This window comes from Hypanus sabinus, chromosome 5 (genome assembly GCF_030144855.1).
Source record: "Hypanus sabinus isolate sHypSab1 chromosome 5, sHypSab1.hap1, whole genome shotgun sequence".
Taxonomy (NCBI): Eukaryota; Metazoa; Chordata; class Chondrichthyes; order Myliobatiformes; family Dasyatidae; genus Hypanus; species Hypanus sabinus.
Genome location: NC_082710.1, coordinates 4,376,983 through 4,449,071, shown reverse-complemented (window position 1 = coordinate 4,449,071; position 72,089 = coordinate 4,376,983). Strand labels below are relative to the sequence as shown.

The window sequence follows — 72,089 nt, the reverse complement described above, 5'->3', positions numbered from 1 at the left end:
CCTCTGTCTTAAAACTATCTAAAGACTTGGAATTCATTGCTGTCTTGGCAAACAATTTATATAACTCTTGCATAAACATCAGACATAAACAATTCCACCCTCTTGCTAAAGACATTCCTCCTCATCTTCATTTGAAAAGGATGTTTTATTCTGAGAATGTGTTCTCTGGTCTTAAACTCTCCCACCATAAGAAACATTCTCTCCACATCCACTCCATCAAGGCCTTTTACCATTGGTTAGGTTTCAATGAGGTCACCCCTCTTTCTTCTAAACTCCAGTGAATACAGGACCAGAGCCATCAAACAGTTTTCACATGACAAGCCTGTCAATCCTGGAATCATTTTCGTGAACCTCCTTTGAACTCTCTCCAGCTTCAGCACACCCTTTCTATGATAAGGGGCCCAAAACTGCTCACAGTACTCCAAGTGAGGCCTCACCAGTGCTTTATAAACTCTCAACATTTCATCCTTGCTTTTATATTTGAAATGAATGCTCACATTGCATTTGTCTTCCTTACCCCAGCCTCAATCTACAAATTAACCTTTAGTGAATCCTGCACAAGGATATCCAAGTCCCTTTGTATCCCAGATTTTCACATTATCTCTCCATTTAGAAAATAGTCAACATTTTTATTTCTTCTACCAGAGTTCATGAGCATACACTTCTGACACGATATTCCATCTGCCATTTCTTTGCCCATTCTCCAAATCTGTCTAAGTCCTTCTGTAGCCGGTCTATTTCCTCAAAACTACTGCTCCTTCACCTATCTTTATATCATTGGCAAACTTTGCAACAAAGCCATCAATTCCATCATCCAAAACATTGACACATAACACAAAAAATTTGACCCAACACAAATCCCTATGGAACAGCATTAGTAATTGGCAGCCAGCCAGAAAAGGCTCCCTTAATTTCCACCCTTTGCCAATCAGCCACTGCTTTATCCATGCTAGAATCTTTCCTGTAATACCATGGGCTTGCAGTTTGTTAAGCAGCCTCATGTGTGGCACCTTGTCAAAGGCCTTCTAAGAATCCAAGTACACAACATCAACCGACTCTCGTTTGTCTATCCTGCTTGCTATTTCTTCAAAGAATTCCAAATAAACTGTCAGACAAGGTTTTCCCTTGATGAAACTATGCTGACTACAACCTATTTTATCATGTGCCTCCAAGTACTCTGAAACCACATCCTTAACAATCGACTCCAATATCTTCCTAACATTGTGATCAGGCTAACTGGCCTACAGTTTCATTTCTTCCTCCTTTCTCCATTCTTGAAGAATGAAGTGACATTTGCAATTTTCCAGTCTTCCAGAACCATTCCAGAATCTAGTGATCCATGAAAAATCATTTCTAATGCTTCCACAATCTCTTCATCCACCTCCCTCAGAACTTTGTTGTGTACACCATCTAGTCCAGATGACTTATCTACCTCCAGAACTTCCAGTTTCCCAAGAAATATCTCTCTAGTAAAGGTAACTTCACACACTTCATGACCCTAGAACTTCATCACACTGCTAGTGTCTTCTACAGAGAAGATGATGCAAAATACTTATTCAGTTCATCCACCATTTTGTTGTCCCCAATGATAACCTCTCCAGCATCATTTTCCAGTGGTCCAATATTCATTCTTGCCTCTGAAGAAACTTTAGGTATCCTCCTTAATATTATTAGTTCACTTACTTTTGTATTCAATTAGTTGCCTTCAGGTGGTTTTTAAAAGCCTCTAATTTCCCAATAATTTTTGCTTTATTATAGTTCCTCACTTTGGCTTTTATGCTGGCTTTGACTTCTCTAGTTGGCCATGATTCCCTTTAGAATACTTCTTCCTCTTTGGATGTATATGTCCTGTGTCTTCTGAATTGTTTTCAGAAATTCCAGCCATTGCTGCTCTGCCATCATCCCTGCCAGTGTTCCTTTCCATCAATTCTGGCCTTCTCCTCGCTCATGCCTCTTTAATTTTCTTTACTCCACTGTGATACTGATACATCTGACTTTAGCTTCTCCTTCTCGAATTGCAGGGTGAATTCTATCATATTGTGATCGCTAGTCCCAAAGTTTTCCTTTTCCCTTAAGCTTTCTACCCTTACAGTTCCTTCGCTCTATCCACAAAGATTTAACACCTTCTGACCCTATCATCTCTTTCTAAGGATTTGATTTGATTTTTCAGTGATGCACACACTACACCTACCAATCTGCAAATGTGCTACAAGTTCATCTACCTTGTTCTATATACTGCACACATTCAAATATAACACCTTCAGTACTGTATTCACCCTTTTCGACTTTATCCACATTTTGCATTTCAACTCATCCTGTTGACTGCAATTTTGCCCTATGAAAAGCCTCTCCTCACTACACATTGCCTCTGTAAACCAGCTTCCTCATCTTCAGCACTACTATCACCTTTCCTACGATACTTCTTGCATTGAAATATATGCAGCAAAGGACACTAGTTGCGCCATGTTCACTCTTCCTTTTGACTCCTAACTTGGTCTGAGGTCTTACCAACGTCTACCTCCTCTTCATCTCCACTAACCGTTCTGTCGCTCTGGTTCCTGTCCCCTTGCAACTCTGGTTTAAACCCCACCAAGCAAGATTAACAAATCTTCCCATAGGGATATTAGACCCCTCTAGTTGAGGTGCATACCATCCTTTCTGTACAGGTCCCATCTTTCCTGGAAGAGAGACCAATGAGCCATAAATGTTATGCCCTCCCTCCTATACCTGTCACAACCATGGATTCAGTAGCGCAACAGATACAGCAATTACACTCGTGAATATGCACATGACAGCTAATTATTACTTTATTGTGATGGTATTTAACTCCATTCTTTTCATTTTAGTGCTTGTCAAGACTTGAGCAAAGCACAGTGACATTGCGCTGCCAGCTTGCATTCAATCTTGCCTGGGAAATGGGACCGATGAGTCAACCGAATCTGAAGACTAGCAGTATTTGTTTAATTAGTTATTCTTTTCATTCACAGTATTGGCTTCATTTTCCATTTGAGAGTTTTAGTTAACGGCCCTGTTTGGCCTGGCGTTGAGTGTTTTCTTTCCCTCTGACTCTGCTCACATTAAAGTCTGTGAACTATCAACCCACTTCAGTATCCCTCGCTCCGCACTTGGGACATATCTGAACATAGTGACAATACCAACTCCTTAGCCATCTATTAAACTATATGGTTCTAGCTTCGCTAGCACGTGGCGTGGGTAACTATCCTGAGATCACAGCCCTGGAGACCCTGCCCTTTAACTCAGTATCAATCTCCCTGAACTCCCTATGTAGAACCTCACCACTCATCCTACCCATGTCATTGGTACCTACATGGACCACGACTTCTGGCTGTTCATCCTCCGACTTATGAATGCTGAGGACTCAAACCAAGATATCCTGGACCCTGGTACCGGGGAGGCAACATACCATCCAGGGAGCTCGTTCAAATCTCGTCTTGTGGTCCAATGCCTTGTAGCTTCCATAAACACTGAAGCTGTTCCCTTCGGTTTCCACCAGTACTGTGGACGTCTGCTTAGAATCCATTAAAGTGCCTGTAGACAACATTTCAGTTCTAGTTTATATTTAGATTAATCCATTAAACATTGATAATTTGACAGATTGAGCTTACATCATCATTTCTATTATTAATATCAATTTTTTTGTCAATACATTAACTATTTTCTCCTATAACTTCTTAGGTTTTATGTCTCCAGTTGACCTATGTGTTGTTCTTAATTAACTTTCTTTATTCAATAAATTGGTTATCGAACATAGAACACAGAACAGATAGCACAGACCCGCCAGGCCACAAAGTTTTGCCAGTCTTTTAACCTACTCAAAGATCAGGATCAACTTCAAAATCAAATACATTTACCTGTATGAGGAAACTTCTGTGGTGTGTTGACACGATGTGCAATTAAAAACAACAACATTTAATAGAATAAAACATTATAAAAAATAAAGCTAGAAATATGAAATAAAATGCGCATGAATACATAAATACCAGCATGTATTTACTATGTTAGCAGCATTATAAATAGTGTTTATACTGCAGTGATTGAGGTTATAGGTAGAAGAGGTTAGGGGGTCTAACTGGAATGACTGTCCATTTAACTGCCAGTGGGAAGAAACTTTTAAGATAGCATTTTTTTAAATTGCCCTATAATGCTTCCCAGAAGGGAGCTTTTAGAAAAGGCAGTTTGCAGGGTGGGGAGTGTCCACAATAATTTCCCCTGCCTGGTTCTTTGTCCTGGACACACAGAAGTCCTGCAGTGTTGGGAGACTGCAACCAATGACCTTTTCTGCTGTCCCGACAGTTTGCTGTAGTTTTTGGATATTGTGAGAGGATCATAATACTCCAAGATCAATCCCTCCCTCCCTTACTCCCTCCCACATTGCCCTCCAGTATTTTCCATCCATTATAAGATTCTTATAAGCAATATAAGATTCTTACCCTTACATGCAATGGTGTAATTGCTTTGTCCCGTGGGAATATGCTTCTCCCATAGTTTTCTGATTTTAGGCTTGTATTGGCTATCCTGTCCAAGAAAGTCCCCTTTAAATCCTCATTAAATCGAAGATTACAGTACCCTCTCAAATGCTAACAGTTTGTTCAGATTCAGTTTATTCTCGTTCAACTGTATACATGTACACCACTAAACAAAACAACATTCCTGCAGACCAAGGTGCACAACTCAGTGCTCACAACTCACACATAATACATAAAGTAATATTACCACAAATACCACAATGCTTGGCAGAACAATAGAACACAACAAGCAACAAAACAACAACAGCAGAATAAGCACCATTCCTCCCTCCTGCACACGGCAGTCGGTCAACCCCAAGGTAGCCCTCCAGGCTTCCAGTTTGCAGGTTTCAGATATCAGCCCTTGACTTCCAGACATCCAATTGACCTTCAGGCTCCGATTTTCAACATCCACTGCAGACTAGCTGACGACAGGACCCCGAACTCCAGGCTATCAGCCCTCAGGCCTCCTGCTTGAATGGATCTCTGATCCTGCGACTCACTAACAAAGCTTTAGTAGCATTCTGGGGAAACCATATTATAAGAAATCTAAAAGTCTGATGTTTATGCAAGAGTTATATAAAATCTAAATGCATTTATTTGCTAAAACTATTGTTGGTAGGGTGAACTTCAGGTTCAAGTTCAAGTTCAGTTTATTGTCATTCAACCGTACATATATATACCAACAAACGAGACAATGATCCTTCAGACCAAGGGGAACAACACATTACATATAACTCACACGCAGAACACAATAAGTAATGTTACCACATATAATAAAATATAATCCAGAAGATTGACAGTTAACATAAGATGCATTTATGACACAAGTTAAAAAGTAAACAGCATAATGCTACTGACGTGAAGAGGGCTGTTTTTGCTTGGTGTTCAGTGAATTGTTAAATAAATGATTAAATACTGTGGGGGGGGGGAAGATTTGCAAATCATTCTGTATTTTGTTCTAACCATGATTGATAGAAATGCTAATGCACACATTTTTTGGCAAACTGGTTCTGTGCAGATCAGGGTTTTCTGACATCTAGTTAATGTTAGCTCTTCCTGTAGGTAAACAATATACGAAACTGGGAACGGACACATAATGTTGAGCTTGCTCCACTTGCAAGAATGTCATTATAACCTATCTAGAATTTGTCACTCAGGCCTTGTGAGGTATCTCTCTTGGCAAATGAGTTGAATTTGCCATTCCATCTTCTGGGGACAAAGTGTGAAGCACTATCCATCAACTCATGTGCCTCCTGTCAGGGAAAATTTTTATGTGGGTCATTCAAGCAATGAATGCGCATGACCTGTCACATGTGGAACGAGGCATTTTGTGGATGGATCAGGGTCAGACAATGTGATGCTTTTAAATTAAGAATATCTACTTCTTGTGCTTTGTGAGAGAATTATCGTGTGTCAAAGGTCAACTTTATTCCTCATATACATACATTTACATTTATTAGGACTTTGCTGTGATATGTTGCCATGACACTACAAAAAATGACATTCAACAATTATGAAGAACAAACAATGTTATAAAAATAAAGTTATACAATATAACCTCACTAATTTAGAGATACAGCACAGAAAAAACCTGAAAGGCCTAATGAGCTGCACTGCCCAGCAGCTCGGTTATTTAACCCTAGCCTGATCACAGGAAATTTACAATCACCAATGAACCTACTTACCGGTACATCCTTGGATTGTGGGGTAAAACCGGAGCACCTGGAGGAAACCCACACACTCATGGGGAGAACATAGAAACTCTGGAATGCCAGGAGCTGTAATGGCACCATGCTAACCACTATGCCGTTGTGGCACAAATGTAATATAATATAAATATAAAAATATAAGGTTAAAGTATGAATATAGAATAAAATGGGCAATAATACAGAAATACCAGCATTTATTTACAATGTAAGCAACATTATAAAGTTATAAAACAGCATTCTAGTAATGAATGAAACCTTAAAGATCTATTTCAACTCTATATATATGCAAAAACCAAACCCATCAGTGTGTGGTATTTGTCTTAAAGCTTAAGATGATTTATAGTAAATTTAGCCTCTTTGTGATGATATCTGCGTTATTTGATTGCTTTCTTTACTTCACTGTAATCATTCAAACTCTCAGTGCACAGGAATGTACAATATTTATTCATTGACTTGAAAGTTTAAGGTGATTAGACAATTGTGCTGTGTTATCTCTTTTATATCAGAATGAGATAGAATGAAGGAAACAGATACTTATATGCCTCCTGCATTATATTGTCTCTGAGTGACCCTCCTTTGGTCATGTTTGACCATAGATATTGCATCCTAGCTGTCTACATGATACGCAAGCCAGGGCAGTATGATAAGGAGAGCAAGCTGTTGCCCATGCAGCCCATGAATCCAAAGGGATGGCAGAGAACAAAACAGTTTGACACCAGGAGTTGCCAGTCAGCATTAAACTCAACATAAGTCTGCCTTAAGAACTCCAGCTCTGGATTTTCCTCACAGTTTACTCCCAAAGTCCTCCCCATGAATGGGTATAGCCACAAGGCAGCAGAAATTTGAGATCAGTTTTCCTTTTCCTAGATGAGCTGCCAAGCACGGCTGATGAGCCCCATCTGTCTAAAGCGACTGGTTTAAGGCACCAGTAACCCTCCTTTGTCCCTTCTCCAGTCAGTAGAAACAGTTCATTTCTGCAGGTCTTAGTAGTTACGCTATATGTGAAGGCCAGGACCTAGACTTGCTTGTCAGAGACTATTTGAGATGCACGTCATTGGGAGCATTTAATAGGTAGTGGGAGCTGATCCCCATTACCTCCCATGGCTATAACAATGTTAAAGCACCACAGTTAATTTATACAAGCAGTTTTATAATAGTGTGTGTAAGAATATACTCACAAAATCAACCAGCCAGAGATGGCGAGAGGCATGAGATAAAATTCCTGGTGTATTGACATTTGCTGGGAATTATTAATACATTACACAGTAATGTCATATTTTGTTTTAAAAATTTAGTAATCACTTCAAATCTGCTTTGCCATTGAATGCATTTTTCCATCGAATACTCTGTTAAGCAGGAGGAAACAATATTTCATTTATTGCAGTGACCCAGAAAACTGCTGTGGACCTTTGATAGTTAAAAAGCTTCTGAAGTGGTCCTTTGACTTCGAGCATAATGTTTCTTTGTATTTCAATCTGAGATTCCTTGGCTATAAAGACATAAAATGCTTGTGAAAGTATATCTTAAACTGCCAGTCACATATCCTTTCACCTCCAGTTATAACCAGAACTTTGACCTCTGATTAGCTAATCTTGCTCAGAACTTTGTTGACAAAATTGCTGCCAATTACTTTATCAGGATTTCTTTAGAAGCAACAGTGACCATTATTTTCTTACCATTTCATTTGTAAATCTTGAGAAAAAAAGAAAAATCAGCGGGGTCAGCCAAAGGACAATGTGCAGAGTAACTATGAAAAGTCATAAGCATTTAGTAGGAGGAATAAGACTGACCCTATCCAACAGTTACATTGATAGGATTACAGGGTCTGCAATCCTCACAATATGTTATCAGATCTCCTGTTCGAAAAAGACACGAATGCCTGGTGATCTCATGGGAACAAATACTATAAGTATTCTTCAGCAAAAAAAACCCTCACTATCCTTTTCTGGAAAGATGCAGGAAGTTTATAACTAATAATAGCTGAGGTAGAAATCATTATCAGAAGTGTGAATGATTAATTTCCACCTTGCATATTCGTTCCCAAGTGTAAATACAATATATGAAACACACAGCACCCCGGGGGCTTAAAAAGCAGTGATTTATGTCCTGTTAAGGTGCATTACTTAAAAGTTGAGTCCATTCTGACAATGCATATGCCTGCAGCTCTATACATAGTGTGTGTCACAGACACAATGACAACATAGGCTTTTTGTGCCCCATTTTGATGCCATAGATCCTTCCTGTTGTGAAATTATTAATGTCCATTATGCATGAAGTCTCCTTTTACAATTGTCGCTTGCTACTAATATACGTGTAAGGTGCGAGGTCGAGGGTTTTCCATTTAAAAGTTGTTGTTGTTGGGGGAAAGCATTATACAGTATACCGAATTCATCTAGGAAACACTGCTAAAGTGTTATTTCCACCCACTATTCCTGGCAAGGTAAATCCGACAGTGAATTTCTGGGACACAGCCTCAGGGGAGGAGTAACATTCAGTGTAACAGCTAATCTAGACTGCTCTTGCTCACCACCGAACGGTTGGTTCAGTTACTTTGACAGAAAACTGCCGAGGCATCACCATCACCTGCTGAAGCAGGGGTGCAAAGACCAAAGAAAAACCACGGGCTTTTCTCCTCGCATCCCATCACAAACGTTCCACACTTCCAAGGAGTAACAGGGTCATTTCTACAAACTTGTTATCCTCACTGTTATTTCCTTAATATTATGCCACCTAATATTTAAATTCCTAGAAGAAATGCTGAGCTTATGTTAAAGATCAAGGTTCAAAGTAAATTTATTTTCAAAGTATGCATACGTCACCACACACCACGCTGAGATTCATTTTCTTGTGGGCATTCACAGTAGAACAAACAAATACAATAGAATCAATGAAAAACTACACACAAAGATTCACAACCAACGTGCAAAAGAAGACAAACTGTGCAAGCTTAAAAAATATTAATAATACTAATAGATAAATAAGTAAACAAATACTGAGCATGTGACTTGTAGAGTCCTTGAAAGTGAGTCCATAGTTTGTGTTCATTGTTCTGTTTCATGTTGAGGTGAGTGAAGTCGTCCACACTGGTTCAGGAGCCAGATAGATGTAGGGTAATAACTGTTCCTGAAACTGGTGAACATCTGAATTCTTACCATGAGCACCTGGGTTATTTTTACAAACTGTTTTCCTCACTGTAATTTCCTTAATATTGCATCACTTTGTATTAAACTCCTGGGAGAAAGGTGGAGTTATTCTAGTTCTAGGTCAATAAGTTAAAAGCAATGCATAATAGTAGAATACTACTACTACTACGTGGACTCAGGCCTGGGGGGCCGGCATTGGGCATGATAACAGACTCTCCACTCCTCCCTCTCCCTCATCATGTGTTCAGTTCATCTACATTAACCGCGCCACTATCTTCTGGGAGCGTGTTGAACAAAGTCTTGGGAGGGCGCCCAGGGCTCCATGTGATGACTAGGCTGGCAGGTAGCTCAGAGTGGCGTAGACAGTGCCCCGCTAGTTTAGCCTCACCTCGATTTTAGTAGAGAGCATCAGTAGGTCGTCATAGAGCTCGACATTCGTCATGTGCTGTGGCCAACTCATGTCAAGAGTCATCGGAGCATTCGTGTATAGCAACCATCTAGTGACTTTCGCATGGTCTTGGTGAGTGTCCAGTACTACCTGTCTCGGGTCGGGTAGTCAGTGACTCAACCGGCACATCCCTGGGGCACTTCGGTTAACCGGGGAGGAGGGTGAGTAGGCAAAGCCTGTCAAAGGGTGGATGAACTCCTTGTGAGTCAACGGTCGCCTACTGTCTGTATGAGGAGTGCTGCGCCACACTGTCTTTCATTTTGCGCCTTGTAGGGCATTATGATGAAAAAGAGGACAGTAGAATAAGAAAGCTTATATTCTACGTTTGAAGTACATAGTGATGTAGGGGTTAGCGTGACGCCTTAAGCACCAGCAGTAAGACCAGGGTTCAATACCCACCACTGACTGTAAAAAGTTTGCATGTGACCATGCAGGATTCCTCCCACACTCCAAAGATGCATGGGTTGGGGTTACTAAGCTGTGGGCATGCCATGTTGGTGCCAGAAGCATGGCAATGCACAGTGTATTTCACTGCATGTTTGGATGCACACATGGCAAACAAAACCAGCTGTATTTTTATCTTTATCTTTAAGTGGTCTGATTATATGTTTTGGTGTTGTTGTGACCATGAACATAGACAATGTCAAGGAAAGCTGATAAAATGAAGTCAGTAGTAAGTAATCGAGGTACAGCACAAGGAAGGACTGCTTAGTTTTTTGGATTAGGGTGGGCCTCTGTACCTTCCTCTGCAATTGGATCCTCAAAATCCTCATCAGAAGACCACAGTCTGTGCGGATTGGTGATAATATCTCCTCCTTGCTGACGATCGACACTGGTGCACCTCAGGAGTGTGTTACCATCAGGAAGGAGGTACAGAAGCCTGAAGACACACACTCAGCGATCCAGGAACAGCTTCTTCCCCTCTGCCATCCGATTCCTAAATGGACTTTGAAACCATGAACACTACCTCCCTTTTTTAATAGATATTATTTCTGGTTTTGCACAATTTTAGTCTATTCAATAAACATTTAATGTAATTGATCTGCTTAATTATTTATTTTTACTTTTTTTCTTCTAGATTATGTATTGCATTGAACTGCAGCTGCTAAGTTTCACGACACGTGCCAGTGATAATAAACCTGATTTTGAATTTGGGGTGGCACAGTAGCACAATGCTTTACACTACAGGCAACCCGGGTTCAATTCCCGCTGCTGCCTGTAAGGAGTTTGTACCTTCCCCCCATGACCCCATGGGTTTCCTCTGGGTGCTCCCTTTTCTCCCACAGTCCAAAGGCTTACCATTTGGTAGGTTAATTGGTTATTTCAAATTGTCCCATAATTAGGCACGGATTAAATTGGAAAATTGCAGCTTGAAAAGCCAGAAGGGCCTATTCCATACCATATCTCAATAAATCATAAATAAATTTGTATTTTATTGTAGCTTAACTTTCCTATACTTGCTTGTAATTTTATATAATCACAAAAGTACATGCAATTTTTCAGTAATTATACTATTCTTCTAAAAGCCACTGCCCTGCTGGGGCATAGGCAGCAGCTTGCCAGAGTATGCTCTCCTGGACCAGTCTTTCAAATTGTCCCCAAATTTAGCACATCATACATCTTCTAGGTGAACCTTCCTCTTCCAGGGATGAGGTCTACGGAGCTTCTGTTTGCGTTTTTGTGTGATGGGGTTGCTGGACCCTTCTCCTTTCGCAGCAGGTCTTGGGACTGACCACGACGGGGTTAATTGTAGTATAGCTGCTTCTGTAATCTTCTAGAAGCTGGACCCTTCTCCTTTCTCAGCAGGTCTTGGGACTGACCACGACGGGGTTAATAGTGGTATAGCTGCTTCTGTCATCTTCTCGAAGCTTTGAGTTTTCTTGCAGCAGGTGTCACGCCACTTAAATCTGACTAATTTATAGGTTAATTTTATCCCTGAAATGTTGTTGTATTTTTAGTTGGATTTAATTTTTATTTGTTTAAGGTGACCACAACTTCTTTGTTTTCACCTTCCCCTAGGTCCCCTCCTCCTTCCCTTTCTCCTGTGGTAAACTCTCCTCTCCTATCAGATTCCTTCCTCTCCAGCCTTGACCTTTCCCATTCTGGCTTCACCTTTCACCTTCAAGATTGACCTCCTTCCCCTCCCACCACCCTTGCATTCTGGCATGTTCTTCCTTCCTCTCCAGTCCTGATGAAGGGTCTCAGCCTAAAACATCAACCGTTTATTGTGGCACTCAATGAACAGCTGGAAGCAACAAGTTTTACATTTCTTTTTTGACTTCTGAGTCTCTGGATCTTACTAAAAACATCAGGATCTAACAGATTGATGTGCTCAGTTACCTCAATTTGAACAATCTGGCAGGAATTGGTCAGGCTAAGCGCCTGGACCCAACTTTCTACAGCTGCCTGACCTAAACTTATTCAGTCCGGCTTGAAGCATTAACCGCTTATTCATTTCCATCACCCCCAGACCTGCTGAGTTCCTCCATTTTGTGTGTGCTACTCTGGATTTCCAGTATCTGCAGAATCTTTTATGAACACATCATTCTTTTCTTCAGTCATCAGAAATTTATCACTGTTTGCCTCCCTTTGAAGCACTGTAGTGTCTGAAGGTTGGATGTGATGAGTGTCAAATTAACACATGGAGATATCCAGGTGCCAATGAATGAACATTTCTAATAAGAACATTGGTCAGACCACATTTGGGGTCTTGGGCCACTTCTCTAAGAAAGCATGTGCTGGGTTTGGAGAGGGTCTAGAGAAGGTTCATGACAATGATCCAAAAAATGAAAGGTTAATGTATGAGGAGCATTTGATGGCTCCAGCCTGTCTCGCTGAAGTTTAGAAGAACGGAGGGTGGGGGGGGGGGGAACACATTGAAACTTGTCAAATATTGAAAGGGAGAGGCAGAGCAGACGTGGAGAGAATGTTTCCAATAGTGGGAGAGTCTTGAACTAGAGGGCAAGCCTCAGAATAGAAGGATGCCACTTTAGGCCACAAATGTGGAAGAATTCCTTTAGCCAAAGGGTGGCAAGTGTGTGGAATTCATTTCCACTGAATGCAATGGAGGCCAAGTCATTGGGTCTGTATAACACAGAGATTAGGAAGTTCTAGTTTACTATGGGCATCAAATGTATTGGGATAATAAATCAGACATGATCAAATATTGGAAAAGACTTGATGGGCTGAATGGCCTATTTCTACTCCTATAATCTTATAAGAGAATTGTAATCAAAAACAGAAGATCCTTAAAATACTCAACAGGCCAGACACATCTGTGGGAAGAGGAACAGAGTTAATGGCTCAGCTCAAAGACCAATTTTCAAATACTTGGATAGTGGTTTGTTGGTCAAACTTGCATAGGACATGAAAATGTTAGTCCTGAATTTACACAGTTAATAAAAGTCTTTTATTCAAGTAACACCTCTGTGTCCCCAAGCCCTTTATACCAGTTTGAAAACAAACTTTTTGCATGACAAAACTTATACAAAAGAAGAAACATTGCAAACAAAAATACCCTTACACTACTGGTTGGTACATTCAGTAATGTAAACTTTAAAGAAATAAAAAGCACAGGAAAGCATATCACCATTGCCCCTCACACGGCTACCTGAGATGATAACCCTCCTTGTAGCTTTCCCCATCCAGCTGTCCCTCCATGTGTGGTAATGGAAGGAGCCTGGACTGTGGTTCTTCCTCACAGAGCTTCAGCAAATCCCTCAGCACATCCTCCAAAAGCCTGGAATGTGCCAGTCGGCTCCATTCCTTTACACTGTGCTAGAAGACCAAATGAACCAGTGGCAATTAGGGAGCTTAAAGTAGTGGAACCCTGAGAAGGTCGTCATCACAATATGACTGAATCCAACATGAAATCTGATAGGGAGAAGGTCAAGTCTGACATAGCAGTATCTCAGTGGAGTAAAGGAAATTGCAGTGGTTTGAGAGAGGAGTTGGACAAAGTAAATTGGAAGGAGATGCTGGCAGGGATGACAGCAGAGCAGCAATGGCGTGAGTTTCTGAGGAAAGCGAGGAAGGTGCAGAATAGATGCATTCCAAAAACAAGTGGCAAAGTAGAGCAATCGTGGCTGACAAAGCGAATGTAAAAGCATGAAATACGAAAACAAGCCAGCAAACAATTTCAAGGATATCAAAGTGGATAGAAAAAGCATTATCAAGTATGTAAAATATAAAAGAGATTGAGATTGGATAGACGACCACTAGAAAATGAGGCCGGAGAAATAATAACAGGGGTCAAGGAGATGGCAGATGAACTAAATGAGTATTTTGCATCAGTCTTCACTGTGGAAGACACGAGCAGTGACTCGGGTGTTGAAGGGTGTGAGGGAAGAGAAGTGAGTGCAGTTACTCAAAAAGCTGTAAGACCTTAAGGTACATAAGTCACCCAGACGAGATGAACTGCTCCCTAGGGTTCTGAAAAGGTAGTGGCAGAGACTGAGGAAGCATTAGTAGTGTTCTTTCAAGAGTCATTGGATTCTGGCATGGTCCGGAGGCCTAAGCAATGGCTGATTGGTAGAAGGCAGTGAGTGGGAATAAAAGGATCTTTTTCTGGTTGGCTGCCAGTGACTAGTGGTGTTCTGCAGGGGTCGGTGTTGCGACCATTTCTTTTTATGCTGTACATAAATGATTTAGATGATGGAATAAATGGCCTTGTTGCCAAGTTTGCAGATGATACAAAGATTGGTGGAATGGCAGGTCATGTTGAGGAATTGGGAAGGCTGCAGTAGAACTTAGACAGATTAGGAGAATGGGCATAAAATACAGTGTTGGAAAATGTATGATCATGCACTTTGATAGAACAAATGCAAAGAGAGTTGGGAGTTGTGGTGAAGAACACCCTGAAGATTACCTTGCAGGTAGAGTCGGTGGTGAGGAAGGCAAATGCAATGTTGTCATTCATTACAATAGGTCTAGAATATAAGAACAGGGATGTGATGCTGAGTTTTTGTAAGGCACTGGTGAGGCCTCACCTTGAGTACTGTGAACAGTTTCGTGTTCCTTGTCTAAGAAAAGACCTGCTAACACTGGAGAAGGGCTCAGAGGAGGTTCACAAGGAAGATTCCGGGAATGAAGGCGTAATCAAATGAGGAATATTTGATGTCTCTAGGTCTGTACCCACTGGAATTTAGAAGGATGAGGGGGAAATCTCATTGAAATATTTTGAATGTTGCAAGGCCTAGACAGAGTAGAGATGAATAGGATGTTTTCCATACTGGGGGAGTCCAGGACAAGAGGGCACAGACTCAAGGTAGAGGGGCACCTATTTAAAACAGCAATGCAGAGAAATTTCTTTAGCCAGAGGGTGGTGAATTCGTGAACTTTGTTACCATGGGGAGCTGTGGATGCCAGGTTTTGGGTGTGTTTAAGGCAGAGCTTGATATGTTCTTGATTGGCCATGGCCTTATGGGTTATGGGAAGAATCAGAGGAATGGGGCTGAGGAGGGGAAAAAGGATCAGCCATGATTGAAAGGCAGAGCAGACTTGATGGGCCAAATGGCCCAATCCTGCTCCTATGTCTTACGGTCTTATTGTCTAAGTTTCCGGCAGACCAAAAAAACGACCAAAGCCCATAGATCGATGACAACCTATGGGCTCACTTTCAAAGACTCTACAACTCACTTTCTTGATATTTATTATTTATTATTATTTTGCTTTCTTTTCCAATTTTCTATTGCACGGTTTGTTGCCTTCTGCACATCAGTTGCTTGTCCATCCTTTTTGGAACAATCTTTCATTGATTCTGTCATGTTTCTTGTATTGACTGTGAATGCCCTTGAGAAAATAAGTCTCAGTGTAGTATATGGTAGCATATATGTACTTTGATAATAAACTTCCTTTGAACTTTTAGATAGATGAATAAAATACAATACAATAAAATAAATCCCTTCACCTAGTTTATGACACTCCTGCAGCACTTGATGTCCACTTCAGTGTGGGAGGTGCCCAGGGATGGCCCATGGATCAGAGGGTCCTCTGGTACACATCTGTGGGAGGCGAACAGGGACACAGGCTCTTGCATTCATCTCCACATTCTTTTAGCAAATCCACAATCTGCAAAGTGGTAGATGATCATTCTTTCCCCACCACAGTGGTCCCAACGGCAGTGTACATTGAGAGTGATATGTTGTATGTGGAAGAAAGCCAGTGAATTATTTTAAATCATTGCCACTGTAACTTTGGTGGGAGATTGGCAGGACACAATGCTCTTGTGAGTTTGGCCAATCCACTCAAAGTTATGGTGGGAGATTGGAAGAACTTGGATAGAAATTCAGGGCCATTTGTGCAATTAGGCAATTGAAAATTACAGAAGTTTTATTTTCCTATTGAAGGAGAATGCAATTTACTGATACAGACTGTGCAACATAAGCATCTGGTCTTGACATTTTGCCTGATGTGTACTTAAAGCCAAAATCATTTATTTTCTAATTACCTCCTCTCCAATACCATGGACAAGAATTCCTCTGGAGCCCAGCTAAAATGCTCGTTCTTCGTCTAGGAGCCCAAAGTGTAAATTTTAGGTATTATTTTCCCCAGAGACTCTTACACGGTAGCCTAGGGGTTAGTGTGATGCTCTTACAGCTTGGGGCATCAGAGTTTGGAGTTCAATCCTGGTATTGTCCATACCGAGAGCCAAAGTGTAAAGCCCTGACTCAAAGCCAACATAACTCTCTGGATCATTGAGGTACGCAAGCTACTAAACCGGTGGATTTGCCACATGGTTCTGGTCCTCTTGGATGAGTGAGAAGACGATTCACCAGAATGATGCTAGATTGGGAGGATTTAATTACAGGGAGAGACTGGGTAGGTGAGGGAGCCACAGTGGAGTAACGGTTAACACAACGCTATTACAGCTCAGGGAACAGGAGTTCAGAGTTCAATCCTGGTTTGGGTGGGTTTAGTCCAGGTGCTCCATTTTCCTCGCACAATCCAGAAACACAATGGTTGGTAGGTTAATTGGTCATCATAATTGTCCTGCAGGCTAGGGTTAAGTCAGAAGTTGCTGGGCAGTGCGGCTGGAAGTGCAGAAGGGCCTGTTCTACTCTGTTTCTATAAATAAAATCAGTAAATAAATACTTTTATTAATTTTACTCATCCACTTATTTATTCATTATCATTCATTTTTCCCTTATTTATTAATTTGTTTGTTTGTTTGTTTATTTATTTATTAAACTGTCATCTGATCAATCTACCCATCAATCTAACATTCAGAGATACAGCCCGGTAACAGGCCACTTCAGGCCCTAAGAACCCACACTGCCCAATTACAGCCATGTGACCAATTAACCTACTAACTGGTACACCTTCGGATGGTAAGAGGAAACCGGAGCACCTGGAGGAAAGCAGGGAGAAGGTACAAATACCTCACAGGCAGCGGTCGGATTTTCCAGTTGCTGACGCTGTAAGGCATCACACTAACTACTATATCATGCTCCCAGCAAAGAGAGTTCTTGGGTTATTACAGGTCAGACCTCCAGGAGTAAAGACAGGGAGAGCCGAATGGGAAGTGGAGACCCAGAAACGGAGCCCCAGATCAGGAAATGGTAGGGCCATGGAGAACAAGGACGTTGAGTTTTAGAGGTAAGAGCTTCAAAGGGAATATTAGATGAGAGTATTTCACACAGAGAGTTAATTTGTTTGTTATGCGCTGTGGCAACCATGACCATGACTGTTCTTGGCAAATTTTTCTATAGAAGTGTTTTGCCATTGCCTTTTTCTGGGCAGTGTCTTTACAAGACAGGTGACCCCAGCTTTTATCAACACTCTTCAGAGACTGTCTGCCTGGCGTCAGTGGTTGCATAACCAGGACTTTTGATATGCACCAGCTGCATCTATGACCATCCACCACCTGCTCCCATGGCTTCATGTGACCCTGATCACCCTGACCCTGACCCTGGGTAGCTAAGCAGGTGCTACCCCTTGCCCAAGAGTGATTGTGCAGGTTAGCAAAGGAAAAGGGCACCTTACACCTCCTTGGGTAGAGATATATCTCCATCCCGCCACCCACACTAGATACAGAGTGAGAGCTTGATATCTGGAATGTGCTACCAGAGGTGGTGGAGGAATCCAGTGCAGTAATTACACTTCGCAGGCCTTTAGACAAATAGACAAAGTGCAGAAGAACATGGTCCTAATTCAAGCTCAAGCTCGTTTATTGTCATTTAACCATTCACATGTATTGCAAGGTGCTCAACACAGTAACTATAACTCACACACATAACACATAAAGTAATATTACCACAAATAAATTAACAAATAATGAGTTCCATATACAACACAAGTTAAAAAGTAAATAGCATAATGCTACTGGAGACCCGGGTGGTGGCAGGGAGTTCAGTAGTCTCACGGCCTGGGGGAAGAAGCTGTTCTTCACCCTAACAGTTCTTGTCCTAATGCTCCAGTACCTCCTGCCTGATTGTAGGGGGTCAGTCAAACAGATTGTTGGATGGATGGGAGACATTGTTGACAATGCTAAGGACCGTGCGTATGTTTGACAAAGAGAGGCTGATACATGGGCAGCAGTGACACAGTCCTTGACAGATCAGGGTCAGGGTCCAGTGGCATAGAGTGCAAAATGACTGGGGACTCATCACCGTTGCAGCCTATTTCCGCTATTACTGCTTTTGTGATGTGTCCTCATCTTCTGCCGGCTCCACAAGGTCTTGGTTGGATCCCTCTTGGTTTGACACCTCCTGCTTGGCCTTTCCACCATAGGTGGAAACCAGGAATGAAACTTTAGTCGCCATCGCTGCAGGTGAGGAGTTAGAAGCGAGTGGCAGGTGATTCCTGTTAGCTGAGTGCAGATTGGGAGGAGCCCGACTGTGTAGGCCTGACAGTGCTGTATGTTGGAAATGTGAGGCAGGTTGCCTATCCTCCAAAGTAAACTGACAGAAATCAATACACTTTTTAAGATAGTGCAGAGCTATTTATTCCAGAGTTAAACAGCCAATATCATTAAAAAATCATTAAAGAGCCTTACAACCCAGGATGTGGCCTCTTCTCAATGCTACCATCAGGAAGGAGGTACAGGAGCCTGACCACCCACACTCAGTGTTTCAGGAATAGGCTGAGCCCCTCTGCCATTAGATTTCTGAATGGACCATGAACACTACCTCATTTTTTTGCACTACTTATTTAATTTATATATATATATATGTATATATTTCTCTTGTAACGTATAGTACATTTTATTCATTGACTGTACTGCCACTGCCAAGCAACAAATTTCATGACATATGTCAGTGATAATAAACCTGATTCTGAAATAAAGGATTTTTATTTCTTGTATTTACAGATACAGTGCAGAATAGGCCCTTCCAGCCCTTCAATCTGCACTGATCAGCAATCCTCCACTTTAACCCTAACCTAATCACAGGCCAATTTACAATGAACAGTTAAGCTACTAAGTGGTACATCTTTAGATTGTGGGAATAAACTGGAGTGCCCAGAAAAAACTCATGCATTCCACAGGGAGGATGTGCAAACTCATCCCAAAGGATAGCGTCAGTGAACTCTGAACTCTGACACCCCGAGTTGTAATGACCTCACTGCGCTACCATGATGCTCATTTATCTCAGACGTTCTCCGGACGTTTGTTTCAGCTTTTTATGAAAGCAACTCTATACAAATCAGTTCTCACATTTTCCTTTGTTACTACTTGTTGGAAATTATTTTGGCCTGCAAAGAACTTTTGGATTTCTTGAACCATGGTAGGAGCCAGAGAAATGTACGTTCTGCTTTGCCGTACACAGTGAATTCCAGTTAATTGGGCCATCAGTTAGTCAGAGCAACTACTTATTTGGGACAAAGAATGAAAACTCATTGAGAAAATAGCCGGGACTTCCTTTGTTTATTTGGGCCAGTATGCCATTTAATTGAGACAGGAGACAAACAGTATCTAACTAGCCCTCATGCACCTGTGTGGCCATTAGACTACATGTTGCTGAGAAAGAACAGTTTTTAAAAGTGTCAGGTGCATCTGTTTGTGTTCAGAAAGCAGTGATTTTTGTCACTGACAGTTGGTGAGAAATAAACAGCAAGACCATTCAGAATGGCTTTGCTCACTGTGGCTTCAAGCGTTCAGGTTTGGAGATATCAGAAACATCCGGGAGTGAAAAATAAACAATCTCACTACTTCAACAAGTTACGTACTATGTATTGGCAATAACATTGAATGTTACAAAGAAAATGAAGATTTGGAGGTTGCAATTGTCAAAGGTATTTTATGGTGGCAGCTCACACAAAATGCTAGAGGATCTCAGTGTCTATGAAAAGGAATAAACAGTTGACGTTTCAGGCCAAGACCTTCATCAAGACTGGAAAGGAAGAGGAGAAGTTAGAACAACTTCTCCTCTTGCTCTGACTTCTCCCTTCCTTTGCAGTCCTGATGAAAGGTCTTGGCCCAAAACATTGACTATTTACTGTTTTCCGTAAATGTTGCCTGACCTGATGAGTTCCTTCAGCAGCTTGTTTGTGTTGCTTTGGGTTTTCAGCATCTGAAGATTTTCTCATGTTTGTATGAAGGCAGTCCATTATCTACGCTGATTGTGTTTTTTTTTTATTAATAACTATTAGGAACAAATACAGAGTTTTATAGTACCTTAGTAGCATTTGTAGTGTCATAATTTGTTCTGTATTTCACTTAAGTACATAATTTGCTATTTAAAGAATAGCTTGTCTTTTATACCTTTTAAACTATTTCCATGAAACGTCAGTTAATTGGGGCAGCCACTTAATTGGGCCAAAGTGTATTGGTCCTGATACAGCTCAGTTAACAGGAATCCACAGTATTATGATAAAGGTTAACTCAAAGATAAAGCAATTGATGTTGGTTAGATTGAGAACATTTCCCTGAGGACATACTGTCGCAATGTCCTGGGGCTTTGATGATTAACCTCAAACAGTCACAACCCTCTCCCTCAGTGTCAGGTATAATCCAAACACAGGAAGATTTTCCCTTTGATCGCCATTGACTTAAGGTTTAATAGGACTCCTTGGTACCACACTCCTTCAAATGCAGCCTTGATGTCAAGGGTAGCTAACTGAGATGCTCTCTTCTGACATTCAGTTCAATGGGAGTGGTGAGCTCTCCTGCACAAATATTCAGCCGTACCTTTGGAATATTGATTTATATTAAATCAGAAATGGAAATGTGAAACATTTTCTGTTAGATGATATTTATTTAATGATGAAATATTTCAAGACTGCACAGTTACTAAGTGTAATTCATTTCAAGCCATAAACTTGAGGTGATAATTGGCACTTCATGCAGAATTTGTGAAGAGATTCTTAACAGGTTTCAAGTTTTCACCTCATTAAAGGTTAGCACAGCAGATCTAAGAAAACGGGACTTTGTGATGTTGTGTATGGCAGCTTTGTCATTTCTGTTCCGTGTAAATAAAGAAATAAGAGAAGTATTTTAAATAAATAGGGAAGTGAATGATATTTTTTAAAGTTGTATCTTGTTTTCACGCACTTCTCACCCCAACCCTATTGAGAGAATCAGAATCAGCTTTATTATCATCATCACATGGTGAAAGTTTTTAACTTTGCAGCAGCAGTACAATGCAATACATGATAATAAAGAATAAATGAATTACAGGAGTATATTTGATTTAAATTTTATATATATAGTGCAAAAACAGAAATAAAAATGTATGTCGTGAGGTAATGTTCATGGTTCAAAGTCCATTCAGAAATCAGATGGCAGAGGGGAAGAAGCTGTTCCTGAATCATTGAGTATGTGACTTCAGGCTCCTGTACCTCCTCCCTGACAGTAGCAATGAGAAGAGACACCGTAACTTTTATTGTAACAGTGTACTAGCATTACTTTCTACGTGGTTGTTATGGACATTTATTGAATCCCATAAAATTCACCCTAATTCATCTATATCATGTTTTGTGTATAAGCTGCCCCTGCTATTACCCTGCAGATTTGGAATTGGTTTATTACACTGTACTTCTTCCTCAGAAATTATTTGTTGTTTCAATAGACAGCTTGAAGCTGAACTCAAACGTAATTTCAGACTACTTGTATCATGCAGGGATTTAGAGAAACAAGAAATGAACTTTTATTGACAATAATGCACTTAATTGTGTAACAGTGCAGATGTTTTGCAATAGTTCGACTAAGCTAAGAATGTTTTGTTGCTGAGTTTCACTTGTACTCAGTGTCTGAGGTTTCTTGTGTAAGTGTCCAATTATTGTCGCATGTACCAAGGTACAGTGGAAAGGTTGCCTTGCATACTGTTCATACACAGTGCATTGAGGTAGAACAAGCTATAACCAATAAGAGAATGCAGCTTCAGAGAACGTGCAGCTCAGGTAAACAATAAGGTGAATAATTGTAACGAAGGATCAAGAGCACTAGGGAACTATTCAATTGATTAATAACAGTGGGGTAGACACTGTCCTTGAGGCTGGTAGTGTGTGTGGCGGGGATCTTTGATGATGCTGACTGCTGCACTGAGGTAGTGAGAAGCGTAGACAGAGTCCCTGGAGACAAGCCTGGTTTCAAAATTGTTTAAATTCATTTCCTGTACACAAGTGTAAGGAAAACAAAATAATTGTTATTCCAGATCCAATACAACACAAAATCAATACAAAAAGTAAAGACCACAATAAAAATAAAACACAACAAATATACATATATAAGATAACATATACATGCATTGATTGTACAATGGAAAAGATAAGTGGAGGGGCAGATAGTGTTGAGAAAGCAGGGAGTTTGCAGAAGGACGTAGACAGGTAGAGAGAACGGGCAAAGGAATGGCAAATGGAACACAGAGTGGGGAAGTATATGATCATGCACTTTGGTAGAAAGAATAAAAGTGTGGACTTTTTTAAGTGGGGAGAAAATTCAAAAATCAAGGATGCAAAGGACTTGGGAGACTTGTGCTGGATTTCTAAATCGAAATTTAGAAATTTCTATTTAGAAGTTCAGCTCTTGGTCAAGTCAGTGGTCAGGAAGGCAAATGCAATATCAGTACTCAGTTCATGAGGCCTAGACAAGGATGTGATGCTGGGGCTTTATAAGGTTATGGTCAGACTGCACTTGGAGTATTGAGAGTCATTTTATTTATTTATAAGACTGCATGGAGTAGGCCCTTCCGGCCCTTCGAACTATGCTGCCCCAGCAACCCTGAAAACCCCAATTTAACCCTAATCTAATTGTGGGACAATTTGCAATGACCAACTAACCTATCTGGCAGGTCTTTGGACCATTGGAGGAAACCAGAGCACCTGGGGAAAACCTGGGTTTAATGGCCTAATTCTGCTCATATGTTTTATGCCCCATAAAGTGACTCTGGACTGTGCATGAGGTGACTGACTGTGGTGGAGTTAGTGGATGGAGATATCCATCACCGTTTTTGCGTCTGATAGTCCTCACATGGATGCTATGTAGCCCCCTCCCTGATGGGAGAGGGATTCAAAAATCTATGCTTTGGGTTGGTAAACTGTGGATGTGCTATGCTGGTGCCAGGAGCGTTGTGTATTGATTATTGACAAGGCATTTCACTGTATGTTTCAATGCTTTGATATACATGTAACAAATAAAGCTAATGTTTTAAAAACAAAGTTAATATTCAGTTCAGGTTTGTTAAAAGAGACCAAAATTAACTGTAAATGTTAAACTATATTCATAGAGCAAGTACATATATTTCCTCTGCAATTGTCGTTTAGCACAGTATGCTTCAAGCAATCAGGAGGATTAAACTGGTGGAAAGTATGTGTGAATCTTTAGTTCAGGATTCATGCAAAACATCCTGAAGAACCAAGAACAGGAGACATTTTGCAGGTGCTGGAAATGTTGAGGAACACACACAATTGCTGGAGGATCTCAGCAGGTCAGGTAGCATCTATAAAGAGGCCATTTGAGGCCAAGACCCTTCATCAGTCCTGATGACCATCTGCTCTTTATTCCTCTCCGTAGATGCTTCCTGACCTAGAATTCTTCCAATATTTTGTGTGTGTTGCCATGAAGACAGGATTGGTTCAAATCAGGTTTGAATCCTGAGCAGCGGGTAGGCAAAAAGAGCAGGTATAAATGCTGACAACGAATTCAGTGTCATAAGAGAGTGAGTTCTGATTATGGGATTGGTGTAAGACACCAGACAAGTTGGAATTCTGACCACCAGGATTTATGCAAGCCAGTTATAAATCTTAAGGATGAGATTCAGCAGATGCTGGAAGTCCCAAGTACCACACACAAAACTCAGCAGGTCAGGTAGCATTTATGGAAAGGAATAAAGAATCAACGTTTCAGCCTGAGACCCTTCATCAGGACTGGAGAAGCTTCTTGCCTTTACAAACTATCAAACTCCCAGCTTTTCACTTTCATGCACCCACACCCATCCACCCTCCTCCCCCTGACCTGCTGAGTTCTTCCAGAATTTTGTGTGCTACTTTGTAAATTCTAAAGGTAGGGATGGTGCCATACAGGAGTATGTCAGGATATTTTCACTAAATCTTTAATTGTCTTGTTTTGTCTGAAGTGCTTCCAACATATCTTGCTTGCATACCAAGAAATATGACATTAAAGTAGATGAGCTATTGATACTTATTTTTGGAAACACACTTTCCAGTGAAGGGTGTAATTGAGGCTATTCATATTTGTTGACTTTCAAATATCCGCATCTCCCTTTCTTCCTTCCTATCATACCAGTCAAGAACATAATTTGCAGAAATGTATTTTAACGATATTAAATCCACTTTCCATGCTGTTGACCTTTCTGGAAACTTATTTTGTAAATTAATTACATTTCAAGAACGACGTCTGACTTCCCTTGCCCCAATTTACATTGACTTTTAAACATGTCGCCCAGTATCGTAATCACTTTCCACTCTGCATATTTGTCTCAATAAAGGTTTCTGAACTCCCTCCTGAATCACGATGACTTTCTGCTCAGGAATATGCCACTCAAGGCCTTGTTCATTAAATCAGGTCAGATTAGAAGCTTTCTGATGGTATTAGTACGAATAAATACAATATTCCTACCTTAGCTGGACTGATAAGTAATCTAATGATTAATTTTAAAATCTGCATTTTGTTCCTCGGCAGCAGAAAAAGTTTAATTAGTAAATTTGCAAGGCAGGCAAGATCTACATTGCTTTTCCAGCGAGTAGACACTCAACATAAAAAGAATTAACATTGTGGAATTCTTTTGGGAAATTTATTTATTTAGGGCTACAGCACGGAATAAGTCCATCAGCCTTTTAAGCTGCACCACTCAGCAACCCCTGGCAACTCCCGATTTAATCATAACCTAATCACGCAGCAATTAACCTATCAACTCGTATGTCTTTGGACTGTAGGAGGAAACCAGAGCAACAAGAGAAAACCCACGCATTCCATGGGGAGGACGTATAGACCCTTTACAGAGGACACTGGAAATAAACTTTGAACTCTTGAACTGCTCTAACCATCTCCTAGATGAGCCCCATCTGCCTAAAGTGACTGATTTTAATGTACCTTTGCCCATCTCCTGTCAGTAGAATCCAGTAGCTAAGTCACATGTGAAGGCTGGGAGCTGGTCTTGTTTGAGGAAAGCTCTTTGAGACACTCATTATCGGCAGCATTTAATAGATAGTGGGAACCTATTCCTATTACCACCCCCCCCCCCCATCTATGACAACCCTCTCCTCTCCCTCCCCTTTTCCTAACAATGATTCCCTTGTCCCAATCTCAGTCCATAATAGAGACCCATATCAGAATCAGGTTTATCACTCATCATGAAATTAGATTTTTTTGTGTCAGCAGTACAGAGCATTACATAAAATTACTACAGCGGTGTTCAAAAGCCATAGGCCCCCAAGCTACGTATTTGTGCCTAAAACTTTGGCACAGCACTGTAGTTCTAAGATGAGGATGAAAGCTTTAAAGGACATGTGAGAGGCAGGATTGTCACATAGATGAGTGGTAGGTGTATGAAACTAGCTGCCAGAGAAAGTGGTAGGGACAGTACAATTTAAAAAGTTTAAATGACCTTTGGACATAATTTGTGCATAGGAAAGGTGTAGAAGGTTATGGGCCTAATGCAGGCAAATAGTACCAACTCTGGAAGGCTCATTGGTTGTCATGGATACGTTGGAACAAAGGGTCTGTTTCTGTGCTGTTTATTTCAATGACTCTGATTGTTGTAAATTTGAGGTGATGATGAATGATTATATTCAGCTTGCTTTAGGAAAATAAGTTCTGAATGGGTGTAAATGGCTGAGTTGAAATGTTCTATTTTCTACAATCTATGTTCTAAATCAAGCCTAAACAACTGCAGAATTTGTTAGAAGACCATATCACCATAAGACATAGGATCAGAATTAGGCCATTCAGCCCATTAAGTCTGCTCTGCCATTCTATCATGGCTGATTGATTATCCTTCTCAACACCATTCCCTTGCCTTCTTCCCATAACCTTTGACACCTTTAGTAATCAAGATCCTGTCAACTTCCACTTTAAATTTACTCAATGACTTGGCCTCCACAGCTATCCCTGACAATGAATTCCACAGATCTATCACACTCTGGCTAAAGAAGTTCCTACTCATCTTTGAACTTTATGCACTTTAGAAGTTGGTAAAAATAAATCTCGCTACAGAATGCTTACAAATTTAAAATAAGCAACCAGAGGCAAGATGATTACTAAAAGCTTACAACACAAAGATCCAAATATCTTAACTAATTCCAATAAAGTTCACTATCTTATCATTTGTATCCTATTGTGTGGAATATGATATCACAGTTCAGGCCTTGCAAAATGCCAGGCACTAGGAGTTCGTTGCCATGCCGACTAAAGTATTAGCATTAGTGGGCCTCAAAGTTCATCTTACTGAGGCAACCAAGGCCACATTACCTTCCCTATGCATTAACACTCTTTTCAAAGTGCGTTTTGATAGCTTTAAACTTTCAATTGATAATGTAGTTTTAAAAAATAATTATTTGTATTCTGGGTTATTATTTTACAGTTAGGAAAATAAATTACACTTGAATACAATTCAAACAGCCAAGTTATTTATTTTGTATTGCTTGTGGATTCTTCCTGTAGAGCTTCTTTAACCATTTCATATCCAGCTAGTGCATAGCAAGTATTCAAGATTCACGAGTCAAGATTGTTTAATCTCATTTCCTGTACACAAGTGTAAAGGAGAACAGAATAACTCCAGATCCAACACAGCACAAAATCACAATAAGATAAAGAACACAATACTAATAAAAAACAATAAATATAAATCCATATGATACTCCAATACAGATTGTATATCCATAAACTAACACTGAGGCGACTGACAGAAAATAATAAAGTAGTGGTGGGGTTAGTGGGTGGAGGTGTGAGGTGTTGATCAGCTTTATTGCTTGGGGAAAGTAACTGTTTCTGAGCCTGGTGGTCCTGGTGTGGATGTTACATAGCCTCCTTCCTGATGGCACAGGAGCGTCAGTACATAAGACAACTCCTTCAGGAAATAAAAAGTAGTGAAGGTGGGGGGGTGGAGTGGTGGGTTAGTAGGTGGATGTGTTGCTCAGCCTTACTGCTTGGAGAAAGTAACTGCTTAGATGGCAAAAAACAAATGATGATGTAAGTATGCAATGTTGGTGCCAGAAACATTGCGACACTGCGGGCTGAGCCCAGCACAGCCTGGGGCAGTGGCATATGGAATCGATGGAAAGCTGGGCCAAATATTGGCAAACGGAGTTTAATTCCAAGTGCAAGGTGATTTATTTTGGAAAGCCAAATAGGAGTCGGACTTATTTATTTATTTAGCGGTACAGCACAAAGTAGGCCCTTCCAGCCACGCTGCCCAAGCAACCACCAACAAACCCGATTAATCCCGTCGTTGTGTATTTAATATTGCAATAATATTTGAGTAATCTTGCAAATATATTGTTTGATTAAGCATTCTTGTTTAAATAATTTATTATATGTGAAATGTAAAAATACGTGAATTACACAAGTCCTCACACTACCACATGATAACTGGGTGCCTTGCTTAAAGTAAACACAAAGTTTACTGTGACTCAGAAGTGTTGAGGGTAGAAGAGTTGGAGTTCAGGGAGTTGGGTGCTAAGTTAATGGGCAGGACCTCCAGGGTTATGATCTCAGGATTGCTACCCATGCCACGAGCTAGGGAGAACAGACTAGGAAGATTATACAGTTTATGTGTGGCCAAGGAGTTGGTGTAGGAGGGAGGGCATAAGATTTTTGGCTCAATGGACTTTTTTCCAGGGAAGGTGGGACCTGTACAGATGGGACGGTTTGCACATGACCTGGAGGGGAACTAATAACTTAGTAGGAAGGTTGGTTAATGCTGCACGGTAGGGTTTAAACTAGAGTTGCAGGGGGTTGGGGACCAGAGTACCAGAACAGTTAGTGGGGAGGCTGTGGTTAAGACCTCAGACGAAGTCAGGAAGTAAAAGGTTGACCATGGTGTGACTAGTGTCCTGAGTAACATATATTTCAATACAAGAAGTATCATAGGGAAGGTAGATGAGCTCAGGACATGGATCAGCACCAGAAATTATGATGTTGAAGCCATTAGTGAGAATTGGCTGCAGGAGGGGCAAGAATGGCAGCTCAATATTCTGGTGTTCTGTTATTTTACATGGGTAACACCCTGGTTAAGACTTTATTGCTAATGTTGTAGGGCATCTTATTTAATGGCTTTCTGTAGAACCAGTGTGTTCTGCTGGATGTGCTTGGGCTACCGTTAAAAACAAGGGGTTTAGGAATGTCGTGTCTTCCAATCAGGAAGGTGGAATTGGGAGAAGGTTCTACAGAACACTAGGGGAGAGGTTTTGTAATGGACACTGAGGTGGGTTGAGGTCTTTTTCAGTGGAAGATGGAGAGAGAAGAAGCTCAAGAGAACTGCTGTAGGATTTGATCCAATGGAGCTCAGGAGGGGGAGTTCTACCGGTGATCCGTGAATTGGAGTTAGCGCAGTGAGCACATCCGACAATCCGCTTTTGGAAGATGTGAGCTGCAACCTGTGCACATTTGGCAGGTTTAATTATGATGGGCCCTTTTGTTGTTTTCCTTTAATAACTGTTTGGTTAAGTTAACACTCATACATATACATGCTTTATAAATGTATGCAGAGTTTCTCTGTTATTCCTTACCAAAGCGTGATTGCACTAGGTCAGTATTCACACAGATCAGGGTTTGGGTGGGTGAGATATCCCACCCTCCCAGGTTTGGTGGGACTCAAGTCATATCTACCCTAAACATACGGACCCTGAGAAAGGTGATTTTCTCTGTGCCGAGTCCAGTGAAGCGCTAGCAAACCGTGGGGTTTTGCATGTGGCAGAGTGGGAGGGATTAGGGGAGGAGGGGTGGCATTACTACTCAGAGTAAATGTCACCACAATGCTCCGTCAGGACAGATTGGAGAACTGGAGGCGTTATGGGTGGAACTGAGATATAAGAAAGGTATGACCACATTAATGGGGTTATATCACAGTCCTAGGGATCTAGAGGAACACTTGTAAAGAGATTGCAGACTTAGCAAAAAACATAAGGTTGTTATAGTAAGTGGTTTTAACTTTCCATATATTATACACCTCACACATCATGAAGATTCAAGAGAGGCTGGTCCTGGCTCACCTCCAACCCCTGGTCAGATCAGCCCTCGGTCCCTTGCAGATTGCCTACCGGGAGCACATTGGAGTCGACAATGCAGACTCATATTGTAAAGGTACTCTACAAGCTGGCTTGCTCAGACCTTCAGTACCCTGGGGCTGATACCGTCCAGGTCAGCAGCCTTGCCTTGATGGAGTCTCTCCAGTACTCTTACTGGCTTATGGACCTCTGGTTTCCCTCTCCTGAAGTCGACAGTCAGTTACTTGGTCTTATTGACATTGAACGAGGGGTTTCTGTTATTACATCACTCAACCAACTTCTCCATCTCCCTCCTGTTTGCTGATTCATTACCACCTTTGATACAGTCCACAACAGTGGTATCATCAGCAAGTTTGTATGTGGTGTTGGAGTTGTGCTTAGCCACACAGTCATAGGTGTAAAGTGTAGAGCAGAGGTCTTAGTACACATCTGTGTGGTGCTCCTATGCTGATGGAGATGTTTTTCCCAATCTCAAATGACTGGAGTCTACAAGTGAGGAAATCCAGGATTCAATTGCACAATGGGGGCATTGAGGTCCAAGTCTCGGGGTTTATTGAGGGGACAATGTTAATTGCTGAGTTGTAATCAACAAAAAGCATCATGATGTCGCTGTCCAGATGTTTCAGAGTTGTAGGAGGAGCCAATGAGATGGCATCTTCCGTAGACCTGTTACTTCAGTAGGCGAACTGGAGCAGATCCCGTCACCATTCAGACAAGAGCTGATATGCTTCACCATCAACATCTCAAAACACTTCCTCACTGGGCGATAGAAAGAAATCAGGGGGGCTAAAATAAGACATGAAGTGCTTTAGCAGACAAGGTGAAGGAGAAACTAGGGGTTCTACAGATATATTAAGAGCAAAAAGATTCGCAAAGGACATAATTGGTCCTCTGGAAGACCAGAAACCAAAACAGATGGGAGCAACCTTAAGTGAACTTTTTGTTGAAGGGACCGTGATTTAGAACCTGATTCTGCCTCCCTCTCCACTGTTGCTGAAAGACCCACAGGATGCTCCCAGCATTTTCTTTCTGTATTAATCTAATATAATTCGGCCAAGGACAGTCCCAAGCCTGACTGTGAAAGGAAGAGAGTTCGACATGGGACTAGCAACCCCATTCTGTAAAAAAAACAGTGCTACACAAATGCCAACAGAAGCTCCAAAGACCCTCATCGCTGGGAGAAGGATTCATGAAGAAGATGGGCTACACCTGGAGATAATGTGAAAGACTGGCCCAGGACAGAGAACTGGGGCGAGTTACCGTTTGCAACTTATGTCCCACTAGGAGTGATGGGTTTAAATAAATAAGTGTGCTGCTATCATCCAGGATAATTCTACAGCAAGAACTACGCATAGCCAAAATGTTAACTTGCAGCAGGCAACAAACTCCTGCAGGAACTCAGTGGCTCAGGGAATATCGGTGGAGGGAAAGGTACTGTCAATATTCCATGTTGAGACATTCAAGGGCACCACGAGGTGTTATACACCTCTATTCTATCACTCCTCATTTTTCTGTGCTTCACTGAATAATTTGTCTTTTCCAGTAAAGGGGTCCTCCAAGAGGACCACAACCTTGTTGTGATTCGGAGACTTGCATGCGTCGATGAGCTATGCTGTCTGGAGTCAGGACTTTATGCTTCACCTCTTGGTAGGGTCACCCATGCCTACAGTTCAAAGGGTAGAGACTAGACTAGGAGTAGTCTTCTGGTTCTCCAGGTCTGGGGGATCAGCTCAGGACTAACAACCCTGAATGGCCAAACAAAAGTATTATGGAAATAACACTTACAAATCCTTCATCTGAGTGCACCATTAATCCTGAATCTGCAAACAGGACTTGCATGGCTGACAGTAGTGAAAACCGAGAGGAAGCCCTGAACACGGCCAGAGATGGAGAACCTTCATTGCCAGTGGCAGAACAGGCAGTAAGTAAGTAATAAAGGGATAGCAAGTGTGTGCATGTGAAGACATCAATTATCCCAAGTAATTTTAGAATGTATGACCTGATTTTCTGGGAGTTTTACAGGGAGGGTGGGGGTGTGGGAAGAGTTACCTTAGTCCAACCCATCTGTCTTTATCACGGCATCTTCAACTGGCCGTGATCAGTGGTCAGAAATACCCAAAAAGATTTCTGAAATGGTGAAGTTCACTCTGGAAAGGGGATCATAATCAGGACCTCAGTAACATAGTGGTTAACATGATGCTATTATAGCTTGGGGTATCAGAGTTCAGAATTCAATCCCACTGTCCTCTGTAAGCCTCCCCATGGAATATGGAGCTTTTCCTCAGGTGCTCTGGTTTCCCCTGCAGTCTAAAGTCAAACTGTTTAGTAGGTAAATTGTCCCATGATTAGATGAGGGTTAAATGTGATTGAAATCAGGGATTGGTGGTTGCTGCCTGTCGAAGGGTGAGAATGGCCTATTCCATAACACCATAAGATACAGGAGCATAATTAGGTCTCTTGGCCCTTTGAGTCTGCTCTGCCATTTCATCGTGACTGGTCCATTTTTCCTCTAAGCCCCAATCTCCTGCCTTCACCCCAAATACCTTCATGTTATGATCAATCAAGAATCTATAAACACTGCCTTAAGTATTCATAAAGACTTGGTCTCCACAGCTGCATATGACAAAGAATTCGACAGATTCGCCATATCTGTGCAAAGAAATTCCTCCTCATCTCCATTCTAAAAGGACACCCCTCTATCCTGCAATTGTGTCCTCTGGTCCTGGACTCTCCCACCACAGGAAACATCCTCTACACATCCACTCTATCAAGACCTTTCAAAGAGGTCACACCTTATTCATCTGATTCCCAGTGAATACAGTCCAAAGCCATCAAACACTCTTCATATGACAAGCTGTTCAATCCTGGAATCATTCTCAAGAGCCTCCTTTGACCCCTCTCCAGAGACAGCAACTTTCTAAAATAAGGGTTCAAATGCTGCTCACAATACTCCAAGTGAGGTGTTATGAGTGCTGAACAGACCTGATGGAATTGGGATGCAGTTAACCATTCCCCCCTCCTTTTGAGAACTATGAACTATTGCTGTTAATATGCTGATAATGAGAGAGAGAGAGATGAAGCACGGAGGCAGGGACATCTGCTACAGATAAGAGAGAGACACACACATTTGATTTATGTATTATGGCTTCTTCCTGGATTATTTACCTTTCGCTACAAGGACGTTACTTTGCTCGTTAACATTCCTCAAGAGACAGCAGGAGTGGCCTGATTTGATGGACATGGTCATTTTCAGTTGATGGATGGCTGATACCCCATCCATGGGGATAAAAGACAGGTCTGGGAAGACATCCTCAGACACACCAGTGGACATTGACCAAGTGTTGTGCTCCCACAGGAAGGTGGGGGCTTCGAGGACCGAATCAGGAGATCATTCACAAAGCTCACAGTGTGACAGCAGGACCGATGGGGGCTTGTGTGTGTGTCCACTCATGCCAGAGTGATGAGTCCACCACAGAAGAACGGTCTAGCCAGAGAACGGAGGGGTCATAACCAAATGACCACAATAGTACAACGGAATCAGAATACAACAGAAGGTTTGCCTGCTGCAGCTGTTACATCTCTCTCTCTCTCTCTCTCTCTCTCTCCAACAAATTACAATACAACAACCGCAACTACCTCAGCACACATGAACTGAACTGAACTGAACTTTATATTCTTCTATGACAACTCATTTACCCCTAGATATTGATAGAGCTTGTTTATTATAGTTGATTATTATTCCTACACTTCTATGTTTATTATTGCTAACCTGTTTTATATGTATATTTGCATTTTTGATACTATGTTGTGTAGTTTACTAATAAACACCTTTAGTTTTCCATACCACCAGACTCCAACAGGTTCTTCGATTTCTGCTGGTCTGTAAACCCAGTTACGGGGTACGTAACAGAGACCTCATCCAGTGCTTTATAAAACCACAATATTACAGCTTTGCATTTATATTCTAGCCCTCTTGAAATGAATGCTAACATCACATTTGCCTTCCTCACCACAGACTCAATTTGCAAATTAATCTTTAGGGAATCCTACTCAAAGGCTCCCAAGACCCTTTGCGCCTCAGATTTTCAAATTTTCACTTCATTTAGAAAATAGTCTACTAATTTTATTTCTTATACCCAAGTGCATGACCATCCCTTTCCCAACACTGCATTCCATCTGCCACTTCCTTGCTCATCCTCCTAATCTGTTTAAGTCCTTCTGTAGTTTCTCTGTTTCCTCAGCACTTCCTGCCCCTCCGCCTATCTTTGTATCATCCGCAAACTTTGCAACAAAGCCACCTATTCCATCATCCAAGTCATTGACATATGATGTATAAAAAGTTGGTCCCAACAATGACCCCTGTGGAACACCACTAGTCACTGTCAGCCAACCAGAAAAGGTTTTATTTCCACTCTTTGAGTCCTGCCAATCAGCCCGAGTATCTTTCCTGTAACACCAGGGGCTTGTTAAGCAGCCTCGTGTGGCACCTTATCAAAGGTTTCAGAAAATCCACGTACACAACATCAACCAATGCTCCTTTACCTATCCTGCTTGTTATTTCTTCAAAGAATTCCAACGAATTTTTTCAGGCTAGATTTTCCCATGAAGAAACCATGCTGACTAAGGCCAATTTTGCCATGTGCCTACATGTACTCCAAAACCACATCCTTAACAATCGATTCCAACATCTACTCAGCCACTGAGTTCAGACGAACTGGCCTATAATTTCCTTTCTTCTGCCTCTGTGACAAGGTAGAAATATGTTCAACTTAGTTATAAATAATGGTTCAAATAATTTTTTAAAAGAATTCTGTTGATTTTGAAAGCTTCCAAATCCTCTAACTTCCTATTAATTTTTGCTATACTATATGCCCTCTCTGGTTTGATGTAGGCCTTGGCTTCTCTTGTTCGCCAGAGTTGTGTCATCTTGCCTTTAGAATACTTCCTTCTTTTTTGGGATGTATATATCCTGTGTCTTCCAAATTGCTTTCAGAAATTCCAGCCATTGCTGTTGTGCCATGATCCCTGGCAGTGTTCCTTTCCAATCAATTCTGCCAACTCTTCTCATGCCTCTGTAATTCCCTTTACTCCACTGTAATACTGATACATCTGACTTTAGCTTTTCCTGCTCAAATTTCTGGGGTGAATTCAGTCATATTATGATCACTTTTCCCAAAGGGTTCTTTTACCTTCAGCTCTCTAATCAATTCTGGTTCATTATACAACATCCAATCCAGAATAGCTGATCCCCTGGTGGGCTCAACCACAAGTTGCCCTAAAAAAACATCTTTTGGGCGTTCTAGAAATTCCCCCTCACTGTGGATCCAGCACCAGCCTTATTTTTCCAATCGACCTGCATATTGAAATCCCCCATGACCATTGTAACATTGCAGCATTTTCTATCTCCCATTGTAATTAGTAAATCACATCTTACTACCGTTTGGACAGACAACTCCCATCAGGGTCTTTTTGCACTTGCAGTTCCTTAGCTCCACCCACAATGATTCAACACGTTCTGACCCTTGTCACCTCTTTCTGGTGCTGCTGCAACTTAATTTCTGCTACTTATCTATTTAAAACTGTTTTTCTATCGCTGTCTTGTTTTTAATCTACCGCTTTATTTAATTGCCTGAGAGGCAGTCAAACACAGTTTCATTGTACCTATGTATAATGACAATAAAGATCATTCAATTCAATTCAATTCAATTCAATTAGATTTTTTTTAACCAACAGGCCATGTCACTCCCTCTGCCTACCTGCCTGTCCTTTCGATACAATGTGCATCCTTGGTACTCGGCTATAATCTTCTTTCAGCCATGATTCAGTCATGCCTACAACGTCATACTTGCCAGTCTGTAACTGTGCTGCAAGTTCATCTTCCTTATTCCATATACTGTGCACATTCAAATATAACACCTTCAGTCCTGTATTCACCCTTTGCAATGTAGTCCACCTTTTACATTGCAATTCATCCTGTTGACTGTAATTTTCCCTTATCACCAGTTTATCCTTGCTCGGAGTCTCACTACAGATTGCCTCCGTTTGCAAACCAGCTGCCTTATCCTGAGCCCTATCACGCCAGTTCCCATCCTCCTGCCAAATTAGCTTAAACCCTCCCAGACAATTCTCGCAAGCCTGCCCACAAGGATATTGAAACCCTCAAGTGTAAACTATCCCTTTTGTACAGGTCATACCTTCCCCAGAAGAGATACCAATGATCCATAAATCTGAACCCCTGTCCCCTGCACCAGCTCCTCAGCCACGCATTCACCTGCCCGGTCATTCTATTCTTACCCTCATTAGCAAGTGACCAAGGCAGCAATCTGGAGTTCACTACCCTGGAAGTCTTGTTTTGTAGCTCTCTACCCAGCTCTCTAAAATCCCTCTTCCAGACCTCCGCATTTTGTCTACATATGTACGTCATTAGTGCCAATATGCACAAGATTTCTGACTGCTCACACTTGCCCTTGAGGATGCCATGGATATGATCCAAGACATCCCTGACCCTGTCACCATGGACAACGTACCATCCAGATGTCTCTGTTCCTCTGACTATAGAATCTCTCATCAACACTGCCGTCCTCTTCACCCCTCTGCTCTTCTGAACCACAGCACCAGACTCAGTGCCAGAGACCTGGTAGGATGTTCTCCTCAATAGTATCTAAAGTTGTGTACTTCTTATAGAGGGGAATGGCCACAGGTGTACTCTGAACTGACTGCACATTTCCCCTTTTCCTGACCGTCACCTAGTTACCTGTCTCCTACAAGTTAGGGGTGACTACCTCCCTGTAGCTCCTGTCCATCACCTCTTCATTCTCCCGTATGAGCCAAAGGTAATCGAGCTGCAGCTCCACTTCCTTAACACGTTCTCTCAGGAGATGCAACTCGGTGCAGCTGGTGAAGATGCATTTATCTGGGACACCTCCTATATCCCACTCGGAGTACAAAGCAGTATCCCTGGGGCCATTCCCACTGTGCTACTATCCCCTAACGGATGAGGAATGAACAAATAAGAACAAGAAGGGGAAGTCACCTGATACTTTACTTCGGCCAAGCCTGATGGGCCACAGTCATTCTAAAGACTGTTAAACTCCAAAGAATGGCCACTCCACTTGCATTTGCGTTATTTTTATTCGCCCTCCATAATGAATCCCTCTTTTTTATTGGGTATCCCCAAACTCTGAGAAACTGCCATGAAGCTCTGAATTTTAAATCTTGATTGTGGATGTAGTTGAAAAGGTAGCTCTTTTTATGCACTTCCTCTCCTTGTGGATAGATTGTCACAAATCTCCGCACTCTTATCTCTAAATATAAATAAATAAATAATCACATTTTCCACACACACACAACCAAATTTCTTACACCTAACATTGAAATTAGGCAGACAACCTTCTTGTGTTTTTTACAAGGAAAATGACCTTACACTATGCTCTGTCAAGCCTCTAAACATCATGTTCAAAGAGAATTCTTAAAAGTTTGACTAGCTTTTTGAGTTTCATTTACTGTGAGCTGGTATTTGAATTTTAAAATGCTTGGTCTGTGTTTATTTGACTCAAGGCTTTCAATGTATCTGGCTTCAATATGTTTCAGTTTTCTCATTCCAAAAGTGGGAAAAATGTCATGATTCACACAAAAGCCATTATGATGTCTTGTTTATGAGATGAAAAATCAACTTACTCTTCTTTTTACCTGCTTGTTGGACACTTTATTCAACAGAATTTGCTGGGCAATAACCTCCCAAAAGACCAAAAGACATAGGAGCAGAATTAGGCCATTTGGCCCATTGTGTCTGCTCCACCATTCCATCATGGCTGACTTATTTCTTTTCAACCGCATTCTCCTGCCTTCTCCCTATAACTTTTGAAAACCTTATTAATCCAGAACTTATCAACATGCTTTAAATATACTCATTGACTTGGCCTCCACAGCTGTCTTTGGCAATGAATTCCTCAGACAATAGTCTCTAGAGTTTACAGAGAATTGAGCAAAAAAAAATCCAGTGATAGGCAGTTCTGTAGGTGAAAAACGCTTTGTTAATGAGAGAGGTCAGAGGAGAATGGCCAGACTGATTCAAGCTGACAGGAAGATATGTTACAACAGTGGTGTGTAAAAGAGCATTGCTGAATGCACAACACATCGAACCTTGAAGTGGATGGGCTACAGCAGCAGAAGGCTACAAATATGCACTCGGCAACCACTTCATTAGATACAGGAGACACAGAGGGTAGCTAATAAAGTTGTGGCTGTGTGTATACTGCAATCCAAGTAAGCTAAGAGTTATTGTAATTTTTACTGTTTAATTTGCAGCCACCCAAATTCTATACAAACTACCAAACAGAAAAGGCTTCTGAGTAATCAAAGAGTTAAAGGTAGTGCAGCACAATGATGCTGTTTAGGCTGTATTTAAGTTGCTATCTTCAGCTTCCCATCAAGTTTTTATTAGTAAAGCCTAAAATGTCTTAAAGCGAGATATCCACTCTTATAATAGAGTTAAATTGCTGCCTTGTCATCACCAGTGTTTCAGATGCCTTTATCTCGCCCTATCTTCATGCATGTTTGCGAAGAAGGAATTTGTTGCGGCTTCAACCATGTCTGCTCGAGGTTATTGGGCTGTGCAATGTCAGGCCTCAGACCAGATCAGTCAGGGACAAAGGAATGCAAAAAGTGATGAAAAGTCATAGCTTTGCTACAATGGCCTCAGCCTTTGCAAGCATCCCTGCTCATACCCTCAAGGTCAACAGTCATTCCTACATGTGCAAACAATGCTTGCTTTGACCTCACACCATTAAATACAAGATTAGACAGTTAAGCATCATTTGGAATTCTAATTACGTAATTGTGTAATTGCTTTGTGTACCCTATTACAAAAACTATTACTTTCCACTACTCTAACCATCCAGTAAAGTTTGAAACTCTACTGACAGGAATATTGATATCCTCACAGTCATATCAGATTCAGCTCATACATATTCATTGAACCCTCTCCATGACTGAACCCTCACTAAGATTTACCCTCTGCAGGATTTAAATTAGACTTTGCTGGTGTTGTTTTCAACCATGTGGATAATTGTCTTTAAAATGGATGTTACAACTATATTCAGCACTCAGTGGTAAATGGAACACAAAGGAGATATTCTTCAGCTTTCCTGAATTCTCAGAATCAGAGGATTGACTCTGGGTCCTGAAGTGAAAAACCTCTTGGGGCAAAATGAAATACTTTGGAACCAGGTTTCTGTGGATCACATGGATTATCTTTGAATTAGAATGCTTGATTGGAGCTCAGTCTACTGTAACAAATGTCTGTCTGCTAATGAAGTTTAAACAGACTTCTTTTATTTAATTACAACTAATCGCCAGGGTAAAATGTGGAATTGTCTTTGATCCACGTCAAGAATGGTAATCTTTGTGGCAGATAGCATCTCCCATTCCCTGAGATGTCTTTCAGATTCTCCAGGAGGTTCCAGATTAACGAAGGGTTAATTGAGACACCTGGGAAGTGTGACTGATGTATTTTTTTTCCTTGTGAAGCTATATCTCACTTTCTTAAAGCCCAGAATTTCCTTGTGTTTGTTCCCATCAGTCACCTTGGGAGCTGTAATGTAATGTAACTGGGGCCTAGCTGTTTAAGACGAGGGACACACAGGGGTCAAGATCCTGATTGATCAGTAAGTGTCTGAGAAGTAGTATATTGAACATAGAATATAGGACAGTGCAGCACAGTACAGACCATTCAGCCCACAGTGGCGCACCAACCTTTTAGTATACTCTGAGATCAGCCTAACCCTTCCCTCCCACATAACCCTCAATTTTTCTTGGGTTTATTTAAAGCAGAGTTTAATAGGTTCTTGCTTAGTAAGGGTATTAAAGGCTATGGGGAGATGGTAGGAGAGTGGGGTTGAGAGGGAAAGTAAATCAGCCATGATGGAATGATGAAGCAGACTCAATGGGCCGAATGGCCTAACTCTGTTCCTGTATCTTATGGTCTTCAGGAGAGGGACAGTTGTCAGAGGCAAGCAGAGAGCAGGCCCACAGTGCAATAGGCCTGGAAAAACTCACAAATACTGTACTTCCTTAGAATGCATTTAACTGTCAAAGCTCAGAGTTCTCCAGGTGGCAAAGGCAAATGGCTTACATTTGAAATTATCTTTGTTGCCTGAAGTAGTGACCTTCAACAACCTCAACACTAAAAATCGGAAGTTCGAGTCCAAAGCATGGATGGGATTAACATTTCCATTCTATAGCTTTACAATAAGTAGAACATTTCTAACACAGGAGCATATCTTACAGAGACATTTTTTCTAAAGCCTGTATACATAGTTATACAGGTGATGGTGCGTGCCAAGTGGTTAAGGCATTCGTCTAGTGATCTGAAGGTCGCTAGTTCGAGCCTTAGCTGAGGCGGCATGTGTGTCCTTGAGCAAGGCACTTAACCACACATTGCTCTGCAATGACACCGGTGCCAAGCTGTTTGGGTCCTAATGCCCTTCCCTTGGACAACATCGGTTGCATGGAGAGGGGAGACTTGCAGCTCGGGCAACTGCCGGTCTTCCAGAAACAAAAAAACCTTGCCCAGACTTGTGCCCTGGAAACTTACCAAGATGCAAATCCATGGACTATTGAGACTAACGGAGGCCTACGCACATAGTTAATATTTTGATGTTACTATGTTGAAAATCTGCAATTTTGTTTTTCTATTGGGTGGTAGTTCTAACTGCATTTCTTATTACATTTATAGAACCTGGAAATTCATCTCCTTACAGGCAGCCACAAAACAAGAAACCCAAGAAGGACCCATTAAAAAAAGACCAACAAACACCCAATGTGCAGAAACATAAATCATGCCAACAATAAAAGCAAAGGACAGCATTCAGAATGAAAGTAGGTCAGTAGACACGAAACCCAGAGTAACCAGAGCAGGCCAACAGGCTCAGCCTCAGTTCATCACATAACGGAGCAAAGCATCTACAAGAGTTATGGTCTACCAGCATCGGCACAGCTCCAATCACTTCTCTTCACATCTTCTTATATAATGCGTGTGTAATAAAATTCAATTTAATTAAATTAATTAAGTAGAGCAAAAAGAGAAAAATTACTGAGGTGGTGTATATGGATTCATTGTCCATTCAGAAATCTGATGGCAGAAGGGAAGAAACTGTTGCTGAAATGTTGAGTGTGTGCCTCCTCCTTGATGAGGAGAGACATGTTCTGGGAGGTGAGGATCCCTAATAATGGATACCACCTTTCCGACACATCACCTTTTGAAGATGACCTGGTTGGCGGGGAGCTTGCCTGTGCCTATGATCAGCCAATGAGAGATACTTCCATCTCCCCACCCTGCCACAGCCCTCCCCGAACTCCTTGGTCTATAAACCATAAGCCTACTTTATTTTCTCAATGTTTTCAAAGCAGCCTGAGAAATAGTTGATAAAGTCCATCAAAGATCCTGCTTTACATTCATTCTCTGGAAAGCAGCCATGTGTACATTTGAGAAAGACAGCAAGTCCAACAGCATATTACCCTGAAAATGTGAAAATGGAGGGGCTTGTGCTTCATAAGTGACCCTCATTACACCATTACTCTGTAAGTGATCAATAAACAAAAATTAGCATATGTAGAAAAACTATTAATTTTACATTTCCAAAACAATTGTCTCCCTTATGCTGGCCCTGATGATTAGATTTGATTGATGAGGTGACCAAGGGAATTGGATGTGAGGGACTGAGTACTTGATGGAAACTCTTAACCTACCAGCAAGTTCATTTACTTAAAACAGAAAGTGAAGCTTTTAGTTTTTGAGAACAGCGAGTTGCCCACTTATGGCAAACTTCTAATGGCAGTTTTCTTTTCTGTCTTTAAACATTTGACCTTTGCCTCCAACTTCCACCTTGCCCTCAAATTTACCTGGTCCATTTCCAACACCTTCCTCCCCTTTTTTGATCTCTCTGTCTCCACCTCTGCAGCCAGCTTATCTACTGACGTCTATTATAAACCTACTGACTTTCACAGCTACCTGGTCTATACCTCTCCCACCTTGTTATTGTAAAAATACCATCCTCTTCTCTCAGTTCCTCCATCTCTGCTGCATCTGCTCTCAGGATGAGGCGTTTCATTCTAGAACTAAGGTGATGTTCTCCTTCATCAAAAAAAAGGGTCTTTGCTTCTTCCACCATCAATGCTGCCTCTTCCATTTCACGCACATCTGCCCTCACCCCACCCTCCTGCCACCCAACCAGGGATAGGGTTCCTCTTGTCCTCAACCACCAGCCTCCTTGTCCAGCACATAATTCTCCATAACTTCCATCATCTGCAGCGGGATGCCGCCACCAGCTTTCCCTGCCCCCCCACTTTCTGCTTTGCTCCCGACCCAACTCCCTTGAATGTTCATCCTTCCCCACTGATCTCCCTCCTAGCACATCCTTGCGAGTGGAACAAGTGCCACAACTGCCTTACGAAGTTATTAACTTCAAACTTTCTACATAGTCACTCAAAGAGTTGAACTGCATGTGCACGTAACGAGAGCTGTATAAATGGTCTCCTACCTTAGGCCACAAACTTATCAATCACCCTTGCTGTGGACACTTTCTGGAGGTCCAAGATCCATATACTCCATGACCACTGGAAAAAGTGTAAATGTAGGAGGGGACTATGTTGAAAAATAAATGTGCTAGGTTTTCTAAAATTGACTGCTTCTACCTTAGGCCACGAACTTATCAATCACCCCTCGTAAATTAAATAAGTAGAGCAAAAATAAAAATTAAAAAACAGAGAGGTAGTGTTCATGATTTCAATGTTCTTTTCAGAAATCAATGGCAGAGGGGAAAGAGCTATTCCTGAAATGTTGAGTGTGTGCCTTTAGACTTCTGTACCTCCTTCCTGATGGAAGCAATGAGAAAAAGACCTTGGTGCTGGGAGTCCTTAATGCTTTTTTAAGGCATCGCTCCTTGAAGATGTCCTCGATACTACAGTGGTTAGTGCCCTTGATGGAACCAACTAAGTTTACAACTGCAGCTTATTTTGATCCTGTGCAATGCCTCCCCCCACCCATGCAACAAGTTAGAATATTCTCCACCGTACATCTGTAGAAATTTGCAAGTTTTTTGGGTGACATACTAATTCTCCTCAAACTCCTAATGAAGTATAGACACTGCTGTGCTTTCTGTGTAGTTGCATCGATATGTTGGGCCCAGGATAGATCCTCAGAGATGTTGAGACACAAGAACTTGAAAGTGCACATTCAAATTGAAATTCTTACATTCGTAGTCAATGTTTTCAGTACTGTTGTGTTACATTCCTACACACCAATAGATTGCTGGCACTCCTGTGATCCTCTCAGGTTGTACAACAATTGAGTGGTTTCCTTACCCAACCCGGCCCCTTCCTTTCCAGTGGCCTCACACAGTGGTCATTCCCCAACGAACATCGTGGTGACCGCGTTGAGCTTCAGAGCAGCTCTCAGCACATATTCCTACAGTCTGGTATGTGCCAGTTGGCAGCATTCCTCCACAGACATCTCAATGTGCCACAAATTTCAGGCTGAGCAAGGGGGTCTTTCACCAAGTTGGTGATCTGCCAGCAACACTTTATGTCTGTCTCCATGTGCATCCTTGGGAATAACCTGGAGTTAACTTGCATTAAGTAGAAAATGCCTAACGGCAATCATATCAAAAGCCAACTTGCCGAAAAATACCCTAGGTTCTAAATGTAATATGACCTTAAGACCAAAACACATAGGAGCAGAATTAGGCCGTTTGACCCATTCCATGATTCCATCATGGCTGATTAAACATCCCTCTCAGGATCATTCTCCTGCATTTTCCCTGTAATTTTTGATGCCCTGACTAATCAAGAACATATCAACCTCTGCTTTAAATATAACCAATGGCTTGGTCTCCACAGCCTTTCACCATCGTCTGGCTAAAGAAACTCCTCCGCATCTCTGTTCCAATTGGACATCTCTCTACTCACACTTAGTTGTTGGCAGTGGGTGATCATTATTACATGAATATTGGTGTGATGCAGATTGTTGACACACTCTCCTGGAGGGCAGATTTGGTCAATCCTCCATCTGTTGGGCAGGTAGCAACTCGTGAGTAAACAAAGATCAGGAGCCAGTGCAACAATTATACTCAGTGACCACTTGATTATGTACACCTGCTCGTTAATGCAAATACCTAATCTGCCAATCATTTGGCAGCAACTCAATGCATAACAGCATACAGACATGGTCAAGAGGTTCAGTTGTTGTTTAGACCAAACATCAGAATGGGGAAGAAGAGTCATTGAAAAGTAAGCACAGAAACAGGCCCTTCAGCCCATCTTGTCTGTGCCAAACTATTTACATTTCCTACTTCCATCAATCTGTACCCAGACCATAATCCATGTACCTATCCAAACTTTGCTTAAGCATTGAGATCAAGCTCATATGCCCCATTTGTGTTCATTCCATACTCTCACCACCCTCTGAGTGAAGATGTTTCCCCTCATGTTCCCCTTAAACCTTTCACCTTTCACCCATAGGTCATGACCTCTAGTTGTAGTATCACCCAACCTTAGTGGAAAAAGCCTGCTTGCATTTATCCTATGTATACGCCTTATAATTTTGTATACCTCTGTCAAATCTCCTCTCAGTCTTCTACATTCCTAGGAATAAAGTCCTAATCTAGTTTAATTTTCCTTATAATTCAGGTCCTCCAGTCCCAGCAACATCCTTGTAAATTTTTTCTGTACTCTTTCAACCTTATTTACATCATTTTTGTAGGTAGGTGACAAAAACTACATGCAATAATCGAAATTAGACCTCAACAATGTCTTACACAACTTCAACATAATAGCCCATCTGTATAAGACCTACCTTGGTTGGACCTACCTAAGTACAGTAGGATCTGGACCAGCTGGAAAAACAGGCTGAAAATTGGCAGATGGAACTTAATGCAGACAAGTGAGAGTTAGAGCACTGAAGAGTGTGGTAGAACAAAGGAATTTGGGAATACAGGTCCATAGTTTATTGAAAGTGGCATCACAGGTAAATAGGGTTGTAATAAAAGGTTTTGGCACATTGACCTTCATAAATCAATGTATTGAGTGTTGTAGGTGGGATGTTATGTTGAAGTTGTATTAGACGTTAGTGAGGCCAAATTTGGAGTATTGTGTGCAGTTTAGGTCACCTACCTACAGGAGAGATGCAAGCAAGGTTGAGAGAGTACAGAGAACATTCACAAGGGTGTTTCTGGGTTTGGAGGACCTGAGTAATATGGAAAGATTGAATAGGCTTGGACTGTATTCTTTAGAACATAAAGAATCAAGAGGAGATTTGGTAGAGGTGGACCATAGGAGAATGGGAAGTAGGAGGAGCACCAGCGGCATTTGATAGGCAGGTGACAAGAAGGGAAGCCAGAATGGGGAATGGAAAAAAGAGAGAAGAGAAAGGGGGATAAATGATCAAAAGTTAAAGAAATCATTGTTCATGGCATTGGGTTGGAGGCTACCTGGACAGAATATGAAGCGTTTCTCCTCCAACCTCATTATGGTGGCAGAAGAGGCCATGGACAGATCTGTCATGGTGGAAATAGGAAGCTGAATTGAAATGGGGGACCATCGGGAAAACACACCTTTGGTGGCGGACAGGGTGACGGTACTTAAACCTTGTTTAAGAGACATTCAGTTGGATACAATAATCAGTAATGTATAGAAGGATGGACAGATGTGAGCAAATGGGATTGGTGTAGACAGGCAAAAACCTTTGCTTGAATCTGATGGGCGAAAGGGCTTGTTTCCCTGCTTGACATGGCAATGCTTCAATATGGTATTGAAATTCAGAGACTTTTTCTAACTAGCAACTCACAACTCTCAAACTAAATCCTGACTCTGAACTAAAGTGTTCGTACATGAATGTTAAAATAAGTCTCTTCAATGGAAAAGGCTTCAAGTTAATTCTTGATTAACCTGATAATTTCAAAATCTATATTTTTAAATACATGAAAATATTACTATTATTCTTTATATGGCTTGAAAATTACCACAAGCCAATGAGGACAAGAAGTCATGTACAGAAGACTCCTTCCCCTCACTCCCATCTTTTTATTCCACCGTCTTCCCCCTTCTTTTTCAAATCTGAAGAAGGGTCACAGAACAAAACATTGACTGTTTGTTCATTTCCATAGATGCTGCCTAACCTGCTGAGTTCCTTCAGCATTTTGCACATGTTGACATGTATAAGATAAGATTTGTGGCACCATGGTAGTGCAGTGGTTAGCAACACACTATTTCAGCTTGGGGCATTGGAGTTTGGAGTTCATTTCCAGTGTCCTCTGTAAGCAAGTTTGTACATCCTCTCTGTGTGCACATGGGTTTCCTCAGGAGCTCCAGTTTCCTCCTACAGTCCAAAGACATAACGGTTAATAGGTTAACTGGTCATTGTCAATTGTACCGTGGTTAAGCTGGAGTTAAATTCGTGGGTTCCTGGGCAGGGTGGTTTATTAGGCCAGAATGGCCTATTCTACACTTTATCTATAAATAAAATGAATAAAAGATTAAAATGATTACCATTCTACATAGCTAACATACCCCCCTCTATCGATTACCTCAGAAACTGCACTGCACTGTAAGCACCTGAAGCCACTTTTTGTAATGTTGCTTACATTGTAAATATATGCTGGTATTTATATATTCAAACACATTTTATTTTAGTTCATGTTTTATATTCTTCTTCATTACTGTTGAATGCTGTAAACTCAGCCAGCTCCATCATGGACACTCAATTCTACATCATCCAGGACATCTTCAAAAGGCGATGCCTCAAAAAGGCAGCACCCATCACGAAGGATCTCCATCACCAAGGACATGCCCTCTTCTCATTGCTCCCATCAAGCAGGAGCCTGAAGACAAATACTCAATGACACAGGAACAGCTTCCTTCCCTCTGCTGTCAGATTTCTGAATGGCAATGAACCCATGAACATGACCTCACTATTTTTTCCTTACTTTTGCAGTACTTTTTATTCCTAACCTCTATAAATGTGTATGGCCAATAGAGTTGATCCTTGATCCTCCATCAGCCTACCATCTTTAATCATGTGTCTGTGACTGCTAATAGGTAAATCCAATTTTCTTGAAAGGTGAATAAAAATGCAAATTAAATATTATCTGCTTTTATTTTGCTACTCATATGATGTATTAAAATCCTAAACCTATTATAAGATCAAAACAAGTACTTTGTACTTATGCCCCTTTGAGAGTGATCTCCGGTTATTGGTTGTCTATGTCCAGGTTATTGTTTACTGGTAATCTTGAGTCTGTGGAGAGCATGCAGTGCGCTAGGCTTTTAAAAGAAAACTTCTTGTATCTACTTAATATTGACCAAAACACTTAAATTAGTGTACAAATCAAAGAATTCAATTTGCTTTCTTTAAATTTTGGCTCTTAGCCACTTTAAAACTTGGCTTCTTTTTAATCTAATGAGATTAATGCTCTTCTTTAATCCTGGTTTTGTTAGGATATTAAGAAGGCCTGGACTAATGGGTGCGCCATCTGTGGAAATCAGTACTCACTGAACTGTGTGGCCTCCAAGCAGGTCGGTAATTTGTGAAAGAGTTAGGGGCTGGCAAATTTAGCCATCACATTACCCAGGTGACCACCACAACAGCACCGGGGTATGAAGGTCATGCACAAAGTCATGCTCTACTATGTATTTATTTGTAAAATCTTCCCCGGTTACAATACATGACCATGTACCACTGGGATGCTCTGGTGCGCAGAATGTCATTGAAATACCACTTTCATTAAGATGATTGAATTTCTGTTACGTCTGACGCAGTGACCAGCTTGTCTAAAGCTAAGGCAAAATGAACTTCCCCCTCTGCACAAGAATAGAAAGCAAACGTAACTACATTAACTCGCTTTTGACTGCTGATAAAACCTTCAATTTTCTTTTGCCAAGTTCGCTTTTTAATAAATATTATGCCTCTGCTGTTACGATCACATATGCTAAAGTTATATAGATACAAAATTTTAAAAGCCAACAATTTGATAACCGTTTATAAATTGGCTTTTCACCCACTTGTGTTGAAATCATTTCCTTCTCAGCAACTAATTTTCACAAGGTTAGACTTTTATAGTTTATCCTGCAAATATTACAAACCTTCTGGGGCTTTCAATAGCAATTCATCGCATGGCATTTCCATGCATGTCAAGGTTAGCTAAATTAACTTCACTCTGACAACTGTTATTTAGCCAAATGAATAATATTTGCACTATAGACCTAAATCTGCAAATGAATTTCCTTTATCACAATGTCAATTTGCTTCGATGAGATGTGGAGTATCACATAATGAAATGTCTTTAATATCTTTCTGTTAAATGAACTCTATTGTTTATTGAAGGTGAAATCTGTGTTCATCAAATGCTTGAAAACATTCTAGACTGCACAATTTTCTTTTAGTCTTCGGCAAGCTGTAACCCATGCTGGGTTATGATCCATGCTTGGTGGCAATCTTCCAGCACCCTCCCCAAGTGGCTATTCTTCATGTGTGGGCCTGGACAATGAGTGTCAGCAAACTATTTGGCAAGGGGAGAGAGATGACAGCTGAGCAGAGCTCTGCTTTCACCTGATGTCGACACATGTACTTTCCAGCAGGCGATACCAATCAATGTTCTCAAATGTGGATCCTGGTTGCCCGCTTTATTTTTTCCCCTTAATTTATTGACTTATTGAGATACAGCACAGAGAAAGTCTTTCCAGAGCTTCGAGCCGTGCCACCTCAGCGACCCCTGATTTAACCCTAACCTAACTGCGGGACAATGACTAACTAACCTACTAACCGGTATGTCTTTGGACCACTGGGGGAAACTGGAGCACTCGGAGTAACTTCACGCAATCCACAGGGAGGATGCACAGAGGGTGCTGGGATTGAACTCCGAACTCTGCCACCCCGAGCTGTGTCAGCTGAGCACTTCACCACTGTGTAGCCCAAAGTATCTTTGGATACTTTCCAAACATGCCATCTTGGACAATGTCTCCCATCCATTTCATAATGTACTGGTTAGGCACAGGAGTACATTCAGCCAGAGACTCATTCCACCGAGATGCAACACTGAGCATCATAGGAAGTCCTTCCTGCCTGTGGCCATCAAACTTTACAACTCCTCCCTTGGAGTGTCAGACACCCTGAGCCAATAGGCTGGTCCTGGACTTATTTCCACTTGGCATAATTTATTTTTTATTATTTAATTATTTATGGTTTTCTATTGCTACATTTCTTCACTATGCTTGGTTGGTGCGGCTGTAACGAAACCCAATTTCCCTCGGGATCAATAAAGTATGTCTGTCTGTCTGCCTGTCTGGCTGATCAGGGTTAAGAATAATGACTAGAATCGTCTGTGCTATTGATAGAGAATAATTTTGTAAGTGAGTTCAGTTCTTTATATTTACTGAGAGTTATGTGGAAAAAAAGATAGTTATATGAATCATATAATGAAAGAGTGAAGGCAGATTTCTTGTGTTATTGTAGCTGTTAATGATGATCTCTGTGTAAATATGCTTTAGATTTTGTTAAATATTAATGAGCAGAGAACCCTAGTCACAAATATACTGAACAGAGTTGAACTTCAGAGAGATTAAAATTTAACATTTCCTCTCAATTGTTACCCAGTTGGTTTCTCAGTCGAACCACTTCCACGGAACCAATGTTAGAAGGCCAAAGCACTGGTTCAGATTTAATAGCATAATCAAAAGAAAATACCTGAAAATTCGTACATGAACATTTCAAACATCTGTGCACCACCCTATGGGAGCCTGACTCCTGTATACTTTTGACTTTCCATTTCCTGTTGGCTAACAAAAGGGTATGAGACAGGCAGAGGAAGCAGCCTCGTTTCTGTTCCATCAGTCAGTAAGGTCTTGGATGTTCTTAGACACACTCAGTAATTCAAAAACAGCTTCTTCCCCTCCTCCATCAGATTTCTGAACTGTCCATGAACCAATATACACTACCTTTGTATTCCTTTATTTTGCACTATTAATTTATTTTTGAAAATGAGAGCAATTTCGTGTCTTTGTACTGTACTGCTGTCACAAAACAACATAATTCATACCATTCTGTCGTCTATCATATCCGGTGATCCCAATACTGCTTCATCTACGCAAATTAGGGGGAACCGCTTCGTTGAGCACCTCTGTCCCATCCGCCAAACATGGAACTTCCCGATGGCCAAACATCTTAATTCCAATTCCCATTCCTATTCCAACATGTCAGTCCATAGCCTCCTCTTCTGCCACGACGAGGCCACTCTCAGGGTAGAGGAGCAGCATCTTATATTCCATCTGGGTAGCCTCCAACCTGGTGGCAGGAATATCAATTTCTCCTTCCAGTAAAAATACTTTTCCTCCTCCTCTATTCCTCACTCTGGCTTCTTGCCTCTTCTCAATCATCTTGCCCGGGTCCCCTCCCCCTTTCCTTCCTCCCATGGTCCAGTCCGCTTTCTTATCAGATTCATTCCTCTCCAGTCCTTTACCTTTCCCATCCATCTGGCTTCAGGTATCACTTCCAGCTATCCTTCTTCCCATTTTGATGCTGGCATCTTCCCCCTTCCTTTCCAAACCCGATAAGGGGTCTCGGCATGAAATATTGAATGGTTGTTTATTCTCAGATGCTGAGATCCCCCAGCCATTTGTGTGTGTTGCTTTGGATTGCCAGCATCTGCTTTCTTTCTCCTGTCTACAATTTATGCCTTACATCAGTGACAATAAATCTTGCATTGCTCACACACACTTAAAAACAGAGGAACAGCAGTGGAAACTGCAAGCAGTTTCAAACTCCTGGGAGCGCACATCACACACAACCTCTCATGATGCCAGAACCCATCCTACACAATCAGGAGAGCTCATCAAACCCTTTACTTTCTGAGGAGGCTGAAGAGAGCTGGACTTTGTACATCTACACTCATGTCATTCTACAGATGCACAGTAGAGAGCATCCTGACAAGCTGCATCAGTGCTTGGTATGGAATCTGCATGGCAGCAGACAGGAAGGCTCTCCAATGGGTAGTCAAAACTAATCACTGCATCACTGGCATCAGCCTACCCACCATCAAGGACATGTGTACAGAAAGGCGCCAGGAAAGGGCCAGTAACTTCATGAATGATCCCACCCACCCTGCTCATGGACTGCTTGTCTCACTCCCATCAGGGAGGAGGATACATAGCATCCAAGATAGGACCACCAGACTCAAAAACAGTTACTTTCCCCGAGCAGTAAGGCTGATCAACACTTCCACCCACTAACTCCATCACTACTTTATCATATCCCATCAGTCACCTTATGTACAGCCTAGTGTCACTTTATGGACATACCATCAATTTATGTATATAAGCTATCTTATTTATTTATGTTTATTCTGATGATTTTATTATTATTGTTTTCTTTATCTTTTGTTTTTTTTCAGTGCTACATCAGATTTGGGGTAATAATTATTTTGTTCTCCTTACACTTGTATACAGGAAGTGACTTTAAACAACCCTGAATCTTGAAACTTGATTCTTATTCTGATCTTTGATCTCAGCATCCAACTTAATCTCATCTCCCCTGACCCCCTCAGATGCTCTCACAGTGCCGAGGGTGACATGTGTATGGAAAAAAAGTGCCGGAGGAAGTGATTGACGGAAATGCAATAGAAGGTGTAGAGGTTAGCACAACACTATTTCAGCTCAGAGTATTGGAGTTTGAAGTTCAATTCCAGCACTGTCTGTAAGAAGTTTGTACATCCTCACCGTGGAGTGCGTTGCTTTCTTCATGTCCTCCATTTACCTCCCGCAGTCCAAAGTTAGACCAGTTAGTAGGTTAATTGTGATTAAGCTGGGGTTAAATAAGACTGACAGGACGGACAAACAGATGATAGGGCAAAATTGCAGTCAGTTACATGAGATGAAGTATAACAAGGGGCCAAAATCGAAAAGGATGATGAATCTATGACTAAACTGAATGCACACAGTATATGGAATAAGGTAAATGGTCTTGTAGCACAGTTAGAGATTGATAGGTATGACTTTGTGGGCATCACTGAAAGAAGATCACAGTCGGGATCTTAACATCCAAGGATACACATTGTATTGAAAGGACAGGTGGGTAGGAAGAGGGGCTGGTTGGTTAAAATATGAAATCAAATTCTTAGAAAGTGTTGACATAGGATCAGAAAATGTAGGATCCTGTGGATTGAGTTAAGAAACTGCAAGAGTAAAAAAGACACTGATGGGAGCTGTATACAAGCACCCACACAGTAACCAGGATGTGTGATATAAATTTCAATGGGACATAGAAAAGACATGTAATAAGGGTCATGTTACAATAGTCATAGGGGATTTCAATGGGGCACAGGCAAGAAGGGCCAAAAGACCTGTTTCTGTGCTGTAATGTTCTATGGTTCTACACAGGTAGATTGGGAAAATTAGGTTGGTGCTGGATCCCAAGAGAGAGAATTTGTAGAATATCTACTAGATAGCTTTTCAGAGCAACTTGTGGCTACCCAGGAGAGGAAAGACAATTTTGGATTAGGTGTTGTGTAGATGCGCTAAATTTGATTAGGGAGCTTAAGATAAAGGAACCCTTAGGAGTCAGTGATCATAATAAGATGGAACTCACTCAGTAGTTTATGAGGAAGAAGATAAAGTCAGACATATCAGTATTACAGCGGAGTAAAGGGGTTTACAGAAGTAGGAAGAGGAGCTAGCTAGACATTTGCAGGGATGAGAACAGAACAGCAATGGCTGGAGTTCCTGGGGGCAGATCAGAAGACACAGGAATGATACGTCCCAAACATGAAAAAGTATTCTAAAGGGAAGATGAGACAACTGTGGCTGATGAGGGAAGTCAAAGACAACAAAGAGAGGGCATATAATATAGCAAAAATGAATGGAAAGTTAGAAGATTGTGAAGCTTTTAAAAACCAACAGAAGGCAACTTAAAAAAAAACAGTAACTTGGTGTCAGTCCAGTCTCTGGGTATTGAGGAGTCTGATAGCTTAGGGCAGAGGTCGGCAACCTGCGGCTCCAGAACCACATGCGGCTCTTTGATCTCTGTGATGCGGCTCCCCGTGGTTTGTTAGCTTTTGAAATGTAATTCGAAATTTGAAGATTATGGTGATCTTGTACAATATGAAAACTTTGCGGAGACACCGTTTCCTGGCACATCCGAAACGGCTCACAATTAGCCACCGTTCCGACTAAGGGAGATAGCCTACGGGGGTTTGTGAGTACGTGTCTTTTGGAGCATCCGCACCCACGGGGGGGGGGGGGGCGGGTTGAGGAAGGCTTTAAAGCAAGGCTGTTTAGTTCGAATAAAGTTACCTTTGACTGCAGTCTTTATTTTAGCGCTGCGTGTAGCGCTACACCGCTACAACGTGTTTTTTATCGCTATTAATATACATCACCACTGCCAATGCCTGACACCCGCCAGTGCGCGCATTCTTTTAATTCTTCGATCCAAGGTAGGCTACCTATGTAGTAACCTTCAACCCAACGTCTTTTTTTCGGAGTTCAAAATGTTCTTGCTGCATGCAGAAATGTAATTTCGTTTTCTCTGCAGGAGTTCATCAATTTCAAAAATGCAACACATTATAGTTTGTTTATACATAGCATAAAGGCAAAAAAAAACCCCGTTGTATGCAGTGTTATTTCATTTTGTGGCTCCCAGTGTTTTCTTTTCTGTGGGAAATGGGTCCATATTGGCTCTTTTAGTGGTAAACGTTGCCGACCCCTGGCTTAGGGGAAGAAACTGTTAAACAGACTGGTCGTGAGAGCCCGAATGCTTCAGTGCCTTTGCCCAGACGGCAGGAGAGAGAAGAGATTGTATGAGGGGTGTGTGGGGTCCTTCACAATGCTGTTTGCTTTGCAGATACAAAGGGTATTGTAACTGTCCGTAATGGTGGGAAGAGAGACCCAGATGATCTTCTCAGCTGATCTCACCATCCGCTGCAGGGCCTTCCGATCCGAGATGGTGAAATTTCCAGACCAGGCATTAGATCAGAGTTTTCTAACCTGATGTCCATGGATTTCCTCCTTAATAGTATTGGTCCATGCCATTAAAAATGTGGGAACCACTGGTTTAGAGGCATAATTGTCCAAATATAAAGTTTAACTGAGCATTTTGCTCAGTATGGACAGGTCCCAATATGACTCTATGATGGCCAATATTGGAAATATTGGCTAATATAAAGAGAGAATAAAGTTCTCTCTTTAGTGAACTTGTAAGCAATTGAGCCTTCACACTTGAACAGTTAATTCCAAAGACTTGCTTTCTTTGATGAAGAAATTTCTGTTGCTTTCTATCCTGCATGTCCAAACCTTTATTTTGAATCTACAGCCCTTGCTATGTACACCCCAGGCTGAAAAGAAACATCAAAAACTGTATCAACCCTGTCAAGCCCAACATAAATATTGTGTACTTCAATGTGATCATGACTCGTGTTTCTGAATGACTGAGAGTTACTGCCCAGTTTGTATGACTTCACTTCAACTAACACAATAACACAGTACTTCCTTTATCTTTACTGTACCCACCAAAGGATGTGTAAGGTGCTCCTTCTCTCCGCTGCCTGCAGGTCATCCTTGAGCAAGGAGTAGCACCTGCTTAGACCCCCAATCAGGGTCATGTGAAGCCATGGGAGCAGGTGGTGGATGGTCATATGAGCAGCTGGTGCACATCACAAGTCCTGGTTATGTGACCACTGATGCCAGGCAGACAATCTCTGAAGAGTATTGAATAATGGCTGGGATCACCCATCTTGTAAAGACACTGCCCAGAAGAAGACAATGGCAAACCAATTCTGCAGAAAAATTTGCCAAGAACAGTCTAGGTCATGGAAAGACCATGATTGCCCATGTCATAATGCATGGCACAGAACAAACCAACCCTTCATAAGTAATTGAGACCAGACCTCTGCACAAACCTGCCAATGCCACTGTTGTCTTCCCAGGGTTCTCCATAATGTTTGTGCCTGAGCTAATAATCTTTTACAATAAAGGCCAGAATATTATTTCAATCCTGATCTGCAATTCCTTGGAAATCATGTCAAATTTAAATCAGAATCAGGTTTACTTTCGCTGGCATGTGACGTGAAATTTGTTAACTTAGCAGCAGCAGTTCAATGTAATATATAATCTAGCAGAGAGGAGTTTAACGTGGGGGTTGCTTGGTTATATAGAACATAGAACAACAGAGTACAGGGACAGGCTATTCGGCCCACAGCGTTGTGCCAAACCAGCTAAACGGCAAATCAAAAACACCCAAATATTAATCCCTCCTACCTATACCATGCCCATATCAATCCCAAAATCTCTTAAAGCTTCCAATGTATTTGCCTCTACCATTATACCAAGCAGCACATTCCAAGCATCCACCACTCTCTGAGTGAAAAACTTACCCCTCATATCCCCTTTGAACCTACCCCCCTCACCTTCAATGCATACACTCTAGTATTAGATGTTTCAACCCTGGTTCTTGATTAGTCAGAGCTTCAAAGGTTGCAGGGAGAAGGCAGGAGAATGGGGTTGAGAGAGATAATAAATCAGTCATGATGGAATGGTGGAGCTGACTCGATGAGAAAATGGCCAACTTCTGCTCAAATTTCAAAGTTCAATGTTCAAACTTTTTTTTAATCAAAGTATATATATGTCAGCAGATACAACAAAAGGATTCATTTTCTTGCAGGCTTTCATTGTAGAACAAAACAGTGCAATAAAATCAATGAAAAATTACACACAAAGACTGAAAAAATGTGCACATTCAAAAAAAAAGCAAGTATTAAAAAAAGATAAAAGAAAACTGAGAACATGAGTTGCAGAGACCTTGAAAGTGATCAGTTCAGTGTTGAAGTGAGTGAACTTATCCTCTCTGGTTCAGGAGCTGGATGGTTGTAGGGTAATACCTATTCCCAAACCTGGTGGTGTGGGACCCGAGGCTTCTGTATCTCCTTCCTGATGGTAGCAGCAAGAAGAGAGCATGGCCTGGATGATGGGGCTCCTTGATCTCATATGGACTCATGGACTATTTGTTTCCTCTGTAAGACATCGAAACAAATATATACTTTACTGAATATAAAGAATTATGTTCCAATAACTTTATGTTTAAAAATAGTTACCGAAAACAAAATCATTTTTATTTCCTCACAGGGCATCAGATGCTGTGTTGATAATTTTTCTGATAACCACGAAAACAATGCCTGATTCTTTTGCGGTCAAGTTTAAATGCTTGAAGAAGACAAGTGAAACTCCCATGCAGCCTGACAATTTCTGGTAGAAACAAACATGTATGATGATAGCATGTGAACAATCAGTATTGTTAAAAAATCTGCCAATCCATGCATCAGTGCTTGTTTCTGCAGATTTTCTGTCAATGGGTTCTACTGGATATTTCTGGCCTGGATAAGTAGGTTACCAACTTGATAGGTTGGTAGGTTAATTTGTCATTGTAAATTGTCTAGTGATTAGGCTAGGATTAAATTGGGGGATTTCTGGGCAGTGTGATTCAAAGGGCCGGAGAGGCCTATTCTGCCCTTTATCTCAATAAAAATCAATCAGTCAATCAATAAATAAAATTATTCAAGATTTAAGATTCAAGATTCAGATTCAAGATTGTTTAATGTCATTTCCTGAACACTAGTGTAAAGGAGAATAAAGTAATTGTTACTCTGGACCTGATGCAGCACCAAAAAACCACAACAGATAAAGAACACAACAATAATGAAGCAAACAATAACATAAACACATAAGGTGTCTTTTAAACATAGATTGATTGTATGTCATAAAGTGACTCTAGGCTGTACATAAGATGACTGATGGGAAATAATGAAGTACTGTAGTGGTGGAGTTAGTGGGCGGAGCAGTTGATTCTCAAGCAGTTCCCCTTACTGCTTGGGGAAAGTAACTGTTTTTGAGTCTGATGGTCCTGGTGTGGATGCTACGCAGCCTCCTCCCTGATGGGAGAGGGACAAACAATTCATGAGCAGGGTGTGTGGGATCCTTCATGATGATATTGGCCCTTTTCTGGCACTGTTCTTGTGGTGAACTACATATACCTGTCTGGACACGCCCCCTGTTGACTGCTCCTGTGGCTCCTCCCACAGACCCCTGTATAAAGGCAATTGAGACCTGAGCCCGGCCTCTCAGTCTCTAGGATGTAGTATGGTGGTCACTCACTGCTTGTTCCTTCTTCCAGTCAATAAAAGCCGATATCTCGCCTTTACGTCTCAGAGTGAGTTATTGATGGTGTATCAGTTCTGTATATATGTTTATGGGTTCTAGGGCTGAGTGGACTCTGAGGAAACAGATGCATATCTGAACAGGTAATGGGTACTGAAATTGCACTGAAACTATGGATAAATATTCCCCAGTCTTTATGTATCTAATTTGGCCACAGAGCAGAGGATATTTTGCCAGCTTTCTTTACAGCTGAAATTTATGCCTTTGTATCTAGAAGAATAATGCTAAAGTTAAAAATAAAAGCTTTTGTCTTACTTTTGCAGTTTCATAAAAGATTTATTGCTGATGCTGAATTTCTATAAAATTTTATCGAGAATAAATTATACCTTGCAAAAATGTTAACCTTTCACCATTCAGACAATATACTCTAGTTCCATCCAGCCACGTTCCGTACTGTACAGACGATATATCAGCCTGCATGTCAGTTACCTTCCTTTTAACTGCAAAATGAAATGCTGCATATGTATGACATTTACAAATGAAGTACGCAATCAAACTCCTAACATAACTGTCATCATAAGAGCTTTTCAATAAACACAATGGGTTGGTGATAACATTAAAACACAGCATTACTTTCTGGAGATCTAGGAAGAATATTGTTCTACCTCACAAAAATGCTTCCTGAATGCCTCCTTCAGAAGTATTGAGCCAAAGAGTTTAGGTGCAACGGTATTGCTATGGCAAGCCCTTCCGTTGACATTACGTGGCAGGAGAATTAAGCTGATCAATCAGTAGCTTGAAATGGATGAATGAGAAATTGCATAAGGCAAGACAGTGCCTGATAACTGCTGAACATTTCTTATGTGCTACTGAGAAGACAAGATTCCAATGATTTATCACAGCTCACCACTGCCAGTTAAAGAAGGCCTTTGCTAAATAAATTACAATGGATTCTGGTTAATTGTGACTCATCGGGACCAGTATATTTTGGACCAATTAGCCAAGTTTCATGGAAGCAGTTACAGAGATAAACTGAGTAACAACTTGTGGATTTAATTGAAATACAGAACAAATTAGAATACTATCAATACTACTAATGTACCATAAAATTGTGCATTAGTTCCTAGTAGTCATCGATGGAGGAATTCCTCCAGTGTATGCTGCCATGCTCTGTTGATTGACTGTAAATAAACTAAATTAGCACAAACGCCTAACATGGATAATGGGCTGCTTCATACAATACTTTTGATGAATGCATTTGCAAAATCTTCATTTCCATTCTAACATTCAAGATGATCATCTAACCCTTCAAATTCTTCGTAGTACCTAACTTGTTGAAGTTGTGAAATTGTTTCATTTTCACTCCTGGCCTTTTTTGACATCTCCAAGTCTGAATGCTTAAAATGGCAGTGAATAAAACAGTTCTGAATTGTCTTACTGTCAGTGACAGCAGTCATTGTTATTGAACACAAACACATGCAACTGATGCTATTTAAAAATTGCTCTCTTTAAATCTGGTGTAGTGTCTAACAGCCACACAAGTGCACGTGACTGACACTAGTTAGAAACTATTCAACAGTCTCCTGTCCCAATTAAGTGGCATGGAATCACAAATAAGCGAAGGGAATTCTGACTATTTTCACAATTTATTTTTGTTCCCAAAGAGTTAAGCCAAATAAATGTTTGCCCCAATGAATCGATGGCCCAATTAACTGGAATCCACTGTACTTCAAAAATCAGAGAAGCTTTTTGACTAGAGCAGGTAGGTACCTCCATTAATGGAGGAACTGCAGCAAACCCAAGAAACAGCAAGCAATGGTAAGGTTGTAAGGAAAGCTTTTGGCACATTGGTCTTTATAAATCAAAGTCCTAAGTACAGAAGTTGGGATGTTATGATGAAGCTGTATAAAATGTTGGTGGGGCCTAATCTAGGCTATTGTGTGCAGTCCTGGTATCCTACCTACAGACTAAATACCAATAAGATTGAAGGAGTGTGGAGACAATTACAAGGATATTGCTGGGACTTGAGTAATAGGGAAAAGTTGAATAGGTTAGGGCTTTATATCCCAGAGCATAGGAGAATGAGGTATTCAGAACTATAAGGGGCATAGATAGTGTAAATGCAAGCAGACTTATTTCTACTGAAGTTGGATGAGATAGAAGTCTACAGTTATATTAAAAGCAAGAGGATAGTGAGGGATAAAATTGGTCCCTTAGAGAATCAGGGTGGTCAGCTATGTGTGGAGCCGAGGTTGATGGGAGAGATTTTGAACGATTTCTTCTCTTCAGTATTCACTAAGGAGAAGGATATTGAATTGTGTAAGGTGTGGGAAACAAGTAAGGAAGTTATGGAACCTATGACACTTAAAGAGGTGGAAGTACTGGCGCTTTTAAGAAAATTAAAAGTGGATAAATCTCCAGGTCCTGACAGGATATTCCCCAGAACCTTGAGGGAAGTTTGTGTAGAGATAACAGGAGCTCTGACGGAGATCTTTCAGATGTCATTAGAAACTGGGATTGTGCCGGAGGATTGGCGTATTGCTCATGTGGTTCCATTGTTTAAAAAGGGTTCTAGAAGTAAGCCTAGCAATTATAGACCTGTCAGTTTGACATCAGTGGTGGGTAAATTAATGGAAAGTATTCTTAGAGATAGTATTTATAATTATCTGGATAGACGGGATCTGATTAGGAGTAGCCAGCATGGATTTGTGCGTGGAAGGTCATGTTTGACAAACCTTATTGAATTTTTTGAAGAAGTTACGAGGAATGTTGACGAGGGTAAGGCAGTGGATGTAGTCTATATGGACTTCAGCAAGGCCTTTGACAAAGTTCCACATGGAAGGTTAGTTAAGAAGGTTCAGTCGTTAGGTATTAATGCTGGAGTAATAAAATGGATTCAACAGTGGCTAGATGGGAGATGCCAGAGAGTAGTAGTGGATAATTGTTTGTCGGGATGGAGGCCGGTGACTAGCGGGGTGCCTCAGGGATCTGTTTTGGGCCCAATGTTGTTTGTAATATACATAAATGATCTGGATGATGGGGTGGTAAATTGGATTAGTAAGTATGCAGATGATACTAAGGTAGGAGGTGTTGTGGATAATGAGGTGGGTTTTCAAAGCTTGCAGGGAGATTTATGTCGGTTAGAAGAATGGGCTGAACGTTGGCAGATGGAGTTTAATGCTGAGAAGTGTGAGGGTCTACATTTTGGCAGGAATAATCCATATAGAACATACAGGGTAAATGGTAGGGAATTGAGGAATGCAGTGGAACAGAGAGATCTAGGAATAACAGTGCATAGTTCCCTGAAGGTGGAGTCTCATGTAGATAGGGTGGTGAAGAAGGCTTTTGGAACGCTGGCCTTTATAAATCAGAGCATTGAGTACAGAAGTTGGGATGTAATGTTAAAATTGTACAATGCATTGGTAAGGCCAAATTTGGAATATTGTGTACAGTTCTGGTCACCAAGTTATAGGAAAGATATCAATAAATTAGAGAGCGTGCAGAGACGATTTACTAGGATGTTACCTGGGTTTCAGCACTTAAGTTACAGAGAAAGGTTGAACAAGTTAGGTCTCTATTCATTGGAGCGTAGAAGGTTGAGGGGGGATTTGATCGAGGTATTTAAAATTTTGAGAGGGATAGATAGAGTTGACGTGAATAGGCTGTTTCCATTGAGAAGTAGGGGAGATTCAAATGAGAGGACATGATTTGAGAGTTAGGGGGCAAAAGTTTAAGGGAAACACAAGGGGGTATTTCTTTACTCAGAGAGTGATAGCTGTGTGGAATGAGCTTCCTGTAGAAGTAGTAGAGGCCAGTTCAATTGTGTCATTTAAGGTAAAATTGGATAGGTATATGGGCAGGAAAGGAGTGGAGGGTTATGGGCTGAGTGCGGGTAGGTGGGACTAGGTGAGATTAAGAGTTCGGCACGGATTAGGAAGGCCGAGATGGCCTGTTTCCGTGCTGTGATTGTTATATGGTTATATAAGTATGGGTTAAGGGTGGAAGGTGAAATATTTAAGGACAACCTGAGGGGGAACCTCTTCACTCAGAGAATGATGAGAGTGTGGAATGTGCTGCCAGCAGGTTCAGTTTCAATATTTAACAGGAATTTGAGCAGGTAAATGGATGGGAAGGGTTTGGGGGTACAGGTTGATGGCACTAGGCAGATCAATCATTCACCATGAATTACATGGGCTGAAGGGCTTGTTTCTATGCTGCAGTGCTCTATGATTCTAATGATACATGAAGACTACGGGTTAAAAAGCAATGGGTTGGATGTCTGTGGAAGTCCATCTCAGTTGCTGAGCTATGAGGATTTTGATGCCATGCTGTAACATCTTCTGTCATCTCTCAAGAATGGTCAAGAATGGTCAATAAAAGGAACCAGAACCAGAATCACTGGCAGACTGTATGTTTTGTTTTACAGCAGCAGGACCAATTTCAAAAAAATGGTGCAGTATAAGGAAATGTCATGGTGAGTTTCATGATTAGCAGCCTAAAATCCACTAGATAAGGGACATAGCCTCAAGATTCAGGGGAAGAGATTTAGGACAGAGATGAGGAAGAACTGCTTTTCCCAGAGAGTGGTGAATCTGTAGAATTCTCTGCCCAATGAAGCAGTGGAGGCTACCTCAGTAAATATATTTAAGAAAAGGTTGGATAGATTTTTGCATAAGAGGGGAATTAAGGGTTATGGGAGAAAGACAGGTCGGTGGAGATATGTCCATAGCCAGGTCAGCCTTGATCTTGTTGAATGACGGAGCAAGCTCGATGGGCCAGATGGCCTCCTCCTGCTCCTATTTCTTATATTTTCTTATGTTTTATATTTTCTTAGATACACACAAAAGTATTCAGGAAGCAAAATCATTGTTGTCCAATGTAAATTTACTTTGAACTTTGAATCTGAGTCGAGTTTGATGTTCTCCTATGGGCTTGTCTGTTGGTGGATCCTCAAGTGGCTGTAGAGGCCAAACCAGGATTCACATATTCTGATGCAGAGTGGACACGAGTAAGGGGTGGCTGGGGTTAGTGGTCGGATCTTCTGGTTGTTCGGCCTCCCCTTTGCAGCTGCTGCTTGTTTTCTGTGGCACAGAGGAGGTCACTCTCATGCAACCCAACTCCTTCTTGAGCATCTACTGAGTCCTCAAACTAATGTTGATGTGATCTTTGAAGTGTTTCCTCTGCCCAGCAAAGGCCTGCTGACCTTTCATCAACTGGGAGTAAAGGATCTCAGTGTATCTGGGTACAGACCACATGAAGCCTTTGCTTACCTTTCTCAATATCACTCAATGAAACTACCCCTTTGCCAAAGCTGAATTAACTGATTATCCAATTCCTTGCTGCTTTTGGCATCTTGCCCTGTCTGAGCTGGCTACTATATTTATCCACATAACAACAACAACCATGCTCTGCTCCCAGAGACTCAAGGACATCCTTGTGGTGTTCCAAATATTTATTCCAGTGAGGTTATAATTTGAGGATTACTTTGATTACATCACTCCTCCATTCAAATTTAATAAAGTTATTCCAAACTGTAAATACTCTGTAGAAGCAAACTGAAAGCACAAACAAGTTGTTTGAAAGAATGGGTGATTTATTAAAAACTGGTGTGCACCAGGAGACCAGTCAAAGGTGTTCGACCTGAGCAGTTTTTATGTTTTCAGTTGACCAGGTTACCAGTAAAACTACAGTTTGATAACAGAATGGTGGCTGCAGGAAGACGTCATTAAGTAGTTGACTAGGTCCTGTTTACAAAGTAAAGTGATTATCTACAGGGTAACAGCAAATCCACTTTTCTATTGCAACAATTGGAGCATACTATTTGTGAAATTTGTGAAGTTCCTGAAGCTTGAGTGTATGACATGTCTTTACTTTTGTCTGTGGTTCCTTGACAATCCACATCACTAGTTACTCATTTTTAACCCTCTGTATACTTCCCCCTATAACAGCTCTAATGAAGAAATGAATTGTGGTAATATGACCATTGTGTCAGCAAGTTTCACTAAAACTTCGTACACCTGAAATTAATAAACCAATACCAATATTTGGATTTTGTACAAAAAACACTTTTCTGAGGACCAGGGCTTTTGAATTTGAGAAGAATTCCTGCTTTGTGTGGAAGTTGTTAAAGCTCATTAAGGGAATAGTTTCTGAGTTCTCTGACTGTGACCTAAAGTACCATAAGATATAGGAGGAAATTAGGCCATTTGGCCCATTGAGTCTGCTCTGCCGTTCCATCATGGCTGATCATTTTCCCCCCTCCTCAACCCCATTCCCTGGGCTTCTCCCCATAACCTTCGATGCCATGTCCAAAGCTTTGATGGCTCCCCCTCGAATGACCCCAGTGAACCTAGGTTACTGGAGCAGCATGGTAATTCTTTGGATATTCCGGGGTAGGTGGCATATTTTTGGGTGAATGCAAATTTTATTGCTGTGCTTAGGCAGTGTAGTTCAAGCTATTTGTAGGTCAGGAACCTACACTCAGTGGCCACTTGATACCACACAGGTATCTCCTGTGCATAACAAATTGTACTCTGAGTGCATGTTCATGGCCCTCTGCTGCTGTAGTCCATCCACTTCAAGTTTCAACGTGTTGTGCATTCAGTGATGCTCTTCTGCACATACTGTTGTAACGTGCCTTTATTTGAGCTTCCTGTCAGCTTGCACCAGTCTGGCTATTCTCCATTGACCTCTCTCATTAACACAATATTTTCACCCACAGAAGTGCCACACACTGACTGTTTCTTGTTTTTGTTTTACACACCATTCACTGTGAACCCTAGAGACTGCTCGGTGTAAAAATCCCAGGAGGTCAGCAGTTTCTGAAACACTCAATCCACCTTGTCTGTTACCAACTATCACTCCACAGCCAAAGTCACTTAAATCACATTTCTGATGTTTGGTCTGAACAACAACTGAATCTCCTGACCATGTCTGCATGCTTTTATGCATTGAGCTGCTGCCAGGTGATTGGTTGATTAGAGATGTGCATTAACAAGCAGGTTAATAACATGGTCACCGAGTGTAGCTTTCCACACTGTAGTTTTGGTGTCAGAGCCTGTAATGCTTATTGAGTCCACTGAGCCTACACTATTTTCTTAAGTGAATCAAATTCACTGCAGATTGGCATCTGCGATGGGAAGCCAGTGACAACAGATTGAAAAAGATTGGATCCATCCATTATGGATTTAAGTAGTTGAAATAATGATTGTTGCAATGTCAAGAATATTTTTAATCATTAGTTGACTTCAAATAGTTTCATCTATTCACTCTATGGAAATCAAATGATCATAATCAGTGTTGGTGCAAGCTACATATCGAAGCTTCATATTTTAATTTAAATGCCCATTCACAAACAATTGAAAGTGAATGAAAATGTCACCCATGCAATTCTGCCACACATTCATAAAAATATGAAATGCTTTCTATAGCTTATATGTAGTGGGGTAAAAAGAGATCAAGATAGTTTTTATTGTGAACAGATAAATTATTTCTTTGGTGACTAATATCATTTTGCATAAGATTGAAGATATATGATTTAAAATTAATGCACTGTGCTTCACTTTATATTTCATTATTTACATATTGTGCATCTTCATGTATAAATGGCATCATCTTAAGAAGCCATGCTAAAACTGTACTACCTAATTCTTTAAATGATTTTACTCTTTACTTCACTTGACTTTACTAATTGTGACAAAGCTTCTGGGTCACAGAAAGACAGCAATCTATGGTACTGCCAGCAGTCATGAAACATTAAGCAGACTTTAAGCTTTTAATCAAAATGAACAGCTCCTCACAGGCAGGTGATTTGGCAGACATCACATGGTTGAGAAGACAGAATAAAAGCCAAGTCAAAAGGCATTTTTTTCCCTAAACTACCATATATTATTGCTTCTACAGTTTTACAAATGAAATATATATCACTTTAAGCATGAAGAAAAATCAGCTACTGATTTCCAAATGATTTTAGATTAATCTAATTACCCATGGGATACCAGCGCAAAGCCTCCCCAAACATCCATGCAAACTTCTGTAGATAAATTTTCTGTAAAATAGATTGCACTCAGTGAAGATATTTACAGTATTTCCTTTTGAATTACAATGTCAATTAAGCACTAGGCAGATTTCACAGTTAGCTACATCACTGAAAGGTTGTTATACAATCACATCATTACAAAAGATAATCTTGTTATGTCCTGAAGATAATTATGGACTGTCTAGAATTTTGCTAAGGTCATTCTAGAATATTTATTCCCCATTCTGGTTACCCTGTTGCCTCTTCTCTTCTCCTCATCAGCCCTCTTATCCTGGCGATCACTCCTCAGGTTCCCCACCTCCTTCCATTTAATACATAATCTACTCACCTCTCCTATGAAATTCTTCTTCTTCAGCCTTTTACCTCTTCCACCTGTCACCACCCAGCTTCTCGCTTCATCCCCTCTCCAACACCCCTCACCTGGTCTCACCTATCACCTGCCACATGTACTGTTTACCCTCCATAGTTTGGCTTCTGTTCAATTCGGGATCCAAAGGCGAGAGAAATGAGAGGATGTACAAAAACTTTAAAGCACTAATCAACTTAATCAGTACTCGACAGAACCTAAGAAATACCTAAAGAAATACCCGAGCCTACAGTAGAGTGCCTTTGATCCCTCTTCTGTCCCTGACCCCGCTCGTGACACGGACTGGTAGTGAAACCCCTCCGTAGCTCTAGAGTGGTTGTGTTTCCTCCCACTTACACTTCTCTGAGGAAGTAATACCTCACCTATTGAGCACACAGGTTCTCCTTTGCAACCATGCCTTGACAATATTCTGCAAAAGCAGTGAGTTCTTTGATATATTAAACTTCACATAGCATGTCCAACAATGTTCCACAATTTGTGTTTCAAAATGTTTCATTGACTTCAGCTCGAGACAAGCTGGATTGCATGCCACTGTGGCTATGGTACCACATGATGAGAAACTGCTACAGGCTGCGTCTTGCTGAAACATGGCTCCAGGGTAACATCCATGTACCATCAATCTACAAGCCATGACACTCAGGGACTTGGGTTATATTAGTTTTTTTGTAACTATGTTTTTCTGCTATCATAATTCTAAGTGTGCCTTGTACTGTGTGTGACTGTTGGTATTGTGTTTTGCACTTTGGCTACAGTGGAAAGCTATTTCACTTGGCTGTATTCATGCATATGGTTGAATGTCAATTAAACCTGTACTTGAACTTGAAGTCACATAGCAGCTGTTGTCCATAGTTTAACTTTACATTTTATCTCATCATACAGAACCCTTCTTTTGTAATAATGATGTAGGATCTCAGCCTGAAACATGAAACCAGTTGGGCACCACAATAGTGTCACAGTTAGCTTGAAGCATCAGAGTTCAGAGCTCAATCTCGGCATCTCCGGAAGGAGTCTGTATGTGCTCCCGTTGAATGTGTGGGCTTTCCTATTGAATGTGTGCTCTGGTTAATAGGTTAATTGGTCATTATAAATCGTCTTGTGATTAGGCTAGGGTTAAATCAGGATTGTCAGTGATTGCTGGGCAACACAGCTCAAAGGGCTGGAACAGCCTATATCATGAAATGAATAAAATAAATTAACTGTCTATTCTGTTCCATAGACACTGCCTGACCTGCTGAGTTCCTCTAGCATTTTGTGTGTGTTGCTTAAGATTTCCAGCAACTGCAGAATCTCTTGTGTCTTTCACATAGTCCATTTCTATGACTATGTTTGGAGTCAAGCAAGATCTTCTGGGAAATTGGGTCTGTGTCCTCTGGTGTACTATGTTGCCCAACACTCTGCTGAAGCATTGCAAGCAGCTCAGTGATGCAACACGGGTGTGTGCTGGCACATTGTCAACCACTGCTCAGCCAACATTTGGCTGTCAACATCTCTGAGGAGCTATCTGAGACTGGACAATTACAAAGAAGGCACAACGGCAGCTATATTTCATTAGGAGTTTGAGGAGACTTGGTATGTCACCAAAGACACTTGCAAATTTCTACAGATGTACCACATAGAGCATTCCCTGTCTGGTATGGAGGGAACAATGCACAAGGTCGGAAAAAGCTGCAGAATTTTGTAAACACAGCCACCACCATCATGGACACTGTCACCCATCAGCCAGGACAAGTCCTCTTCTCATTGGTACCATCAAGGAGGAGGCACAGGAGCCTGAGGACTCACAGTCAATATCTTAGGAACAGATCCTTCACCTCTGCCATCAAATTTCTGAATGGACAGTGAACCCTCACTATGTTTTCCTCTCTTTTTGTACTACTTATTTAATTTAATTTTCATATATACAATACCGAGCAAAAGTCTTAAGACACCCCAACTATGTATGTATGCCTTGTACTTTTGCACAGTTCTGTATATATTGCAATTTACAATGTTTCTTATTACAATGTATTACAATGTACTTCTGTCACGAAATAATAGATTTCACAATGTATGCTGGTGATACCAAATCTGATTCTGATTCTGATTCTGATTCTGGTAAGTACAAGGCAGATTTTAGAAACCATTATAAAAATCATCATTTCCCTTTCTTAAAGTGAAATTGCAAACTACAATCTCTTTCTCAAGTAAATGGATAATCTGCAGGAAAGAGCATTTGTTTCATTTCTGGATCTCATTGAAGCTTTCAAGAAACAATTGATATAAATAGGTTGATTCATTGAAGGGATCACTTGTCAGTGCTTGTTAGGGAATACACTTCATCATTTATGCTTACTAACAGAAAGGAAATATGTGCCAAGCAGAGGACGACACCCATGGGCTATTGCTCACTGGCCATGGAAAGAGGATCAGTCATGAAAGTAGGCTTAATTTTAAATGACCCTTTTAAACTTGTTTTACATTTTTAGTAGGATGCTTAATGATCCCTTATGGAAGTTAAGCCAAATTGATCTTAATCAAATTGCCCAGTTTAAAAGTGAAAACTTTAGATCTTCAAAACATAGAGTCATAGAGCAGAAACAGTTCCTTCAGCCCATCTAGTCCATGTTAAACCATTAATCTGCTTAGTCTCATCAAACTGCACCCAAACCATAGCCCTCCCATCCATATACCTATCCAAATTTCTTTTAAATGTAGGAATCAACCTTGCATCCACCACTTGCACTAGTAGTTCATTACGCACTCACTGAGTGAAGAAATTCCCCCTAAACCATTAACCCATGACCTCTAATGATAGTCCACCCAGTCTCAGTGGAAAAAGCCTGCCTGCATTTACCCTATCTATATTCCTCATAACTTTGTATAATCTTCTATGTTCTAGGGAATAAAGTCCTAACTTATTCAACCTTCCCCTATATCTTAGGTCATCATGTCTCAGTAACATATTTGTATATTTTCTCTGCACATTTTCAATCTTATTTACATCTTTACCATAGGCAGGTGACCAAAATTGGTCTAATTATGCCTCACCAACATCTTATACAATTTCAACATAACATCCCAACTCCTGTACTCTATATAATGAATTATGAAACCCAATGTGTGAAAAGCTTTCTTTATGACTCTATCTACCTATGCTGTAGTCTTAAAATTATGCAAGTACTGAGTGTAGTAGTTTGTTTTAACTGATAGAATTCACCCTGCAGTTCGAGAGGGAGAAGATAAAGACAGTGGAATAAAAGGAATAACAGAGGCAGGAGAGAGGAGCTAGCCAAAGTTAATTGGCAAGGGACACTAGCAGAGATATTGGCAGAATAGCAATGGCTGGTATTTCTGGGAACAATTTGGAAGGTGCAGGAAAGAAACATCCAAAAGATGAAGTATTCCAAGGGGAGGATAAAGCAACCATGTGTGACAAGGGAAGTCAAAGACAGCATAACAGCAAAAGAGAAGGCATGTAATTGACCAAAAATTTAGTGGATTAGGAAGCTTTTAAAAACTAACAGAAGACTGAGCTAAAGTAGTGGATATGACCCAGTCCACCATAGGTAAAGCACTCCCCATTATTGACCATATCCACAGAGTCCTGTCACAGGAAAGCAGCATCCCCCCCCACCATCCAGTCCATGCTCTCTTCTCACTGCTACCATCAGGAAAGAGGCACCAGAGCCTCAGGACACTTACCATCATCTTCAAGAACTGTTATTACCACGCAACCATCAAGTTCCACAACCTATGTACTCACTTTCAAGGGCTTTTCATCTCATGTTTTCAGTATTTATTGCTTATTTATTACTATTATTATTAATTTTCTTTTCTTTCTCTTTGTATTTCCAGTTTGTTGTCTGTTGTACTTACACGTTGGGTCACTCCTCGTTGTCGGCACTGGGCCCTGCTGCTTTGATACCCTCTCACTGGATGTGTTGATGTGCACGAGACAAAGAAACTTGAATTTTGAATCCTGAATCAAACCTGCATCCACAACTTGTGCGGACAGCTCATTTCACACTCTCTGAGTGAAGCAGCTTCCCTCAAGTCCCCTTGAAACATCTGAAAAATACAGTTCTTTCTGTCCTATATTACAGAGCTCTAAATTGGAACATCTATTAAAATGGAATACCTATTTCATACTTTGGGATTACAGAATAACGTTTAAGATGCCAAATTTGTTGGATCATCTACACTGACTCCTTAATTTCCTGCTCTCATTCACACTCATTCATAGTTTCTGGATCTAATTTAAATTGCCACTTCATGCCAAAAGTAAACGTTTAGCAGTACTGACTAGAATACTACATGAAGTCCTGAATAAGGGTCTCAGCCCAAAGTGCCAACTGTTTACTTATTTCCACAGATGCTGCCTAATCTGCTGAGTTCCTCCAGCATTTTGTGTATGCTGCTCTGGATTTCCAGAATTTGCAGAATCTCCGAAGCCATTTGATATCATTCAAAGCTCAAAGTAACTTGATTATCAAATATATTATATGATAAACCACCATATACAAGCCTAAGATTCACATTCTTGCAGGCATTCACAGTAAGTACAAGAAACACAATAGAATCAATGAAAGACCTCACCCAACAGGGTGGACAAACAACCAATGCGTAAAAGGCATCAAACTTCAAATACAAAAGAGGAAAATAATAATAATTAAATAGTCAGTAAGTATTGAGAACATGAAAGGAAGTGTCCTTGAAAGTAAGTTCATAGCTTGTGGGAACAGTGTAGTGATGGAACAAATGATGGTTCAAGAGCCTGATGGTTGAGGGTAGTAACTGTGCCTGAACCTGGAAATGTGGGACCTGGGGTTCCTCTTCCTTCTTCCTGATGGCAGTAGCGAGAAGAGAGAAATAATGCATATCAACAAAATTAAAGCTCACATCTTTTGTTTTGCTTATGTTATCATCCAATATTCAAATATAGACAATTAGGATCTGAAGTCTGGATTAGCCAATTAATGCTAGGCGTTCTTCATGCTGGAGAGTACTGCATACAATGTCAACGAACGTCAGACCACAAGGGACTCTGTGTCAACATCTGACAATTAGCAGCACATGAAACAAAAACAATGACAATAATTAGCTTTCAAATTAGGCTTGACATTTTTCATTGGATATATGGAAGCTCATGCCATTTCATTAACTTCCCAAGACTGTAAATTTTTTAGAAGATTTGAATGGATTTTCCAGTATTTTCACCAGTGAGCACATTCCTTACAAGAGGTCCATGAAATATCACAGAAGCCAAGGCTCATATTTTCTAGCACTCTGTTACATCTCAGACCCAGGAATCTCTACTGACGTGTAGAAGAAGTGATAGAACTGGGCTGTGAAAAACTTCCATTATGGCACAGAAAGTGCATAGTGACAATCCAAGTAAACAGCTGCAATAAATCATCAGAATAGTTCACAAGGACTTGCACTGGCAATTCTTTGTGCCTCACACAAGCTTGCAAGACCACCTCAAAAGATAATTAAGAGTCAGCCACTCTTATCAATGTAACGCTAAAATGTCATCTGAAATTAGCTGTTCAGGTTCTACAGTGGGATGTGAACCTTCAATCTTCTGCGCACACATATGAGGCTGAAAAATGGGATTCCCATTGTAAAGTTAAAACATACATTCAGCAACATTTCACCTGTGAATCTGCTGGAGTCATCTAATGTGTCCAGTGCTCCCGAAACAGCCTCCTCTACATTAATGAGACCCATTGCAAATTGGGAGACAGCTTCATTGGGCTCCTCCGCACCATTCACCACAAGAAGGACTTCCCGGTGGCCAAACATTTTAACTTCCATTCCTATTCACATTCCAATCTGTTGGTCCATGGCCTCCTCTTATGCCAAGATGAGGCAACCCTCAGGGTGGAGGAGCAACAACTTATATTCCACCTGGGTACCTCCAACCTGATAGCATGAATATTGCTTTCTCCTTTTGGTCAACAAATTCCCCTCTGCTCTATTTCCCACTTTGACCTTTTACATCTCCTCATCTGCCTATTACTTCCCCTGGATCCCCTCCTCCTTCCCTTTCTCCTATGGTGCACTCTTTTCTTCTATCAGATTCCCTTTTCTCCAGCACTTTATCTTTCCCACTCACCTAGCTTCACAAATCTCCTTCCAGCTAACCTCTTACCCCTCCTACCACCTATTTATTCTGTCATTTTTCCCCTTCCTTTCCAGTCTTGAAGAAGGATCTTGGCCTGAAACGTTGACTATCTATTTATTTCCAAAGAAGCTGCCTGACTTGTGAAATTCCTCCAGCATTTTGTGTGTGTTGCTTTAGATTTTCAGTATCTGCAGAATCTCTTCAAATGCATATTTGTGGTGTTTTGCTGTTCAGGGTGTAGCATGTGCATTCAGAGATGCTGTCCTGCACGCCATTGTGGTAATGCATGGTTATGTGAGTTACTGTCACCGTCCTGTTAGCTTGAACTAGTATAGCCATTCTCCTATGGCCAAGGGGTTTTTGCCCACAGAACTACCGCTCACTGGATTTTTTTTTTCTTTTTTGCACCATTCTCTGTGAATTCTAGAGACTGTTGTGTGTGAAAATCCCAGGAGGTCAGCAGTTTCTGAAATACTCAAACCACCCCGTCTGGCATCAACAATCATCCATAGTCAAAGTCACTTAGAATAAATTTAGTTTCCATTCTGATGACAACCAAACCATTGAACATACTTGCCTGCTTTTATACATTGTGTTGCTGCCACATGATTGGCATTAGGTGTACAGGTATACCGAATAGGGTAGCCACATACATACATATCAGTCATTGCATCGATGGGCCAGGTGGCCTAAATTTGCTCCTGAGTCTTATGGTCTTATGGATTGGACTTGGATTTCAATGTAAGGGAAATAAATGAGGAAATAAATATTTTGTAATGTCACTTAAATGATGCCAGCATTCAAAGGCTTATCATATGAGGAGTGTTTGATGGCTCTGGGCCTCTACTGACTAGAATTTGGAAGAATGAGGAGGGATTTCATTGAGATCTATCGAATGGTGAGAAGGCTTTATAGAGTGGATGTGGAGAGGATGTTTCCT

General features: G+C 41.0%; 2 long non-coding RNA genes across 3 annotated transcripts in view; both read right to left on the bottom strand.

The window, feature by feature from the left end:
* The window catches only part of LOC132393639 (uncharacterized), an 11,720-nt gene extending 3,890 nt beyond the window's left edge, over positions 1–7,830 (bottom strand). The window contains exons 1-3 of the long non-coding RNA XR_009512014.1: positions 7,417–7,830; positions 6,215–6,330; positions 3,425–3,549 (exon numbers count right to left, since the gene is read on the bottom strand). This is a non-coding gene — a long non-coding RNA (uncharacterized LOC132393639). The remainder of the gene's footprint in view (positions 1–3,424; positions 3,550–6,214; positions 6,331–7,416) is intronic.
* A 19,087-nt stretch (positions 7,831–26,917) lies between these two features.
* Positions 26,918–57,412, bottom strand: LOC132393638 (uncharacterized). Of its 2 annotated transcripts, XR_009512013.1 has the most exons (4): positions 57,304–57,412; positions 57,025–57,138; positions 55,286–55,497; positions 26,918–26,969 (listed from the first exon to the last, which is right to left on the bottom strand). It is a non-coding gene; the product is annotated as an uncharacterized LOC132393638 (long non-coding RNA). The 2 variants fall into 2 exon arrangements; XR_009512012.1 differs by lacking the exon at positions 26,918–26,969 and having other exon boundaries at positions 55,118–55,497.
* Positions 57,413–72,089: the final 14,677 nt, after the last annotated feature.